The sequence below is a fragment of the Lissotriton helveticus genome, chromosome 3_1 (assembly GCF_964261635.1).
Source record: "Lissotriton helveticus chromosome 3_1, aLisHel1.1, whole genome shotgun sequence".
In the NCBI taxonomy this organism is placed as follows: Eukaryota; Metazoa; Chordata; class Amphibia; order Caudata; family Salamandridae; genus Lissotriton; species Lissotriton helveticus.
This window is the reverse complement of record NC_136061.1, coordinates 1460982866-1461054954: the sequence shown is the minus strand read 5'-3', so window position 1 is coordinate 1461054954 and position 72089 is coordinate 1460982866.

Sequence of the window (72089 nt, the reverse complement as noted above, 5' to 3'; positions counted from 1 at the left end):
TCCGGAACTCGAGCAACAGAGATCAACAATACCCAGCGTGCCTGCCTTCTAGCAGCCCAATCCACAGTCCTTGTAAAGCTGAGACCCTTGGAGGGGACCTGAACCGTTGGGACGGCTATCTTGGAAAAACTACAAAGCACTGACCGTGCAGCATCCGAGGCACCCTCGAAGCTGAGCTTTGGAGTTTGAGAAGCTCAAGCCCCGAGCAGCTTTTGCACCGAAGCTCACCCCTCCACACTCATCGAGTGCTACGTGGGGCCCTTTTGCATTTTCCTGCTTGACGCGTTGGTCCGGTCGCTTGCCCGTTGGCTAGTGGCCCCAGTACCAACGAACCTTTGAATTTGCTCTGCTATTCTGGTTGCTCCAGACTGACCCTCCCTCCCCTGAAAAGGAGCACCCGCTCTGACCTTGCTGGTCCCAGTAAGAAGCGATCTTTGAATCCTGCGTGGGTTGCATTTGCCAAGGTCTGTTGACTCCGATCCGGAAGCCGACACTGCCGACAGCGAGAACCTTTGTGGGACAGCTCGTGATTCACTCCAGGACATCCTTGGTTCCCCAGAGTCCACTTGGCAGTGGAGACAAGCTTCACAACAACCACCTGATTGCGCCCGACATTGCCTGGTTCCTTCCTGGTCACTGGCTATTGACCCAGACTCTGTCCCCTCTGCTTTCAGGTACTCTACATCTTCGATCCACCCTTGGATCCAACCCGACTCTTCTCTTCTGGACGCCTGCAGCATCTTCATCTCCAGGCACCATAGATCTTCGTGACGAAACCCGACACACCTTTGCACCTGTGCACCCGCTTCCTGTGGGTGAGGTAACTCTTGAACGCCGGTTCTCCTGTAGTGGTTTACACCTCTAGTGTCTAAGTCTAAAGTTTTGTCCTTCTAGTCCAGTCAGAAGACTCTTAAAACTGTAACTCGATAACTGTTACGCACCTTTGACTTTGCATTGGTGTATGCGTGTGCTTTTAGCGCTGCACCCGAATCCCGCGGGCTACTCCCGTCCTAACTGCTGTTAGTCCAGTGTAGTGCCAGCAATTCCCAAGGCCCTAGGCCTTACCACTGATCGATTAGTGATACTTATACCACTTTTTTGATATATGGTTTGAGTGGCCTCCGGCCTCATCCATAATTGTGCAACTTTCATATGTTATACTGTGCTTTTGTTTAAACGCTTGTTCTTCTATACTCATAAAGAGTACAGGGGATTATTCTGAGAATAAATACATATATTTTTATAATATATAACTTGTGTGGTGTCCTTTCATTTGATATTACAGGATTGCATATGGTAAAACAGCTGGCTTCACATGTCCTCTTGAGTTAAGCCTTTAGGCTGCTTAGTCCATGCTACCTCTAGGATAGCTTGTCTTTAAGGTTGACTTACAACCACCACCATAAGGGATTGTTTGGACTGATATAAGGTGCCCCCAGAATTGGAGATATCATACATCAGGCCAACTTCTCACAGGTTCACTGCCAGCTGAGGCTGTTTTGCCTGATATTTATCTGATGGTATTATTCACAAGACTTATATCAAAATTACAAAAACTGCATGTAATAATCACCAGTATTGGCATGGGATTAAATGTAATTGTATTTTCTGTTCTGGTCAGATGGCAACTTCAATAAAGACAAAAGAGTAGCAGGCGGTGTACTGTTGGATCTCATTTGGGAAAGTAAATAAAACGCACCTGCTGCTCGAAATGCGTTTCATTCCACGTGTGAATTGAATGTAGTTAGGTGCCATGGTATGTGCACATAATTACAGCATGGCACGCATCTGTAGATGCAATGCACGCTGATGAAATAACAGTAAAAAGCGGAAATGCAACTTATTTAAAAAGAAAGGTGTGGTGGTATGCTGGGTGAAATAAATAACTAAATACCGCTCAGTTGTATCTATTAGGTGAATGAATTGTTATGTCATCTTTGTCCATTGCATCTACATATGCATGCCATGCTGTAACTATGGGCACATACCATGGCACCTAATTACATTCACTTCACGGTGGAATGCAAAGCTTTTAGAGCACCTCGTGAGTTTCAATTACTTCCCCGTTTGGGTTGCAACACTCCACCACCTGTTTCTGCCAGTGATACACACCCAGCGGCCGTATAGGTAGAACCTGTGTAATTTGTTGTTGCAGTACGGATGCATACGTCATGCAAACAGAAAATGAGGCACCCACTAAGAGAACACATTCCCGGCAGGCCGGACTGCTCTATCAAAGTACTGGTCATCGTAGAATTGTCATCCAAGTGTATGTATGTTTGCCTTTCCCAAGTGAAAAATGTAATTTGATGCTGCAGCACGCCTAAATTAACACAGCATGACGTATACCCACAGCAGCAATTCACATGCAGAAATGAATACAAAAAAAGGACAGCATACTCACAGCAGCAATTCACATGCAGAAACAAATACAAAAAAAGGACAGCATACTCACAGCAGCAATTCACACACAGAAACTAATACAAAAAAAGGACAGCATACTCACCTAGCGCGCTTCTGTTTGTCGAGTTTTGTTCATAGATTCTAACTAACATACCAGAAACTACCAGAGAGGGGTACTGGAACTACAACACAAAAGCGTGGATCACTCACACAGTTATATTTTACAAGGCATTTGCCGTACTTCTCCACACAGCTCATGAATCCTGATAACCAGGCTACACGTCTCAGAACAGGTAAAATATTGTTTTGGGTAGAAAGGGGAACAATTTCTTGTAAAACATTTATATAGAAGAAAAACAAAAGTTAAGGAAAACAAAAGTTAGGGGAAAAACAGATATGAAATGTTCAAAAGTGAAGCATTGTCCCTTTATACACCGAATAAATTACGCGCATGAAGGATTAGAAAAACAGGTCCCAATGGAGAGAGTACCAGAACAGCAAGTTCTTGAACACAGCACAGGCAGTAACGCAGCACGCGTAGGTCAGAAATGCTGAAATGTTGTTGGTGGACCAGACATAGGTGTAAATTACACACTTAGCTGATTTTGTGCACGCTTAATCCCCAATGTTTTCATAAAAGTAGAGCACGTGAGCCCTGTTACACCCTAAGTCATGTGCAGCGTTATGTAAAACCGTTCAGTGTCTCCCGTTTGTATCTTTGCTTGTGTCCTTGTGATCCGCATCAAAGATCATACAAAATACTACAAGGGGGCACGGATGTGTACTGCATCAGTGCCTGGGGTTGCCATTCGTGTACAAAGCAGGTGTACTTGCAAAGTGACAACTCTCCCTTAATTAGTAGGGCAGACTCCTCCTTCGTAAGCAAAACTTTGGGGTGAGAGTTGAGAGGGTTGGGGGAAGGAGGGATTACGAGAGCGACAAATTTAAACAAAATATGTTAACGACTAGTGGGAACAGCATTTAGTGAAATTTTGTCAAACTAATGTGCTAAACCAATTGTTCTCTTAGTAATGGGAAGTGGACACACGTAATGATGAGTGGACACACGTAATGATGAGTGGACATAATATGTTTAACTTATAATGCGAGTAGGAGGCGCTCGGGGGTGCACAGCGGGATGGCTGCCTGAACGACAGCTCCGTCGGACAGACCTAAACCGGGCATTTTATTTACCGCTTAGCAGACAGCACAATGCGATAAAAAGACAGAAATGTGCATCGGAATATAGCGGGCAGCCGAGGAGTGAAGCACGAACGCTGCGATGACCGGAAAGAGGGCGAATTGACAAACAGCCTCACAAGGACGGAGTGACTGGCGAAACCTAAAATGGCGCCCGCGAGCTGATTGCGAGATGATTCGGAGACCAAGGTACAGCGGAGCTCATGGGTGGAGCACAAAGTGTCAGAACTTAAGAAAAAACAAGTAACTATGATTCTGGTCTGGGGAAGGAACCCGGGGCGCTCGCACTGCATGGGGCAATACTCTGCATGCTTTTAAACTCGGCGCTGGGATGGAATCAAAATGGCGGCCTCCATGGAAAGCTGCAGGGTGGAGCGCGGTGGCCGGTGAGAGGGCTCTTCCAATGTGCGGAGATGTTGTCGGCACTTCTCAACGTCAGGGCGCTTTACAGCGCTTGATAGGAGCGACAGCCAACCAACATTGAGAGTGGCATTAATCTGCGAAGACACACTAACATGAACTGGGTGAGCAGCCTCGGCGCACGTGTAATGGCGAAAGGCGTGTACCTGACCGACGCAGAGGCATAGGTTGGAAGGAGCCAGTAATGTGTCAGATGTTAACGGGTCTTATGCTGGGTGGCGCGCAACAACAATACTGCAAAAGTGTGAATGAGCAGGCCTGAAATAATGACTTCGGTGTTGTTACGTGAATTAGGAGGTTGATGAGCGTGTGGTACAGTCGGTGAAAGCCAAATACGGGAAGTGCGCTGGGGCAAGAAGAGGAAAACAGAAAAATAAGACCCCGGGAAACCGTTGATTGCTTGAGGAAAGACTAAAGAGCGCGCTCCTTTGTGTGTCGAGGAACAAGTATAGCAGCAATTGATGCCTTTGCCGATCGTATCTTCATGGTGGATTCCCTCATGCCGCGCTCCTGAGGTCTCTGCATCGTGTAAACGAAGATATACGCACATGTTGCAGGATTGCCGCAGTTCAATTGCCCCGTGATCGTTTGCTGGAACGGACATTGGTGCGCTGAGGGGGCAAACGAGATAGCATACTTCTCACCTGAATCCCGTGTATGGTTCCTCACCACCACTTGGCACAACAACATGCTTAAAGCGAGTGGCGGGCAGATGGGTAAACGCCGGGTAACACTGTGAGCAACTAGCGGGGCAAGAAGTTCCTCGATCCGGTGGGCGAGCTCCACCACTGTGTGCTGTGCGGGGGCCTACTCCACATAGCGCCACATCACTTACCTGAAATGGGGAAGCCAGACAAACAACAGCCAAAGCTGACCTTCGAATCGCGTAGGACAAACCGCGGAAACACAGCACACTCAGATACGGAAACGGAGGGGGACGCAGCCACGGAAAGCAGTATGGAAACTATTCTGAAAGCAATACATTCCAATCTGCAGGATATAAATGGCAAGCTGGATCATCTCACGTGTAGAGTGGACAATATGGCGGCAAAATTAGACAAGCAGGGCAAGCGCTTAGATGCTGCGGAAACCCGTATGTGGATGGTTGAAGATGTAGCACACACAACTACCGGCAAATGTGAAGGTATGGAAAAAGTCCTAGAGGTGATCAAATCAAAGGCGGAGGATTTGGAGGCCAGATCCCGTCAGAATAATGTACGTATAGCGAGTGTGCCGGAATCAACCAACACGGGTCGCATGGAGACTTATGTGGAGGAGCTATGTAAGACAACTTTCGGAGATGAACTTCTGTCACCACTTTTCATAGTCGAGCGTGCACATAGGTCGCTAGCACCCTGGCCGCCACCAGGAGCTCCACCTAGACCAATAGTGGCTCAAATTTTAAACTACAGAGACCGCGACAGAATACTAAGAATGGCATGTGAGAAAAAACAAGTCTCATACCAGGGAAATCAACTGGAATTCTACCCAGATTATACCATGGCTGTACAGCAGACTCGTAAGGAGTTTAACAATGTCAAGGCGAAACTGAGGAGCATGCAGATCGAATACGCCATCATGTACCCGGCACGCCTGAAGGTCACATGGGAGGGTAAGCCAACCATACTTTCCACACCCAAGGCGGCTCACGATTTCCTCAAAAAGGTCATTGGTAAGCACATAGATCAGCAACGTGCACCACAACAGCGAGACTCTGACTGATTGACTGCATTGTATGGACATCCATGAATTCCTTGATAACGCCGAGTTGGGTAATAACATGTGCCTTATTACAATATCTGAATCATAAATGTTGAACTGGCTGAACACTAAATACACTATAGGTGGTAAGTTCGCAAGTCTGATGCAATGTTTGATATTGTGACTCAGGGAATTGAGGGAACATCCGGTGCCCCGAGATATAGTTCCAAGTAAATGTCTGGGTGGACTACGGAGGTTTAAAGTGAACAAGCCGTCAAAATTACCAGAATGATTTTTGTGATCCAGGAACAATGTGTATATTGCATGGCACAATCAAAAAGACAATTGGTGCACTAGTTCGGTCATAAAGGTGGATAACAGAAGTATTGCAAGCAGTGGAACTGTCAAACTTCCCTCGACCTCAGGGTTAAAAGCCATTACTACTTACTTTTAGTGAGAGTGATATTATAAGACATGTATGATGATGCACGCTCTAAAGTTGTTAAATGTCGGATTGGTTAATATGTGGATATTTGCAATATAGATGAAGCTATCGTTACTGAGTGTACTGTTCAGGATGCTACGTTCTGCATGTGTTCTTAGGGTCTGTCCACATCCATTAGATTGGATGGTGTAGTGTGCCCTAGGCGGACCTCCATGTGGGTGATCCCCATAATGTGTTTGGTTTTGATAAATGTTCGCACTGGGGTATGGCTTTGGCAAAATTGGGTTGCTGAAGTGGGAGGGGGTTGTTTGTATTGGGGGTTAGTTCAGATCACAGGACCTGACCACTTTAGATGCATTGCTGAATCCAACAAATGTGTATGTCTGAAATTGGGACTATTGCGCTGGGATGTTCAGTGTTTGGCGGTGGGGGGGGGAGCGATAACCATGATTTCATGTGGCAAATATTCACACACCAATGATAGATAGACAACAAAGCACAGCAGGAAGGGTGGATTTTAATCTGATTACATGGAACATACGAGGTTTTGCAAAAGTTAGGCAGGTATTTGCCTGTTTTAACAGATGGCAAATAGACATCGCGCTATTACAGGAAACTCACATAGCTCCATCTGAAAAATGCAGCATAGGCACAAGATGGGCAAGAGTCAGCTCATCATTTCACTTACTCATCATACTCACAAGGGGTCACGATTTTGGTAAAGAAAGGTACCAACTTCACTAAAGAACGTCTGGTAGTGGACGATCATGGCAGATATATCATACTAACGGGGAAGCTACGGGGACAGCGGGTGACAATCATTAATACATACGGACCCAACATAGACGCACCGGACTTCTTTCACGAAGTGTGGCAGCATCTACATGATGTGCTAGATAGCACCATCATTTGGGGAGGAGATCTGAACCTCACGCTAAATGATAATTTAGATAGATCAGGGCCGACTATAGAGCCACATAGAAAAGCAAGAACTATAATGTTAGATATCATGGATGACATGCAATTACGTGACATATGGAGGATCAGACATCCGTCCTCTAAAGAGGCCACACACTCCTCAGCGGCATTTGGTAGCTGGTCCCGTATCGATAATTGGCTTGGCTCGGACACAACCCTGCTCTGGACTGATAAAATTAAACACATGCCTAAGACACATTCAGATCATAATCCTATACTGTTATCTCTTCAAATTCCACACTACACTCAACCCCCATATAGTTGGAGGTTCAATGCCAAGGCCCTTACTGACTCAATCTATGCAGACTCTATAGCCAAGGCAATCACTGACTACTTTCAACTTAATGCACCATCCACACAAAATCCATGTCTCATTTGGAAGGTTTTTAAAACCACCTTAAGGGGAGTGTGCATTAACACGAACGCTGGGATACTTAAAGATATCCGCGGGCAGCTGACACGTTGTGAATCACAGCTGCAGTCACTTGGAAGGAAATACGAACATACGTTAGATCAGTCCAAACTGGGGGAACTGAGACAAGTTTTAACAGAGCACCAATCATTTGCAAATGATGAACTTAAGTATATTAACAAACGTACTACAGCTAGAGCTTTCGGAGAAGGAGGCAGACCGGGGAGACTGTTGGCATCAAAAATATGTGAATGCCGTAGCTCCCAAACGGTATTGCAGATACGGAACGAAGATAGCAGTATATGCTCAGACACACCGGGTATTCTGGGTGGGTTTGTACATACCTATGGCGAGTTTTATAAGACACATCCCACTGCACCGCCAACGGAGGTACTGGAATATTTAGAGGATGTAGCCATTGCGCGACTCTCAGACGGGCAAAGGGCCTACCTGGCACAACCTATCATGGTAGAAGAAGTAACGGAGATTATCAAAATGTTGCCCAATGGCAAAGCCCCTGGACTGGATGGGTTCACGGGGGAATTCTACAAAGCCTATGCTGACCTCCTTGCGCCACACCTGGTTGAGATGTACGGGGATGCCTTTGAGAAGTCAGAGCTACCGCCAACACTGCGGGAAGCAGTGGTGATAGCATTACTGAAACCTGCTAAGGACCCAGAACTCTGCGATTCTTACAGACCATTATCATTAATCAACGTAGATTCTAAAATCTTAGCCAAATTACTAGCGTGTAGACTACAGCCTCTGATGACTAATCTGGTTCTACCGGACCAATCAGGTTTCATACCGACTAGAGCTACTACGCATAATACCAGGACGCTGTTCGCAATCTCCCATTATCTGATACCTAACACTAAGGCTGTGGCGGTCATGTTGGATGCCGCAAAGGCGTTTGACTCCATTGAGTGGTCATATATATTAAGGGTGCTTGAGAGGATGGGTTTCCCTCCCATTTTCATTCAATGGGTGAAATTGCTGTACATGCGCCCAACAGCTAAAATTTTAGTAAACGGTTAGATATCGGACCAAATAAATATAGCACGAGGGACAAGACAAGGATGCCCTCTGTCTCCTTTGCCCTCGCACTTGAGCCGCTAGCGTGCAAAGTCCGCCAAAATCATAAACATTCTGCCCTGCAATTTCCAGGCCGTCCGCTGCACATCTCGCTATATGCGGATGATGTGCTGCTATACGTACGAGATCCCGAACAAAACCTAGCTCCACTCCTTTGTGAATATATCAAATTTGGGAGGCACTCAGGGCTCCAGATAAACTGGTCAAAATCCTCCATCATACCACTGACAGACACCACATTACCGCATACTACAGAATTCCCCCTCGAGTGGCAGGAAGACCCCATAAAATATCTGGGGGTATGGTATCACAGAGACCCTGAAATTGTCATAAGAACAAACTACGGGAGAGTAATGTCTTCCCTGGATGACAAAATCAATCGCTGGATACAACTACCGCTATCACTTGCAGACAGGATTGCTATTGTTAAAATGGTTGTTCTTCCTAAACTTCTCTATCTGTTTAACAACATTCCGATACCCCCCGCGTGAAGTATTCAAACGAATAACATCGGCAGTACTCAGGCTGATTTGGGCGGGCAAACAGGTGCGTGTAGAACTACGCACCCTAACCTCACCATACTCCAGAGGTGGATTATGTGTACCTGACTTTCTCCTTTATTATCTCTGTGCTCAGGCACAATACGCGACATACTGGTATCATCCAATCCCATACCTGACGCACACGGCGGTAGAGGAGGGGGATGCTTCACCTATTCCTTTAACGTCTATCATAACACATAACCGACCTCCACTACATGCCAAAGATATCAACACGATAGACACCACTAACAAGGCGTGGCAGAAACTAGGACAACTGGCGGATAAACTGCCCCTATATACACCAGCCCTGTCACTGAGTCATCATCCTGAGCTCTCTGTCACAAATGAAGAGGTGGGTATGACCTTATTGCGCCAAGTGGGGATAGATACCATGGGGGACCTCTATAGCAACGGGGTTTTCAGGGGGGCACCAGAACTGTCATACATAAAAATCAGACACTGCTGTTCCAATTCACCTACCACAGGCTACAGGGTGCAAAAAAGAAAGTCTACCCAAGTTTTCCTGCTGAGCCACGGCAACTAGATACGCTGCCACTTATTGTGTCCTCACCAAACACTAAGCATTTAGTTTCACGACTATATACTGCGGCGCAGACAGAATTGAGGTACACAACTGACAGGGCACGTGAGAGGTGGGATAAAGTACTTGATGACCCACTCACAGAGGAGGAATGGCAAACCGCCTGTACCCTGACTCCAATGTTAACCCCCAACGGCAATTTAAGAATTCTACATTTTAAGTATTTACATGAAACATATTACACACCTGGGAAACTGTATAAATATGGCCTTCGAACAGAAGCAAGTTGTAAACGATGTGGTACAAATATGGAGGACTTCATACACCTTGCATGGAGCTGTTTGAAAATACAAAAGTATTGGGCAGAGGTCACATCTTTGCTAACAGAAATAGTGGGGGCTGATATTATATGCGATGTTCGAACCTGTCTGCTGGGTATAATAGGGAATGTACGAGCCATGAAGCAAAAATTTTGCATGATTGCACTTCTGCTTGCTAAAAGAAGGGTTTCCTTATGCTGGGAGAGCAAACTGGCGCCAACCCGTAAGCACTGGATTTGTGGCATGGCTTACTGTCGAGATACATTACACACGTATGAAGAAGAGTTACCAGCTCGATCTCGTCCTAAGGATTATTGGCAGTATCTCATGACTTATTTGAATGAACATCCATCTGACTAATGACATTATAAATGGTTGTTGTACCCTCTCTGTCGTCGCTGGGTATTTCAGTGTATGGGTCTCTAATGCACTATGTTTTATATGATTCGATGAAGAATGCGGTAGTGTAAAGGTCCGAAATGTTACCTGTGGTTATATGTCTGAAATTTCAATAAAAAGAATTTAAAAAAAACTTATAATGCGAGTATCTACAATGAAGTAATCTCAATCAAGAAACAAATGTAATTGTACTTTTCCTGCCCCACCCGCCCTCCCCCTAGGAGATTTTTCAAATGTTGACAGTGGGTGAGATGGGTAACAGATTTGCTGCTGATCATGGGCTAGGGAGTGCTGCCAGGGTGCAACTCGGTAGTGCCCGGAGGAGCTTTGGCGGCACCTGGAGGGGTACGCACTGCAGCCCGGGAGTTTCCAGGGGGATCTTCGGTGGAACTATGAGTGCCGCTGAGGGGGTGTCCAGTGGGGCTGTGCACACTGCGATCTGGGGATTCCCAGAGGAGCTTCAGTTGTACTGTGTGCACTGGTGCACACTGCAACTCGGGAGTGACAAGGGCAGTGTCGGTGAGCGATGTGCGCAGCTGGAGGAGTGAGTGCCCTGGTGCACACTGTCTGCCACCCAGAGTGTGCGGATGAGTTTCTGGAGGTGGTAGGTCCGGGCACAGCGGAGCCTGCTCAAGTTTCTCCAACACCTCAACAGAAAGTATGCAGAAAATGTATTCGGGAGCCGCCCATCACACTAGTGCAAGCTGCCGCCAAAGAAAGTGCCCCACTCTCCCCGTCATGCCACAAAGAGAAGTCAGCTGTCCAAAACGAAGAATGCGTGCAGCCGTCTGCCCCGCACTGGTGCCCCACAACCAGGAAGAGAGTGTTAGTGGCATGTTTGTCCTGTTTCGTTTGCCTGCTTGTGCTGTCTCTGCCCTCCGCCGTGAATTGGCCTGTGCTGCAAACATCAACGTAACTCCTTCAGCATGAAAAACGATGTATGTGTTGTGGACAGGTTAGGCAGAATAGAGTACAAACTCCCCCAGCCAATCCCAGCACAAAATAAGCTTGTATAAATGCAATAGGACTCGTGTTTATGCAAGACCTATTGCATTGTAAATAAAAGTGAATGCCTTAAAGAAGGTACGAATGGGATTAGGAGGGGGGTGGTGGTGGGCAGAGAAGCCACGGACTGCGGGAGAGAACGGGGGAGGCAGGGGAACAAAAACGTTTTGAAAGCAAAGGGGCCGATAGTTATGGAAGGAGAAAAATGACAACATGGTCGTCAGGAGGCAGGATTAAGTTGCTGAAAACCAGTCAGATTGCAGCATTTAAGATTTCAGCCAATCACAAAGATAGGTGGGAAGTGGGTGGAGCTTCCGCCACGAAACTGTATACAGCATCTCTTGACGTGACCTAAAAATAATGGCAAGATCTGCCCCCCATAGGGGCAGACAGCCAAAAACATGGCCCCCAAAAGGAAGCGACCCTTGCCCAAGGGGCCACTCCCCACAAATAATTCCCTGGTGGTCGGCTGGCCACTTTTTAAAGATAAATAACAAAATGTGCCCCCCAGGGGGGGGCAGACAAAGCCAAAAAAACATTGCCCTCAAAGGGCCGCTCCCCCCAAACAGTAATTCAATTTCAATAAAATAAATACAAAAATTCCCTGGTGTCTAGTGGGCATTCCTGCAACACGATCGCACGATCGTGCAGCAGGAATGCACGAAAAGAGGCATTGGGGAAAGGAAAATCCTCTCCTTTCCCCTGATGCCTCTTTTGTTTAAATACCTCCCTCCCCCAAGGAGAAACTCACCTCCTCTCTTCCCAACGCGCTGGAAGCAAATGGCTTCCACTGCGTTGGGAATCCTCTAATGACGTCAGCACGCCTTGCGTGTTGACATCAGTAGATGACGTGTAGGGGGGCGGGGGAGGCAGGGGAAGGGCTTTCCCTGTCTTCCCCGGTGGTAGCACCTTTAAAGGTGGCCCCCCGGGGGGACCGTCAGCTCTTCCCTTGTGGGTGGCTGGTAGGACGACTGGGAGAGGTCCGACACACATGCCCACCATGATGTAGGACGGATCCTGGACATCCGACGCACAGAACGGGTTAAGAGACAGAGTGCAAGCCCATCAAGTACTGAAGAACTACACCTGAGCTCAAATTAGGCTAATATCTCTTACCTTGAGAGGAGCGACCACCTAGGTCAGATGTTCCCTCAGGAGATTGTAGACAGAGGCACAGCACTGCCTGATAGCATTCATGGACACTAAGTTGTATTTTTTTGTGTTTAAGATTATATTCTCGTGTGCATTAAAGTACATTCTTTCTTGAAAGAAAAGCACTGGGTTGGACATCGCGTTAATTGTGCAGTGTGATTGTTGAATTCCGAGTACGAGCAGCCACACACTAGTACCCTGAGATCTAAGAGGTAAAATAGTTGTAATTGGCCTAGTTTGCAGAGCTATAGTGATAGTATAGCCTCTTCTTTTTATCTCTCTCTTTTCACAATTCTTATCTTCTCATTCTCTCTTCTATTTTCTTGTTTTCATTTTCTGTCTTCTGTTTCTCCCTTTCTCCCTCTGTTCTCTCTTCTCATATTTCCCTTCTTTTTCTTTCTCAGTGACATATTCTCCATCCCTTCCTCTGACATGCCTGCTTTTTCTCTGTCTTTTTTCCTCTTTCTCTCTCCTCACTTCCTTCATATCTCCTTTCTGCTTCTTTCTTTTTCTCATTTCCTTCCTTCTGTTGTAGTTACCTCTTCCTCTCTTTTTCTCTTAATCGCCGATTCTTTCGCTACATTTTTCTCTCTTGTCTTTTACTCCCTCTTTTATTCTCTTTGTTGCCCTGTTTGTGTCTTTAGCACACAGTAAAAACACCACCGGGAGGGACCTTCGCAAAATGCACAATGTTTTCTACAACTGTAACGTGCAGAGTATGTGCCGCCAATGGCGGGTCCCCGACAAAAGGAGCATTCCAGGAGCTGGCACCCTATTCAGTGTTAAAAGTGTGTAAATCTGCTAAAAGTATGTTTCTGTCTTTATGTAAATTAGCAACTCATTGGACAAATGACGGTATTCATTTGCATTAATCTACCAATTAGCAACGCAGCCACCGCTAATCTGTCTCTGAACATGAATCTCCAGCGGCGTGATAACAGCAGGCGTCAAGCATTCATTTCCTCAAACTGTCCGCTGATAATGATAGTCTGTCAAAACACTGTGAGGTGTCTTCAAATAAAGCAGAATGAAACGCATAAAGAAAAATAACCCTGCTCCCCAAAATCAAATAAGTCATATTTTCATTAATCATCTGCAAAAAGGAAATCATATTCTCTTTATTCTGAAAATGAAGCACCACATGTTCTCTAATGTAGAAACACCAACTGTACAACATAATTAACTTTATTAAATAGATATAGGACCGGGCCACTAATTAGCCAAGACTCTGCAAACATTCAAGTATGGAAAACAGGCATTCCAGTGCCACCAGCACATCATACCATGGACTGAGTGTGGACTTTAACTTGGTGTTTCGTATTCCTTCATACTTTTTTTGTTGCACTACTGTTCCTCTATAGTACATATCCACACATCACAACCAGTTCAATGTTTCAAATATTTGCAAGGAAAGGGCGCAGCATGGTGCTGCAAGCAATTTAGCTGTGCTGCGCTGCATCATTTCAAAAACACATGGATGCGCCATATTTACTCGTGTGTTTTCTTTCCCTTGCACTAGTGTTAAAAAAGCTGCCAAGTGCCAGCGAAGCCACACTTCCACCATGGTGCAAGAGAAACTGGGTTGCAGGGATGATTGTGTTTGTGCAGGAAAGGACACCTTCCTGCGCAAAAACAATAATTAATGGTGTTTTGCTAATTCTATGTGTGCTGCAGCATGCAGCAAACATAAAAAGAGCAAAACATTAGGAGAAATAAAAGTATTTCTCCTCGTTGAAACACTAATGCCTTCTTTTGAAAGGTGTTAGTTTTTGGCACTGCATCATATTTACGGATCCTTGTAAAGCTGAGACAGTGTCAAAATCAATGGGTGCTGCATGGAAACGACCACAGTAGAACACCCATTGCAAGCCCATTTGCTGCAGATAACCGGGCGAGAAGGCCCACATTTTCAAGGCGGCGTTAAGCCACGCAAAGTGGCTTAGTTTCACCTCGTAAATAAGGAGCAGGGTACTTCGCTACTAGAGTGTCGGAAAAAGTGATACTCCGGTGGGGAAGTGCCCTTATAAATATGCCCCTCTGTCTCCAAATGCAAATTGCATGCATTCTTGGATGCTCTGAGGGGCATATTTATGACTGGCTTGTATCACGTTTGCACCGTGCAAAGTGATCTGTGCGTGACACAAGCCTCTATGTTAGACTTATGAAGCCACGCAAAGCCACATTGCGTGGCTTTGAATGGTTTCATGAATCTGAAGTAGTGAAGGCATTGCATTCAAATCACTGTGTTACCTTACCTGCACAAGGGAGGCATTCTAATGGCATTGAGGGCATCGGCTCCTAAAACATAAAGTTAAAAATATCGCATAGTAAAATATCGACACCCAGGGGTCGATTCCGATTCGGGAAAAAAACGTCTGTACGATTTGTATCCGGAGCCCTCTCCGTACGAATCGTACCCGTCCGTCTGAGTCGCGAAGTATGATCGGTATTCCGTGAATCCGTCCGAATCTACGCGATCCTTACGTATTGCAAGGCTGGAACCGTGAACTGTATGACTGGTACACATACCGTATGACTCATACACATGCCGTAAGACCCGATTCGTACAATCCGGACCGGGGTATGAGGACACGATTCATACGGTCCACGTCAGGTAAGGGCGAGTCATACGGAAAAGTACACAAACACATACACACCGTACGGTCCGTACCCCCCATAATCGCAGGGGTACGCACCGTACCCTGCGATCATGGGGTGTATGAGCCGTACCCCCGTTGCCCCATTGTACGATCCGTGTACAAGCTGTACACCGATCGTACATGGGGTACGGCTCGTACACCGATCGTACATGGGGTACGGCTCGTACACCAATCGTACAATGGGGGTACGGCTCATACACCGATCGTACAATGGGGGTACGGCTCGTACACCGATCGTACAATGGGGATACGGCTCGTACACCGATCGTACAATGGGGGTACGGCTCGTACACCGATCGTACAATGGGGGTACGGCTCGTACACCGATCGTACAATGGGGGTACGGCTCATAACCGATCGTACAATGGGGGTACAGCTCATTCACCGATCGTACAATGGGGGTACCTCTCGTACACCCCTTGATCGCAGGGGTACGGTGTGTACCCCTGCGATCATGGGGCGTACGCACTGTACCCGGGGGTGCCGTTCCGTACCTGTTTCGGCACGAACTCTGCTTTTACGGCTGTTTTCAGCTCCCGTAGAAAAAGGGTTGTACGGTGCGTACCCGACACGTATCGTACTTGCTGGGTCGTAAAAACCAGCCGCGAACCGTACAGATGTCGCATACAGCGGGTTCTGAGGGAGAATCGTACGGAGATTAGAGTCGTACGGTGTCTTGTACGAATCGTACGGAGTACGGCTCCTGGTACGAATCGAACTTCGTCGTACGTACGGGACGTTTACAGGTACGATTCGTACAGGGAAAAAACGCTCCGTGCGACGATTCGGAGCACTTTTTACCGGATCAGAATCGACCCCCTAATGTACAAAACAAAAATAACACAAACATTCTAAAAAAAAATTGTTAAAAATATGTCAATAACAAAAATATTGACAACAAAAATAAAGAACACAAAAATATCGATAACATTAAAAGGAAATATAACACAACAAAAACATCAATATAAACATCAATATAAATATTATCGACAACACAAAAATCAATAACATATAAACTGTACAGAAAATTAACATTTAAATATAAAAATAAACTAATTTCAATAATAAAGTGAAATAACATATTCTAAACATTATAAAAGCACACTTAAAAAACTACAAAATTAATAAAACTAAAAAACAAATACACTGTAAAAACAAAAACAAATAAATAAACATGACCGATCAACCACCCCCCACCACCACCCTCCACGCCTGGACCCCGATCAGCACCGAAGACACCATCCGCACGATGAACTCCATCCACTCCGGTTCACCGACCGACCCCTGCCCTCACCACGTCTTCAACAAGGCCGACGCCGTCATCGCACCCCACCTGCGAGACATCATCAACACATCCTTCGACACCACCATCTTCCCGGAGAGCTGGAAACACGCCGAACTCAGCGCTCTACTCAAGAAACCAACAGCGGACCCCACCGACCTCAAGAATTACCGCCCCATCTCGCTCCTCCCGTTTCCAGCCAAAGTCATCGAGAAGACCGTCAACAAACAGATGGCCGCCTTCCTCGAGACGAACGGATCCCTCGACCCCTCACAGTCCGGCTTCCGAGCCAACCACAGCACCGAGACCGCCCTCATCGCCGCCACCGATGACATCCGAGCCCTGATGGACAATGGAGAAACAGCGGCCCTCATCCTCCTAGACCTCTCCGCGGCATTCGACACGGTCTGCCACCGCACCCTAGTACGGCGCCTCGGCAACATCGGAATCCAGGACAAGGCGCTGGAATGGATCATCTCCTTCCTCGACGGAAGAACACAGAGAGTCCGCCTACCACCGTACAAGTCAGAGGCCTCCGACGTCATCTGCGGCGTCCCCCAAGGATCATCTCTGAGCCCCACCCTCTTCAACGTCTACATGAGCCCCCTCGCGGCCATCGTACGCAAACACAACCTCAGCATAATCTCCTACGCCGACGACACCCAGCTGATCCTCTCCCTGACCCACGACCCCGCCGCCGCCAGAGCCAACCTGCACGAAGGGATGAAAGAGGTAGCCGAGTGGATGACGACCAGCCGCCTGAAGCTGAACTCGGACAAGACGGAGGTCCTCATCCTGGGCTCCTCACCCTCCGCCTGGGACGACTCCTGGTGGCCTCCCGCCCTGGGCACCGCACCCAAACCGACAGACCATGCACGAAACCTGGGCTTCATCCTGGACTCCTCCCTCTCCATGACCAGGCAAGTCAACAACGTCTCCTCGGCGTGCTTCAACATCCTACGCATGCTACGGAAGATCTTCCGGTGGATCCCCACCGAGACCAGGAAGACCGTCACCCAGGCCCTCGTCACCAGCCGACTGGACTACGGCAACGCCCTCTACGCCGGCACCACCGCCAAGCTCCAGAAGAGACTCCAGCGGATCCAGAACGCCTCAGCCAGACTCATCCTCGACATCCCACGAACCAGCCACATCTCCGGACATCTGAGAGACCTTCACTGGCTCCCCGTCAACAAAAGAATCACCTTCCGCCTCCTCACCCACGCACACAAAGCCCTACAGGACCAAGGCCCGAGCTACCTCAACAGTCGAGTCAACTTCTACGCTCCGAAACGCCACCTCCGATCAGCCAACCACGCCCTCGCCGCCGTCCCCCGCATCCGAAGAGCGACGACAGGAGGAAGGTCCTTCTCCTACCTGGCCGCCAAGACCTGGAACTCCCTCCCGACCGACCTGCGCCTGACCCAAGACCACCTCTCCTTCAGGAAGAAGCTGAAGACCTGGCTGTTCGAGCAGTAGCGGCACCCCCCCCCCCCCCCCCAGCGCCTTGAGACCCTACGGGTATGTAGCGCGCACTATAAGTGCCACTGATTGATTGATTGACAATACAACTTACAAAAAAATAACAAATATCCTAAATAAACAAACATAAACATGTCACATAAAAATATATAAAATTTAATTACACACACATTTTAATGACAAAAATAAATAAAATAAAAACAAACATTAAATAAACATATTTAATATTAAACAGAGGGGAGAATATGGTGGGCGCAGCTTAAGCAGGTCGCTAGTGTGCCATTGGATCGGCCTGCTCCCGCCAGCCTGTTTTTCATAACCGGGCAGTTATGCTGAATAGATCCCCCACCTCCTCTACTCTTCGGGTGTAGGGTATGTGCTTCTCCCTCTTGCCGGTGCACTCAGAGGCCCCGGATTCGGCCCGACTCACACTCTTGCATTGGGGCTCAGCTGCCCTGGAGCTCAGGAGGAACCGCAGGGTAGCAGCGCTTGGTCTCCTCTGGGGGCCTGGGAGGCAGTGGCAGAACAAGCACAGCTCAGACAACAGCAGGGGTATTTCCTGCTGGTTCCAGCTCAGTAGACCTCTCTGCTCAGCCGCACCAAGGAGAAAACAAGTGGAACAATGCTCTGAAGCCTGTGAAAATACCTACTGGCTCAGGCAAAGGTGGGAGAACCTAGATAGGGAAACTAATGGATCAAAAAGCAATGCAAAATATGGGGATATATTGGTTGCTTAATATTGGTATTGGCCCCCCGAAATTAACAAGAGTTTCCTTCCCTTGTTGACACCGGCTGGTAACACAGAGATTGTTGAGCCATCCAGAATTTTGGACTGTACACCTAAGCAGTGCCTGGTAAACCCCTTAAAGCTCAGGGAAAGTAGTGGTGAGGCAAAGAAAAGCAACCAAGAGTCAAAATATAGATTACCCCCTCTTTGAGGTCCTACTTTAGGGTATTACCATCAAACGGAGACCTCAATAAGCCAAACATGGAGGAAACAGTGCAGTCAGATAGTCAGTTATTACCAGCCTGGACTTTAGAGGAAGGTATAAGAAATCTAACAGGGCATCTTACACTGGGGGTACCACAGCCCACATTAAACTCTAGTCAGTTTAGTGCGGTTGCGAAAGCAAGTGGGCAAGGGGACAACCTAATTGCAAGCCCCCCTCAAAAAACAACACCCCTCTCCATAGGGGATATAACTTTGAGTGGCAGGGTTCTTATTGCAGATACTCCCACAAGTTCGTTAGAAGGCATGTTTGCATCGCTGTCGGGGGATATCAGGAAGGGTTTTCCAGTCTCAGAGACCAACCAGGGGGAAATAAGGAACTTTTGTGAAGCACTAGAAAAAAAAAGATCTCTCCATTAGAACGCAGACCCTGGAAGATTCTGTGGGCCTTTTTAAAGAAAATCTGGGGAGGGGCTAAGCTGAGATTCGGACTCCAAAGGGAGAGGATCAGAAAATCCAGGAGGAATTTGAGCATTTGGAAAACAGCACCAGTAAAAATAACTTACGGATTTTGAAAGTTCCAGAAGGAAAGGAAGGGGAGGACTTACAGTCTTTTGTGGTTACTCTAATAAAAGAAGGTCTTAAGATGGAGGAAAGTGAGGAGGAACTACTTAAAGACATTCAAAGGGTGTACAGAGACCCCTATCACAGATACCCTAACAAGATAAAATCACACAAAATCCTCTTTAATTGTCCGACATATGCACTAAAAGAAAACACATTGACAAAAACTTTGAAGATGAAGTCAATAAAAGTGCGGGATTGCACCTTTGAGATTAGATCGGATCTCACAAGGGTTACTGTGGACAGGTAATGGGAGATGGGTCGGCACCTAGATAACTACAAACATTTGGGGGCTACTGCCCAACTTAAATTTCCTGCAACCTTGAAGATAATGCATAACAATAAAATGCATAGTCTAAGGAATCTACAGGAGGAAGACAACCTTTTGGAAACTCTGTAACTAACAAGTGGCAGTTGGTATCCCTGTACAGTTAAATATAGGGAAAATGTCCTTTTCTATCTCTTTTACCTCTGTATAGTCATTATATTTGAGGCTTGGAGTTGGGGGTGGGGGAGTAAATAGAAGGAAAGAAGCGAAAAGAAGTATAAAAATTGAAAGGAAGAAAAAACACACAATATTTCTTCTCTCACAACATTGAGTGGAAACTTCATGCTTCCTCCTTGGGTATAGGGTGGCAGACATCCCGTAGCATACAAGAAAGAGACTAACATCAAGTACAGAGGAAAGAGGGGATGGGTTCTCCAGGAAGGTGAGGGTGAGGGTCAGGAGGGGGGCACAGGGTGGGGAGGATAGGGGAGAAAAACAAAAATCCTCATTCACCTTAAAAAGGCAGTTCGTAGATTTCATGGATGGTATGTCTCAGTTAAAAAGCTTAGCAACAGGATAAGGGAGATGGGTATTCAGGTGTTAATATGGAATGTTAATGGTTTGCAGGTAAAAGCAAGAAGCGATAGGATCTTGCAATACCTCATGGATTCTTCGGCCCAAATAATAATACTGCAAGAAACACACTTAGGCCCCCATTAGGATGGCAGGGCCGGCGGTGGCGATCTACCCGCCAGATGGCCCCGTATCTCCCCCTGCCACATTATGATGGTGAGGGGCTCCGTGGCAGATAGAAAGGCTGTCCACCGCTTTTCTGTCAGTCGGATTCCCAGGCGGAAGAGGCCCTTAATATGGTGGCAGTGCCTTGCAGGCACCGCCATCCATATTAGTAAATAAGTATTAACTAGGGTTCCTGAACATGTCACTGGACAACTACCATCCATTCCCACTCCAAAAAGATTAATAGCCAGATCTAAAAGAGCTATTGCTAAAAACACCCACCACCCAAACGTTTGCAGTAATAGAAATCTTACAGGAATACACTGTCATCCAAAAAGATGAGAAATTCATTCTTCATGACAATAACAGTCATGAAAAAACAAATTATTATCTGTGCCACTACCAACAACAACATACAAAAGTTAAAAACTGTGAAACATGAATAATGGATGGTACATTAAAAGTGTGCCCCAGGCCTTTTTACCAACTCTATACCATCCACAGTGAATATGAAGACACTAACATCCCCTTCATATACGCACTACTCCCCAACTAGCAAAATACCACCTGCATAGAACTACTTTCCACAAAAAATAATCATTGACTTTAAACAAGCAACGATTCAGTCAATTTTAGAAATATACCCACATACTGCAGTACAAGGTTGCTACTATCACTTCAACAAAAGTATCTGGAGACACCTCCAAAAATCTACTCTATTTATAGATTACGCCACAAATAGCAACTTTGCTTACCAGATCAAAAAATGAATAGCCCTGGTCTATGTACCAACAACAGGAGTAGCCAACGACTATAGCATACTTCTTAAAAGCCCTTTCAATTAAGCCAGTGAAATAAAACCAAATCCCTTCCTAGACTACTTTGAAGACACCTGGGTAGGAAGGCTACATGGGTCAGGGCACCGAAGGCATCTAAAGTTCCAAATCCCCTGGTGGAACGTCTACGGTAGCATTCTAGCTCAAAAAGCAAAAACTAATAAAGCGGTGGAAGGATGGCATAATGCCGTCCAAGTAACATTAAGAAGAGGACAACCAAAGTTACTCAAACCAATAGAAACCATAAAAAAATAACAGAGCTATCAAGAGCTAAGATTAGATCAATCCCTAACTAAGGGCCTGATTAGGATGGCGGACGGACTCATGTCTGCCCATCACCCTAACAGAGATGGGGATTGCCTGACATAGTGTCAGGGGTCCCACAGGCCCTATTACAATGCGACCATCACTTTGGCGGTCACATGGTACCTGTTTTCCATTGCAATAGGTGCTGCTGGCTGCAGCACCAGCCGCAATGAAAAAAATGCCTGTTTTGCATTTCCCTGCACTATATGGCATGTGCAAAGCGGTGCCTGCCACATGGTTCAGGGAAATGTAGGGGGGCACCGTAGGTGCCTCCCAAGTCCACATCGGAAGTTGCCCTGCTCAAGGGGGGCCAACAATGGCCCCCAAAGTCCATCCCTGCCAGCCTTTTCATGGATGTTGAACTGCCATGGAAAAGCTGGCGGGGATGGACATACTGATTTGACCGGCGGTGCCTAACAGGCACTGCCGCCATTGTGGGCAATATGGCTGCTCTGACAGGCAATTGGAAAATGAGCGCCTGTCGGAACCACTATGGCGGTCAGTCTTTCCGACCACCATATTTCAGTCTTCCATGGCAATCTGTCAGATGGAAAACCATAGTACGATGGCATTGGTCCCGCCACCGAAAGACTGTCGATGGCCGGCCTACCGCCATCATAATCAGGCCCTAAAATAGGCTCTAAACTCAGCAAGCAAACAAAAACAATGTATGATTACCTACAACACAAAACTCAACCATTTCCAAACACCAAGGGGCTAGAATACCCAAACATTATTGCTAAATATATACTTTAAACAAAAAACAATGGTAAACATCATAAGCATTTTAAATTTACAAAACATTTAAACAAGATAATTCTGTTCTATATGACATAACATAATTATTAAAATAAAAAAGAAAGAAGCAAACCAAATATTTCCCAAAACATTTTTCACCCATAATAATAAAAAATATCTTACAGGTATGTCTCAGTAGACAGCCCTTGAAAATGAACAAATCCATAGTAGATAAATCAAAAGACAAATTCAAAGAAATGCAAAAATACAACCGTAGAAAAAAGGCTCCAACGATGCCATCCACTCAGTAACGAAACCCTTAAAACCCCAAAATTTAGCTTAAAAACCTGTGCCAACAAACCCAAAAATAAAAGGAAATGTAAAAAAGTTATTTGTTTCAAAGAAAAAAAAAAATTCCTTAAAAAAAAATAAAAATAAAAAAAAACGGGAAATCTGTAAAAAAAAACACCCTCCCACAATGACATATATAAACCTACAAACATTAATTCCAACATTAAAACTAGCATAACATAATTAAACAACATATAACTAACACTTTATAACACTATACAACTCTTCACAACTCCATCAAACATATCAAACACTAAACTACCAAAACAAGAATTAGCTACTCAAAAAATGAACATTTAACACCCTAAAAAATCTAACTACACTACTACTACCTCTCCCATACCCTAAAGCTATCTCAAAAGTAAATTAAATCAAACTTACCTTAACCAACGAAACACAGCTCCCAACAGCGGGGTCTGTCTTGCAAAACGACCTAAAAACAAAACAGATAGACAGAAAAGTGAGAAAATGGAGAACAAAAATGGCAGCGTAATAAAAAATGAAAAAAGACTCCCCACAGAAGAGAATGGAGAAAAAAGTTAAAAAATAAAAAAATGAAATGCCTATTTTTATTTTTTGAATTTGTTTAAAAAAATGTTGAAAACATCCACAAAAATTTGTAAAATATATGTTGAATATTTTATTATCAAAAAATCTAAAATATAATATTTGATATATATTCAAATGTATGTTTGTTTGATATACTGACCGTCAACATATAAAATTACAATAAGACTATTGTAAATGTACAACCAATATAACAATGTTTAATTAAAAAAAATAGGAGACAAAAACATTTTTGTGAAAAAAATTGTCAATTATTTACAATATTAGAGTTTTTTTATAATAATATTTTATATACTAAATAATAAAAAAAAGTCCAAACTATAACTTTGTAAAATACATATTATATAATTTTACAACAAAATAAAATTATATAAAATGTATTGAACAAATGTATAAACAAATGTTCTAAAATATTTACTTTTTTCATAATTGACAAATAGTTAAAATCAAAATGTTTATACTAAAAAAAGCAAAATTATAATTACTTTACTATAACATAACTATAGTTCAGACAAATTTACCATTCTTTAAAACTGTTTAAAAAATATAAATGTAAAATATATTTTTAATTTTGCATATGTACATGAAAAATATATATTATGAATATGTTATACTTTTTAATACATTCTAAATACCATCAACATCTCTGAATCATGTTTGTAAATATTTTCAACAATTGTGTAACAAAATCAAATATGACAAATAGAATTGTGAATAACAAAAATAAATACATGTTTGCAAATGAAAATATTAACAATACAACCTGACATACGTCTCCTTTTTATTTTTGAATTTACATATGAACTTTAAGAAAAATACATAACAAACCATAGATATTTACTATTCCTAACTATAAAACCAACTAAACTCAGAAAAAAGTGCTGGATAATAAACCAAAAAAAATACTATTTCTAACTCCAAAACCAACTAAACTTGGGAAAAGTGCTGGATAATAAACCCTCAAAAATTACTATTCCTAACTCCAACCCAACTAAACTGAGGTAAAATATTATATAATAAACCATAAAAAATAAGTATTCCAACTCAAAAACCAACTAAACTCAGGGAAAGTGCTGGATAGTACACCCAAAAAAATATTATTCCAACTCCAAAACCAACCAATCTCAGGGAAAGTGCTGGATAATAAACTAAAAAATTACTATTACTACTCCAAGATCAACAAAACGCGGAAAAAGTGCTGGATAATAAACTAAAAGAAATTACTATTCCAACTAAAAAAACAACTAAACTCAGGGAAAGTTTTGGATAAAAAAACAAAATAAAATTACTATTCTTAACTCCAAAACCAACTAAACTCAGGGAATGTGCTGGATAATAAACCATAAAAAAGTATTATTCCAACTCCAAAACCAACTAAACTCGGGGAAAGTGCTGGATAATAAACCATAGAAAATTACTATTCCAACTCCAAAACCAACTGAACCCAGGGAAAGTGCTGGATAATAAACCATAAACAATTACTTTTTTTAACTCCAAAACCAACTAAACTCAGGGAAATTGCTGGATAATAAACCAAAAATAATTACTATTCCAACTCCAAAACCAACTAAACCCAGGGAAAGTGCTGGACAATAAACCATAAAAAAATTACTATTCTAAATCAAAGACCAACTAAACTCAGGGAAAGTGCTGGATAATAAACCATAAAAATTACTATTCCAACTGCAAAACCAAATAAAGTTAGGGAACATCCTTGATAATAAACCATAAAAAGTTACTATTCCTACTCCAAAACCAACTAAACTCAGGGAAAGTGCTGGATAATAAACCATAGAAAATGACTATTCCAACTCCAAAACGAACTGAACTCAGGGAAAGTGCTGGATAATAAACCATAAACAATTACTTTTTTTTAACTCCAAAACCAACTAAATTCAGGGAAATTGCTGGATAATAAACTAAAAAAAAAATTAATATTCCAACTCCAAAACCAACTAAACCCAGGGAAAGTGCTGGATAATAAAACATAAAAACATTACTATTCTGAATCAAACACCAACTAAACTCAGGGAAAGTGCTGGATAATAAACCATACAAATTACTATTCCAACTCCAAAACCAAATAAAGGGGGCGATATTGATGGCAGACGGACCTCAGTCCGTCCACCACCATAGAGCAGGAGGGAACCTCTGCATTGCCTGCGGAGTTCCCTCCTGTGCAATTAGGATGTGACCGCCCCCTTGGCGGTCACATCCTCTATTTTTACCATTGCGGCGGGTGCTGCTTCCAGCTGCATCCGCCGCAATGGTAAAAATGCATACATTGCATTTGTATGCAGAAAGCGGCAGGCACCGTGCGTTGCCTGCCGATTTCTGCATACAAATGCAGGGGGGTACCATAGGTACCCCCCATGTGCACCCCCCACCCCCACTTCACCTAGGGGGCCCGCAACGGGCCCCCACAGTGAAGTTACACATGCTTTTCCACGGCGGAAAACCCGCCGCGGAAAAGCATTTTTTAAAACCCTTCCTAATATGACGGACGGTGTCTGAGAGACATCGCCACCATATTAGAGCTTTTCCGCCGCGGTTGTAAGCCAACCGCAGCAGAAAAGCTGCGGACTGAAACCAGGATCCATCAGCCATCCTAATGTGGCGGTGGGTCTTTGGTGGGTCCGCTGTGGTTTTTCCGCATCCTCCGGGCGGCGGTGGCTTCCACCGGCCCGGAGGATGCGAAAAAACCGCAATCATAATAGGCCCCAAAGTTAGGGAACGTGCTGGATAATAAACCATAAAAAGTTACTATTCCAACTCCAAGACCAACTAAACTCAGGAAAAGTGTGGAATAATAAACCATAATAAATTACTATTCCAACTCCAAAACCAACTAAACTCAGGGAAAGTGCTAGATAATAAATAAAAAAAAAAATTATTCCAACTCCAAAACCAACTAAACTCCAAAAATTGCTGGCTGGCTATCCATTTGTCCTTTATGCATTGCTACACCATTCATCCGATCGACATGAAACTTTGGAAAGTTGTTGAGTACACTCCCGTGAACGTTTCAGGCAAAAACATTTTTTTTAAAAATGGTTAAAAGTTGTTGAGTACTCCCCCGCGAACGTTTCTGGCAAAAACATTAAAAAAATAAAATTGTTAAATATCGCCCCCCCCCGGCCACCCAGGGCCCTCATAATCTTTCCAATACTGAAAGTTTACACTTTCCGGTGCGACTCGCTTTTGCAATGACCATCAACAAAGCATAAGGACAATCGCTGCAAGTGTGTGGACTAGATTTGGAGAATCCGTGCTTCTCACATGGACAACTGTATGTGGAAAGCTCAAAGTCGGAAAACCTTCTGATTTATTCGTCTACGCACCAGACGGAAAAACAAAAAATATCGTGTATCCACAAGCAATCGAATAAAAAAACAGAATTAATACAACACTTTGAAATGTTTTCCATAGTAAAATGAATAAGTTTCAATAAAAATGACACAATGTAAATTGAATGTTATAATAACAAGTTTCCTTAAATTTCCTTTCTTCTGAGATCGCAGCAACGCGTGACGGGTAAACTAGTCCTCTATAAACCCAACACATTTTTTAAATTGCTCCCCACCCTTATCCCCTATAACCTCAACAACCCACTCCTCTCCTAAAACTAAATGAAAATACAATAAAAAAATATTTTAACCATCAAAAATGAATTAAACAAAAAATAACTACAAAGAATCAAGATTTTTTACAAGAATATTTTGGCAATAGATATTTTCAAATTCGATATTTCTACATTACAAAATAATCAACGCAGCCCCCTCCTATAATAAAAAAAAAAACATAAAAATAAAGAGGCAAATCCCCGGGGGATGGGGTCCCCGGGACAAAAATGGCCTCAGGAGGGAGGCCACCTGGCCACCCACAAAAATGAAAATATATATAAATAAGTGGCCATGCCCCGGGGGACGGGGCCCCCGGGGCCTAAATTGGCTTCCTGTGGCCCCCTTCCCCCTTTTTAAAAAAAAACAATAAAATACATCAAAGGCCATGGGGGATGGGGTCCCCTGGGCCCACAAAATATTAGGAGAGGGGGGGCCACATAGCCCCCTTCTAACAAAAAAGAGCTGGCATCTTATAGGATGCCCCGCCACCTCACTGCACCACTCTGCAAACGTGCCTCTTGGTGCATTGCTGGTGGGTCGTAGAGGTCCTCCTTTGTCCTGAGGACCTCAGGACTAAAGTGGAATTTATCTCCGGAGCAGCAGTGCACCAGGAGGCGTGTTTGCAGAGTGGTGGGGAAAGGGGGCGTAGCCTTGGACAACTCTCAGTAATCCAGGTGTGTGAGGCTTACTGGAGGTCCCTGGTGGACTAGTTGGCCCCCAGGAACCCTCAGGATTCAAGGGGACTCAATGCCAAAACCCAGATCGCACCAGGAGGCACATTTGCAGAGTGGTGGAGAAAGGGGGCATGGCCTGTGTCCACCTGTCAATAATCCCACTATCTGGGGCATACTCGAGGTATCAGGTAGGCTAATTGGACCCTAAGCATTCCCACGGCGAAGTGAACTTTAATCCTCATACAAGAGCATGCTAGGAAGTTCATTTGCAGAGTGGTGGGAAAAGGAGGTGTGGTCTGCTAAGAGAACTTAGCAATCCTGCTGTGTTGGACTTAATGGAAGTAATAGGAGGGGTAGTTGGCCCCCAAGGTTGACCTTGGGGCCAACTACCCCTTCTGTTACCTCCAGTAAGTCCCACACGGTGGGATTGCTAAGAGGTCTTTGGGGGGCCACGCTCACCTTTTTTCCACCACTCTGCAAACACACCTCTGGGCACAGTAATAGTTGGGGGATGAAGTCCACCCTACTCCCAAGGGACTTTAGCAGACAAGTGGCCCTTCTGGTACCTCTTGTAAGTCCTAAACAGCAGAATTCCTGGTGCTGGTCAGAGGCCCAGGCCCCTTTCTGCACCACTCTGCAAACCGACTACTACATTATAGTAAGAAATTAGCATTTAAAAAACCTTAGAAATTCACTGAAAAAACCACAGGTTGCAGGGATGTTATAGTTAGAAATTAGCATTTAGAAAACCGAAAAAATTCACAGAAAAAAACATAGGTTTCAGGGACATTGCAGTTAGAAATTATCATTTACAAAACCTTGGAAATTCACTGAAAAAAAACACAGGTTTGAGGGACCTTATAGTTAGTTGGACATTTCACTCGCACAAAGCCAGAGAAATTTGCCTGTTATTTGAGCTAACTATAACTTGCGCTGCCACAATTCACTGCTCATGATGTCATATATTACATCACTCATGACATGGTCAGTGACATCACTTATGACATCTCAAATGACATCACTCATGACATCCACTTAATATCTGATGCACCTCCTCACAGACGAATATAACCTTTCATACACCTACTCTAAAATACAAACTACCATTCTCAAAACCATAGACACACCAATTCCAGTTAGTACATACCCACTCACTGATTCATAGGTCTACACACACATCCACTCACCCATACTGTCACTCTTACATGCAGTCACTCATCAATATAGCCACCAATATATGCAGTCATAAACCTATACAGATACTCACACATCACCATTAACCCATAGTTACTCACATACCCAGTCAGTCACCAAAAGAATCAATCACACTGCCATTTACTCATTATACAATCATACACACACCACCTCACCTATTAATACAGATGCTAACACATACTTTGGGGCCCATTAGGATGGCAGGCGGTTGGCCCCGCCAGGCTGGCGATAGCCACCGCCTGCCTGGCGGGGGCGAACTGCCCGCCATCCGTCCCGGAATGACCCCCGCCATATTAGTATGGCTGGGGGGTCCGTAGCGGACGGAAAGACCGTCCGCCGCTTTTCTATGGTGGCGGTGTCTATCAGACAGCGCCAGCCATATTAGGATGGCCTTTTTCCAATGCATTGCCGCCACGGAAAGGTATGTGGAGTCTGCATTGGGGGCCCGATGTGGGCCCCCATGGACTCCGGGGGTTGGTGGTGGTGGTTACCTATGATGCCCCCCAGCAGTTCCATGCACAGCATAGCAGGCACCGCGCGGTGCCTGCCATGCAGTGCATGGAAGTGCACTGCATGCCTTCCTGCCATTCTGGCAGGCGGTCCCTAGTACCGCCAGGATGGCGGGGGTAAAGGCCGCCCGCCATCCTAATCGGGGCCTTAGCCTCTTATACAATCACTGACACAAGCACACACTCATCCATACAGCCACTCTCGTAATCACTCACTCTCACACATAATCACTTATTTATTACAGCACTCACATATACTGCCTTTCACATATGTAGTTACTCATTCATGTACCATTGAGACATCCATTCACTCACCAACAAGGCTATAAACCTACTCACCCATTCATACAGCCCCTCACAGATGCAATCATAAACCCATACTCCCAGTGAATCACCCACTCACACATCTATGCACAGAGTCACACATCCCCCACCCACCCACACAGACACTCAGGCACCCAACCAAAAACCCATATATATACTGATTTTGCTACTCACCAACCCATGCAACTGCTTACACATCAACTGATAGACTGATACAGACATTTACACAGTTTAGTCACTAACCCATGCATTCAGTAATCCACATTTAATCACTCACTTATACTGTCAGACACTCCTCTACTAAATCATCCATTCAGACACTTATACACCCGCTCATTCTTCAATACCCCTCGGCATAGATATATAATACATATTTAAACATTTCAGAAACACATAGTCACCGAATGATGTCATCAGTGATGTCATTTGAGATGTTATCAGTGATGTCATCAGTTATGTCACTGACCATGTCATGAGTGATTTACTATGTATTGTCATCAGCCGTGCATTGTAGGGGCATGAGCTATAGTTAGCTGAACTAACTGTAACTGCCGAATTTGTCTGGTTTTATACGAGTGAAATGTCCAACTAACTATAACGTCCCTGATACCTGTGGGTTTTTCAGTGAATATATAAATATATTCACTGAAAAAACCACAGGTTTCAGGTATGTTATAGTCAGTTGGATATTTCACTCGTAAAAAACCAGAGAAATACGGCTGTTATAGTTAGTAGAGCTAACCATAACTCGTGCCCCTCGTAATGCACTGCTGATGACGTCACATATTACATCACTCATGACTTGCTGAGTGACATCACTGATAGCAACTCAAATGACATCACTGATGACATCATACTGTGAATGTGTGTTTCTGTAAAGTTTAAATATTAAATATATATATATAATTCACTGAAAAAACCATAGGTTATAGACCATATATAGTTAGGAATTAGCATTTACAAAACCTTATTTTACTCACACAAAACCATTGAAATTCCATATAAAGTTAGTTGCACTAACTATATATCGCGCACCCGCAATCCACTGCTGATGATGTCACATATTACATCATTCATGACATGGTCAGTGACATCACTGATGACATCACTGATGACATCTCAAATGACATCACTGATGACATCACTGATGACATCACTGATGACATCACTGATGACATCTCAAATGACATCACTGATGACATCACTGATGACATCTCAAATGACATCACTGATGACATCACTGATGACATCTCATTTGACATTACTGATCACATCACTGATGACATCATTCATGTGATAATACGATGAACCTCAGACTCTAATATAACCTTAGATACACTCAGTGTAAACAGACACTCACAGATTGTCACTCATCCATGAAGTTACACACACCTAGTCAGTCATGCAAAGAATCAATCACACCTCCATTTTCTCAACTATACAGTTATACACACCTTACTTATTCAAACACATACTAACACATATTTACTCTCTTATACAATCCCGGATACAAGTTCACAATGATCCATACAGCCACTCATACATTCACTGGCTCTTATGCACAGTTATTTATAAATGTCAACTCTCACATGTACTGTGTTTTACATATGTACTTACTTTGACATGTAGCACTGGGATATCCATTCACTCACCAATACACTCATGCACACAGTCAACCGCCCATACAGCTGTTTCCACGTGCACTTTTGAACCCATACATCTAGTGAATCAACTGCTCACACATGTATGCACAGAGTCATACACCTCCCAGCCTCCCACACACACACACTCAGTCTCCTATACAAATACTTGGGCAACCAATCAATAACCCATATAGTTAGTCATATAGCTAATGATCAACACATGCAGCAGATTACAGAACAACAGACAAACAATGATGCACAAATTAAAACGGTTTAGTCACTAACCCATGCACTCAGTGAGACACATTTAATCACTCACTCATACAGTCAGTCATGCACCTACTAAATCCTTCATCCAGACACTTATAAATCCACTCATTCTTCAATATGTAAGACATATTTTAACTTTACAGAAACATACAGTCACTGGATGTTGTCATCAGTGATGTCATCAGTGATGTCATCAGTGATGTCATTTGAGATGTCATCAGTGATGTCATCAGTGATGTCACTGACCATGTCATGAATGATGTAATATGTGACATCATCAGCAGTGGATTGCGGGTGCGCGTATATAGTTAGTGCAACTAACTATATATGGAATTTCAATGGTTTTGTGTGAGTAAAATAAGGTTTTGTAAATGCTAATTCCTAACTATATATGGTCTATAACCTATGGTTTTTTCAGTGAATTTTCAAGGTTTTGTAAATGCTAATTCCTAACTATATATGTTCTATAACCTATGTTTTTTTCAGTGAATTTCAATGTTTTTTAATAGCAAATATCAAAAGCTTTAAAATGTATTCTTCTTTAAATCGAAAAATATATTTTGTATGTTTTTAATACAATTTTTTTATGTATATATTTTAAAAAAAAAAATTTTTGTTTCGCTACCGGTCCGCGCACCGGGTAGCTTCCCGTTAGCTTAATTTGGTGCCGCGACCCGGTCCGCGAACCGGTAAACGTTCCGTTTGCGCAACTGCCGCGCTAGAAAACAACATCGCGACGCGTCGCGTAAGTGCGACGTATGGCGTTCTCGCGTAATGCGTGTTATGACGCGCCGCATTAGCGCACCCGGAAGTGCTCCGGAGCGCGAACCGAGGCGCGAAGCGCAGCGCCCCGGAAGCGATCCGAGGCGCGGCACGGAGCGCGTAACGTAAGCGTAACAGGTCATGTGACTTGTTAATAAAACTTTCTATTGGTTCATTTCACTTTTGGTTTCCTAATGATGTAAGGCTAGGTCATGTGACCTAAAAATAACACTTTTCATTGGTTTAGAACATTTTTTTTTCCCAAATGATGAAAGCCCGCACCTTCTTTCCTCACTCTGACTTTCATCTTTGTGAGAGGAAGACCTGTTTTTGCTTATTAAAATAATGGCATTTGTAGTAGCTGCAGCTGGTGGACCCCCACCACCACCACAACCACCTAGGAAGGAAGGACCACCTCCACAGTTCCTTTCCAACCCAGAGGAGGAAGAGGAAGAAGAAGAGGAAGAGGAAGTAGAGAGGAGGCAGTTCTTACGTGAAGAGCCCCGGAAATCCCACCACAAAGACAATTTTATTTGGCAGTTTTATTCTTTTCCTCGTGGCCAAAAAAAAGTGAATGTCCGACATGTGACATGCCTCATTTGTAAAGATGTTTTATCTAGAGGTACAGACAAAAAGTATAGTTATGAACTATACTATGCACCGTCATATGCAGAGGTGGCATCCACTGAATTACAGCGTTGCAGAGATGCGTCACCTCCAAGACAACCCACCAACTCCTGTGGCCAGTACATCGGCACAGGTAACTCTGTCGGGACCAGAGGCGAGGGAAACGGTCCCAAACATCCAACAGAATTTTGTGCACATGAAGATAGTGTGCCTTTATTGTGGTGACCTACTCTCATGTGCAAATATGAGTATCAATTTGATAAACAGAGCATTTGAAAACCACAAGTGCTCAAAACGCCCCAAAAAATATTTTTTTTTTGCTCCTGTTGAGCCCTTTTTAATGCCTGTTTTTCGTTGTTCCCCCTCAAAAAAAACAATTTTTTTTTAAAATTGTTCAAAAAATACAAAAAAAGTAAAAAAAAAATTCAGAAAAATAATAAAATATAAAACAACAAAAATAATTTAAAAAAAAGTTCTTTTCAGAACTACCTCCCCTTTATAAAAAAATTGCTAAAATGTTTAGCACTCTGGCAACCTCTATTTCTTTTGGTTCGCTTCCCGGTTCGCTCGTTGGTACGCGAACTGGAAGCGAAACAAAAAAAATGTTTAAAAAAAAAAGAAGAGTAAGTATAAGGGAAGGAAACTGAGAGTAATGTTAAAAGAAAGACAGCTATAGGGAGTAACACAGAGATACTGTTTAATAGATCTATTTACCGAAGAAAAGATGGAAGAGGGTATTATTGTGAAAAACAAAATAGATAAGGAAGTGAAAAAAAAAGGAGAGTAGAAGAATAATAAACAAGAGTTTCTTAGAGAATGTGAGTGAATGTTCAAAATAAGATTAAAACATGTGGAATAACAGAGAGAAAAAACAGAAAGCAGAAAAGAAGAAGTAACAGAAAAGGAATGATTGAAACAGCAAAGAAATGTAAATAACATAGGGGCATATTATCAACATAGGTGCTAAAATTATCGCTGCTTTTATCGGCAGAAATCTGCCGCTAAAGCCGCTTTTGCGGCAGAAAACTGCCGCTAAAGCCGCTTTTGCAGCAGTTTTCTGCCGATAATCACTGCTTTTATCGGCAGAAATCTGCTGCTAAAGCCGCTTTTACGGCAGAAAACTGCTGCTAAAGCCGCTTTTGCGGCAGTTTTCTGCCGATAAAAGCAGCGATAATTTTATTGCCTGTGTTGATAATATGCCCCTTAGTGTGCTTGAACTACAGGGAGAAAGCATAATGAACTATTAGTGAAAGAGTGATCAGTCAGAGACAGTGAGAGTAATAGAGACGGAGTGAGTGAACAGGAGGGAGGAACTATGAGAACAGAGGGACTGAGAAAAGGAGTGGAAGGAGTAGAGTAAGTAAGTAATAGAGAAAGGAATGAGAGAAGTAGCAAAGGCAGGAAACTGAGGGTTAAAGAAATAAAGCAATGGAACTAATAGAAGTTAAATGTGATAGAAATGTAATGAAAAGAGTACAAAACATTTACCTTATAATTGTCGTTAACTTAGTCACTTGTTATTTTTATACTTTCAATCTGTGAAAGAAAGAACAAAAATTTGAAAAATATTAAAACATGTATTTAAAAATTAGAAAAGACAAGGGAAAAGATTGAAGGACAAACAGTTTTTCAACAACTTTGACACTTACAGAAGCCTCTGCTTCTCCATGCCCCCTACACAGTCCTAAATATATACATTTTAAACTAACAGTATCTTGTTGCAGATGAAGTGAGGCCTATCTTGCAACATGGTGCATCTTTTGCATCACTGCTGCATCACATAAGTGATGCAACAGCGGCACAAAAGAGGCGCACGGCCATCATAAATCTGTCCCTACTATTTTAAATGATTGATTCAGGATGACGATAAGGTGTGGCCTATCCAGAGGTTTGTTTGAGGTGAGGCCTACTCAGGGTTGCAGATGAAATTTAGGCTTGTTGAAGAGTACAGAGGAGATAATACATGTGCAGGCCTACCAATGAAGTGAGTCATGTCCACTTCACTCTTGAACAAAGGCCAGACCTCTTCTGTGTCCGTGGACAGGCCTAAACCTCATCTGCACAATGTGATTCGTAAAGTTAGGAAACACAGGTGATGTAATTAAAAAATGTGGAATTTCTTTTCCTTATTTCACAATCACATCACCTGTGTTTCCTTTGCTTAGGTATCTCATAGTGCAGATGGAGTCTAGCATATCAAAGAGTACACAGAAGTTGAGCACTGTATACAACAATTTTGACATTTACAGCTTCTCCATGCCCCCTACACAGTCCTAAATGTTTACAGTTTAAACTGACGGTATCTTGTTGGAGATGAAGTGAGGCCTGTCTTGCAACATGGTGCATCTTTTGCATCACTGCTGCATCGGTTTCAGTTGGCACAGGACTTTACAGCATGACACATCTGCCTAGATGTATCAAGTTGTAAATATGTCGCAACATAGCAAATCTTTTGCACCGCCGCTGCGTCACAAAAGTGACGCACAGCGGCGCAAAAGAGGCACACGGCTATCATAAATCTGTCCCTAACATTTTAAATGATTGATTCAGGATGACGATAAGGTGTGGCCTATCCACAGATTTGTTTCAGGTGAGTCCTACTCAGGGTTGCAGATGAAATTTAGGCTTGTTGAAGAGTACAGAGGAGATAATACATGTGCAGGCCTACCAACGAAGTGAGTAATGTCCACTGCACTCTTGAACAAATGTCAGACCTCCTCTGTCTCCTGGAACAGGCCTAAACCTCATCTACACAATGTGATGCGTAATGTTAGTAAACACAGGTAATGTAATTGAAAAACGTGCAATTTGTTTTGCTCATTCCACAATCACATCACCTGTGTTTCCTTTGCTTAGGTATCTCATTGTGCAGATGTAGTCTATCATATGAAAGACTACGCAGAAGGTGAGCACTGTATGCAACAACTTTGACACTTACAGAAGCCTCAGCTTCCCCATGCCTCCTACACAGTTCTAAATGTATATCATAAATACAAAAAGTACAGAATTAATTATACATGTTAAATGGTTTATTTTTGCTGTTCTCAGAATATATCAAATTTCACTAAAAACAGTGACTTGAAGGTATTCATCATATAACAGCGGGGAAAAAAAAACACAATCAAAATGATTGTGTTTAAAAAACCCATATAACATAACCAATCAAAAATCAGAACTCCTTAAAATTAACTTACTTTCCATGACGTCGAAGGATATCCTATGAACAGCTTACACTCTGTTGTGCTGTTATTATTTTCAGCCGGCCACTTTCTGAAAGAAAAGCTCCATCGTTTTGACAAATATGTTGCATACAATAAATGACTTCTCGCTCTCTACCACACTTTTCCACAAGGCCAAATCGTGTAAGAGCCATTTATAACTCTTGGAATTCTTCTAAGCAAATCCCGTCATTTTCTTTTTCCGCAACTTTCAGAAAGAAAACGTTCAAGATCACTTTCACAATCCTGTACTAGTAATATCTCACCCTTCTTGCTCACTCATGTTCCACATTTCCTATGACACTGATACTGCTTACTATGAAGCAGACTTACACTACCTCTATGACTACTACAATTATTTAATTCTCTACATCATGTTTAATTACAAAGCAATTTAAAACAGTACATAAAATCATATCAACCCCTAGAATCATTATAGGCCAGTTACCTACCCTAAATTCTTTCTTCTGAAAACAGAAAGTAAGAATATTTTTAATAAGATGTGTAATAAGTGGATGTTGTCAAAGGACCATCATGTCATATAATAGCTGCAGTTAGAATTTGTTTTCTAAAATCAACGAGTGTGTAGCCACAAGATTTGAAATAAAAGTTTAAAACTTATTTTCATCAGGTTTATATAGTTGGAATTTTTAAATGACATTATAACCAAAAGTTTGTTCAAAATATGTTGAGAGCATTGCAGACTTGCATTACCTCTACTCCATGTTTTGATTGGCTGCTTGAATTAGCTTATTAAAAGAAACAGTTTTTCTGAACTCATTCAAAGTGCAGTTATTTTTCCATGACGTCAAGTGTTATGGTAAGAACACCGTTTGCTTTGGGAAATACTCTGTTGTCCTTTAACTAATCCGTGCCCACCACTTTCTGTAAGAAAACCTTCTTTTTTTTCAGGAACTACTTAAAACTGAAAAATAACTTTTGACTCTGTACTACACTTATCCTCAAGGCCAAATAGTGTAGGAGCCATTAGAACCTCTTGAAATTCCTCAGAGCAAATCCCGAGATTCTTTCCCTAAAATTTTGGTTGTAAAAACACCAGGTAAGAATTTTTAAGGTCAAAAGGCAATTTTTTTTTTGAAAGTTAAAACAGAATCATTGCAGAATGACCAGCCGTTTCTAGACTTCAAATAGGCTGTGTAATGTCCTGATGTTGTTGAAGGACCGTCATGATATATAATTGCTGCAGTTACAAAAGTCCTTCCTGATATTGACAACTGCGAAGCCACAAAATTTTTAATTAAAGTTGTCAATTTTGTTCCATCAGGCCTACATCGTTGGAACATTAAAATGACATACTGGCCATATGTTCGTATAAATAATGTGGACAACATTTCAGACTTACATTGGCTACACTCCATGTTGTGATCGGCTGCTTTTACTAGCTTATTAAAGGACACTGATTTACTGTCTGGCAAAGTTAAATATATACATTTTTCTGAGTCTACACTAGTAGTACTTGATACCCTACAGTTCTCGCAGTCATGCTGCCATTGATAAGAAAGCCCAAACAGGTGATCTACATCTACACCTTCATTTTGCAATACATCAAGCATATACATTAAAAACTCCTGACAATCTTGCTGAATATTTTGAGAGAATTGTGTTTGACCTGAACATTTGTCTAACAGATTTCGAATTTCAGACACACTTTCTATTTTTGTTCTATCAGTGCTACATTACTCTAACACAGAATTCAACAAACTGCAAAATCTTTGATCCGAATTGACCACAATCTCTTCTTTTAAATTTTCTAGAGAAAACAAAACATCAACCACTACATTAGCATAGCAGTTGACACCAGAACTGTTTTCAAATTGAAAACCAACAACATCTTCAACAAAATCCTTTTTCTTTCTGCTTATAATTTCTGGTTCATCGACTCTTCGTCTTTTTGCTACAACCTCTCTACTATTGGTCACATTTCTTAGTTTCCGGGCTACCACACGTTTCTCAAACAAAGGATATTGAGGCAAATGTGGTGCATACTCTCTTCTTAACCTATTGTATTCCTTAACACAATCTAGATCCGCACAAATGTTTGTGACATCACACTCAATCAAGTACAATCCCGATAAAGTTCTGACTCCTGACAATGCCACATATGCCATACCCTCCTTGAACACAGAACTGCCAATATTCACCAATGCACTGTCTACACTTAAACCTTGCGATTTATGGATTGTCACCGCATATGCCAAGCAAACAGGAAACTGCTTACGGCGAACATATAAGTCTTTTACAAGCAAAAACCTAGCAGAGCAACGACCAATTAGCTGTACTTCCTCAATGCCATCAAATTTAATTTTTAAAAATTCAATTCCATCTCTATTTCTGTATTTCTCAAAATCAACAACATTACCCATTGATCCATTTACCAGACCTCTTTCAACATGTAAATTCCTTCTTAAAATTATACGGCAATTTAAGCACACATTCAGAGTCTTTTCAAAACCAGCATTTTTAGATATAGTCTTCTCTAATGAATCCAATTTTGATTTCAAATTCTCAGACAAAATAATTGTTGCTCCCATATGCTCTACTCTGTCAATAGCTTCCAGTTTCACAATCTCTTGGTTTTCTAAATGCAACATTTTGTTGTTGAATATGGCACATTCTGCAAGAGTTGGCATCAAACATATTCCAGATTTCTTCTCAGTAATTTTCTGAAAAATATTCTCAGGCACAACGTCTTATTCTGGATACAAATTTGACAGTAATCGTGCATGTAAAGCTTCTTTCCCATGCTCGGTCACTTTTCCGATTCTAACATCTTGTAGAATATTCTTATAATCTTCATCCTTCGCTTGACGCATATTTTCACGCAGTTCAGCATAATTGAAGTTTAACCATATATTGACGTTGCCAATACTCCCTAGGCACTTCCTGGTATCTTCATGCGTAAGCATTTTGAACACAGGTTGTCCTTTCACTGGTGTCAGCTGCAGAAGATCACCGAAAACAATGATGTGTTTGCCACCAAATAACACATCATACTCTGTTTTGAGAACTTCTTGCATTCTCAAATGCACAAAGGCAAGCATGACATTGGAAACCATGCTTACTTCGTCAATGATAAGAAGTTTCATTTTCCTCAAGACTCTTGAAACTTCACAACAAGCATCTCCAGATAACTTGTGGTATTGTAATTTGTTATCATGCTCCACTGGCAGCATTAGTAGACGATGCAAAGTAATACCTTTAATGTTATGTGCTGCCAGTCCAGTTGGAGCGATGACAACACAAGACAGCGATGACTCAGTCCTTTTCTGCAAATAACATGAAATTGCTTTAATGAGGAAACTTTTTCCAGTTCCCGCTTCTCCACTCACGTACAGTCGGACAGGCTTCAACGACGTACATGAGCACTCTTTCTTCTCATGACTTAATCCATGATCTATTTGGTTGGTAACTTCGTCATATATTTTCCTCTGCTCAACGTTGAGTTGTCTTTCCAAGTCTTCTAAGTTAACCGCATCCTCCTGAGCATGTGCCATGGCTCTTTCCACTTCAATCATGGCAGTGGCAGCTTCATTTTCGATAACTGGTCCTCCTAGTGGATCCTGACTCAATGAAACAGAACTCTGACTGTCCTGAGAACTGTCTCTAGCAATCTCGGCTGCAATCGTTGCTTCCTGCTCGATTTCCGCATTCAACATTTCTAGATATTTGGGAAAAACAGGACATTCTATGGTCTCCTTGGCGGCATTGAAAGAGTCTTCGTAACAGAGGAAATCTCCAAGCAGTTCCTCTTCTGCACGCCAAGGCTTGAAAAGTTGCAAAAGTGCTAAGTAGAAAAACTCTTTTCTTTCAGGAGATTCGCCACTCAATTTTCGATGGTTTACCAAGTGGCATTTTCTTTGCTTGACCAGACATCCCTCACTTCCAATTACAGCATACACTCCTTTATCAATATCTTCTTTGATGTTCCTCTTGAATATGTAATTTTGTAGAACCTCATACAGACAAACATTCTCGAGGTGACTGCTTCTATTTGGATAATATGTATCCAACATGTTGGTCTTCAAAATATCTGTAATGTTTGGCTCCTTTTCTGCCAAACACTCAATTTCCCGTACAGGTTTCAGAACTCGATTACGCGTTGCAGCAAGACCAAGACTCGCCCAAATGATACTCCTGGATTTGGCATAGAGACTTGCTGAAGACAACCGGTCAGAACATTCGTAAGCTCCGATTTCTCGATGCGACAACATCTTCAGACTGAAACTGTACAACTTCTTACTGAGGCTCTTTTCATGGGAAATGTCCTCCCACATATCCTTCAATTCTGTCTTTTCTTTTTTGGTGATGTAAGATGTCACATACTGAGCCACAGCCATACAGTTATCAGCCACAAACTGTATATCCATGTTAGCATTCCACATGGACAAAATCACTGGGTTGTAGTCGTTGATGTACTTGGACTCTTCGTTCCTTTTCAAATTGTACGTATTTTTGGGTGATTTCTTCATCACATTATGTCTCAGTGAAGACATCAAACTGTTCACTCTTCCTTTAGAAATCACCGGTCGTGGAAAGGCGAAATGACATTTTGAGTAGAACTTGTCCTTGTTTCTGAATTTACGACGACAGTACTTTCCACAACGATGGCTTTGGAAGCGTAAAACTTGTTCTCTTAGGCTTTTGTCTTCCTTTGCCTTTGGAACAGCACATGTAGAATACTGTTCTATGAAACTCATCACTAAGTCATCCGGATCTGTTCCAAAATTGGGTGCATCTTTGATCCACAGCAGCATATGTATATGAGGAGCACCTCTTGCTTGGTACTCCTTTCTCCAGAAGAAATCCAACACCTCTCCAAGAGGTGGATTTTTCTTGTTCATGATGAAAGACATCATAGCTTCAAATCTATGATTGAAGTACCTGCATACATTCACTGGATCCAAGGAGCACAGTTCTCCGGGTGTCTTGAATTCGATATTTTCAATGTTTCCATTTGCCTCTCGTAGAAATTCAAGTAAATCTTCCCAGCCATACTCGGCACAGCTGAGAGTGAGGAACCATGTGGGAGTTCCTAAGTTCCTCAGCATACATTTTAAATCACCATGACGACGGTACCAGTACTCATTAGTACCACGCTGACACGCCATGAGATTAATCAGGTGAGAATCCAAAATACTGTCTTGCACATTGACTTTATCCATAAAGTCACTTGCCGAGATATTTTGCATCTGTACACCACTTTTCAAGATGTGGTTCACTGCATATGACAGTCCAGACAGATCGCTTTCAAACAGTAGATGAAACAAATAGGGAATGCATTGACGAAACCTAGGATCTTCTGCATACAATCGTAAAGTCCGGTATTCAGAAGCAGGAATTTGATCAGGCCGCTCATCATATCTTCCTCCTTGACCTGTTGGAAATAGCTGTGGGAAACACCGAGCTTCCAAACTTTCCTCCCAAACACTAATGGGACTTCCTTTGGCTTGTTTCATTTGAAACAACTCAATAGCATTCCCCATGACTTCCTTGGAATGCAAAGGATGAACACTATAATGTTCATATATTTCTTCATTTTTAGAGGATTCTACTTTCTCAATTTGACCAGCACACAAATCGCTATCCTCTTCTTCACTTACTTACTCTTCTGCAACATATACATTCTTGTAGTACTTATTGTTTTTCTTCAAATACAATGTTGCCTTTTTGACTTTCCTAACATCCACTAAATCTTGCCAGATTTTCTTACTCTTTGTGTGAACCCCATTAACTAAGATAACCAGAGGTTCCTCTTCCACTTTCTCTACTCCAATTGTATTAATGTTTTTCTTCAAATCTAGAGGCAAATAAACAACTCTTCCCTTTAATCCTCTCTGTAAATCTGATGGAGGCAATTTCCCTGTCTTTGGCTCCATTCGTACAATAGCCTGAAAGGGATAGATACTTTGAATCAAAATAGATTCATAAGTATTTAAATCCTTCAATTCAGAAGGAATCTCAACCAATTCCAGATTATTATGAACCGCTCTAGCAGGCATCTGGTTTTGATTTAATTTGTTACAACAATATGTACACACACGTTGATCCAATCCCAAATCAAAACAATTTTCTACCATCAAGTATGTTGCAAAATCCTTCCATTCACTATTATTTTCACTTTCACTTTTCGCATATAAATCCACTAACTTAGTCTGATTCTTATAATAAGTGCGTCGACAACACACACAAGTAAAATTAGGCCTCTCACTTGATTTCACCTGAAACGTGGCAATTTCTTGCTGAAAATTATCTGTACTGGAAACCTGTACACTATCTTCCACATTACCTTCTTCTTCTGGGTCAATTTCAACATTCTCCTCTTTACTTGCAAAGTAACAAAACTCAATTTCTTCACAAATATTCTTCACATCTACTTCAGAACCATGCAAAAGAGTAGTGCATAATTTTTAAGCATAATTGCTGGACTCTTAGCATAATACAACATTCTAACTAATTTCCTCACTTTATTATGATGCACTGCTAGCATCCTGAAATGATGAAAAACACTCTGGCATACTCTCCTGGAAAGACAAGCCAGTGAATGACCATGCAAACCAGTCACTTCTCTCACTCTGCAAGGATCTAATTCTTGCTACAACTTCATTTTCTGTTTTAAAGTTTTCTTATTAAATGTCCGTACAAAATCACAAATCAAATTGATGGAATCCTGTCGCACACTGCAAATACTACTACACTTCCAGGTATACACTGGTCCCTTAGGACGTCTTCCTAAAACCTCATTACCTAACACCTCTTCTGCCTCTGTTGTCACAAGTTTTTCTTTTTCAACTGGACAACCATCTTTCACCTCATAAGCTCGACCACTGGTGTCAACTGCATGCACCAAATCATTATCCTGGAAATAACTCTCCTCATTAAAAAATGCCTCACAACTTGAACTATGCATCCATTCTCCTGAAAAAACTTCACAAAAATTACTACGATTAACTGTTCTCTTCCATCTACTATTTCTTTTGAAATCATAAATTGCCTTGTTTAGCTTCCTAATTCTATTGATTATCAAAATAAATAACTTTCGCCTAATTTCAAATGCCTGATCAATAATTTTCTCAACTTTTTTTTTCTCTTATAAAAAACCACTTTCTGTTGACCTTTCTTAATATTTTTTAACAAATTGCCAATTATCCTGTTGCGGAACATTCGTCTACGAATGTCCCTAAACTATTTTTCCTTCTACTACCATGCACAGAGTTATCTCCTGCTCTAGCAGTAACATTTTTGATTGGCCTTTCCTTTCCGTTTAAATTGATTCTCTTTTTCTGGACTAAAACATTGTCTGTAGTACTACTTTTTTTTCTACAAATGTTTCTTAGGAATGATTTCGTTGTCTTACCCGGAGCTTTCTTGGTGACTTGACGAGTTTTTATTGTAGAGGACTGCTGCAGGCATTTAGTAATCTGCTGTCTTTGATGTTTTGTAGCCTTTCGGTTTCTTTCTTTAGATGGCATTATGTACTTTTGGAATGATCTGCAGTTGAATCTGTGGTAAAATATAATATAAAATGTTATTAACCACTATTACTAAACAGTAAATCAATAACAGTCGTCAAAAATTTAACACACTACTTGTCAATTTTACATACAATAATTTTTAGTGCATTGGCAAATTTAGTAGTCACAAATAGTAGCAAAGAAATGGAATGCTTCTACATTTGACCTCTGCTCTTTTATATGTGAATCTGAACTAATTTTATGAGCATATTTGACTATTTTATTAAAGACACTACACACAAGCTGTTTTTGAAGTTGTGTTTAATTTTAAATGAAACGGTTTACATGTTTACTTTTCATTTCCAGTAACTTTTAAAAATAAATGTTTATAGTTCCATAGGCTCAAGCAGGTCAGCTTCCCACCCTATGTCATACAATTCTGACAAATCGGCATCCTCATCATGTTCTTCATCATCCTCAGAATTTAAATCATCCAAGGGATCTACTTCCACTGATGTTTCAATCACAATTTCAATAATAATATCGAGATCAACAGATTGCTCATTATCACTCATGCTTGATGTTGTCGTTATCTTTAAAGAAAGAGAACAACAATGAGATGTTGCAGAGTAAGAGACAAATCTCAGAGACTATAATTGTAAAATTGTTTAACAAGAGTAACATTTTGCAGATATTATTTAACCATGTCCAGCGATGCTGAGGAGGTGAGGCCTATGTCCAATTTTTCAGTGAACAGGACTCATCTCTTCTTAACCTTGGATAAGCCTCACCAACACTGTGTCCCCTGCTAATACTTAAATTTAAAGGAGCAGATTTATGTTAACTGGCGCATCCCCAGGGATGCACCAGTTAACGTGCGCCACTGCTCTGCCACCCATGATGTGCCGCATTTACAATGCAGAGCACCATTGAGCAAAAACAGCACAGATGCGTCACGCATCTGTTCCACAAAAACGGCGCATTGCACGAATCACGTCGTAAGCGCGACATGTCTACCGCAATGCACAGGGGCAAGCCACACATTGCATGGTGCATCACTCCTTATGCCTGTTTCAAACAGGCGTAAGGATTTGATTCAGCAATGCCATAAATGTGACTCAGTGAAATCTTCATAATTTTACTGTGTTAGTTTTACAGGGCTTTCATGCAAATGACTGGCCACCCTACAACAAAACGCTCACATGAAATCTGACGCAGGTTTCATGTGGCACAGGACTTTACAGCATGACACATCTGCCTAGATGCATCAAGTTGTAAATATGTCGCAACATAGCAAATCTTTTGCACCGCCGCTGCGTCACAAAAGTGACGCACAGCGGCGCAAAAGAGGCACACGTCTATCATAAATCTGTCCCTAACATTTTAAATGATTGATTCAGGATGACGATAAGGTGTGGCCTATCCAGAGGTTTGTTTGAGGTGAGGCCTACTCAGGGTTGCAGATGAAATTTAGGCTTGTTGAAGAGTACAGAGGAGATAATACATGTGCAGGCCTACCAATGAAGTGAGTCATGTCCACTTCACTCTTGAACAAAGGCCAGACCTCTTCTGTGTCCGTGGACACGGCTAAACCTCATCTGCACAATGTGATTCGTAAAGTTAGGAAACACAGGTGATGTAATTGAAAAATGTGGAATTTCTTTTCCTCATTTCACAATCACATCACATGTGTTTCCTTTGCTTAGGTATCTCATTGTGCAGATGGAGTCTAGCATATCAAAGAGTACACAGAAGTTGAGCACTGTATACAACAATTTTGACATTTACAGAAGATTCAGCTTCTCCATGCCCCCTACACAGTCCTAAATGTTAACAGTTTAAACTGACGGTATCTTGTTGGAGATGAAGTGAGGCCTGTCTTGCAACATGGTGCATCTTTTGCATCACTGCTGCATCGGTTTCATGTGGCACAGGACTTTACAGCATGACACATCTGCTTAGATGCATCAAGTTGTAAATATGTCGCAACATAGCAAATCTTTTGCACCGCCGCTGCGTCACAAAAGTGACGCACAGTGGCGCAAAAGAGGCACATGGCCATCATAAATCTACCCCTAACCTTTTAAATGATTGATTCAGGATGACGATAAGGTGTGGCCTATCCAGAGGTTTGTTTGAGGTGAGGCCTACTCAGGGTTGCAGATGAAATTTAGGCTTGTTGAAGAGTACAGAGGAGATAATACATGTGCAGGCCTACCAATGAAGTGAGTCATGTCCACTTCACTCTTGAACAAAGGCCAGACCTCTTCTGTGTCCGTGGACAGGCCTAAACCTCATCTGCACAATGTGATTCATAAAGTTAGGAAACACAGGTGATGTAATTGAAAAATGTGGAATTTCTTTTCCTCATTTCAGAATCACATAACCTATGTTTCTTCAGCTTAGTTATCTCATTGAGCAGATTTAGTCTAGCATATCCAAGAGTACACAGAGGATGAGGACTGTATCCAACAGAGCAATGTACATTACTCACCTCCTTTGACACTTACAGAAGCCTCAGTTTAATATTTCTCAGTTTATTTATTTAAAGAAGCACACAAAATATGACCTTCTCATAAATGTGAAAAGCGTTTTCCTATGTAGAAGCACATCCTATCAGTACGTAAATTAGCCAAGCACACATGGGGGCGTATTTACAAGGACCTTACACCACAGGGAAATAACTTAAATTAAAATGGGGAAAATAACATCAAAGGGACTCAAAGGCCTTTTAAATATGCCCCAAGCAGCCTATGAAACTCTAGCAGTACATATCAAGAAACTTCAATGACTTCAATAAACGTTTTTAAACACATCAAGTAAAGCAGTTATTCAACTACATTCATGGGGAAGTGACTTAAAATGCCCTAACACACATGAAAGCGTATTTTGAAGGCCCTTAAACCATTTTTGCATCACTTTTAACATGGCTATGTAACTCAAAGAAACAAAATCTAAAATTGCCAAGCACACATTGGGGCGTATTTACAAGGACCTTGCACCACAGGGAAATGTCTTAAATTAAAATGGGAAAAATTAAATCAAAGGGACTCAAAGACCTTGTAAATATGCCCCAAGCAACCTATGAAACTCTAGCAGTACATATCAAGAAACTTAAATGACTTCAATAAACGTTTTTAAACACATCAAGTAAAGCAGTTATTCAACTACATTCATGGGGAAGTGACTTAAAATGCCCTAACACACATGAAAGCGTATTTTGAAGGCCCTTAAACCATTTTTCCATCACTTTTAACATGGCTATGTAACTCAAAGAAACAAAATCTAAATTTGCCAAGCACACATGGGGGCGTATTTACAAGGACCTTGCACCACGGGGAAATGACTTAAATTAAAATGGGGAAAATAACTTCAAAGGGACTCAAAGGCCTTGTAAATATGCCCAAGCAGCCTATGAAACTTTAGCAGTACATATCAAGAAACTTAAATGACTTCAATAAACGTTTTTAAACACATCAACTAAAGCAGTTATTCAACTACATTCAAGGGGAAGTGACTTAAAATGCCCTAACACACATGAAAGCGTATTTTGAAGGCCCTTGCACCATTTTTCCATCACTTTTAACATGGCTATGTAACTCAAAGAAACAAAATCTATATTTGCCAAGCACACATGGGGGCGTATTTACAAGGACCTTGCACCACGGGGAAATGACTTAAGTTAAAATGGGGAAAATAACATCAAAGGGACTCAAAGACCTTGTAAATATGCCCCAAGCAACCTATGAAACTCTAGCAACATTTTAAATACACAAATTTCTTCATAATTTTCTCCTTAAACATACTATTCTCTATCTAAATTAAATGAATTTTTTCTCACCTTAGCAAATACTTTTTGAGTTTCAAAACAGTCTCAGACACACACCAATTTGTCTTCAGCAGAGCAAAAGGTATGCACTCCAGAGGCTGCAACCAACAATGGCACAGAAATGCTGTAATTCATCACACATATCTCTCATGTCACCCAATCAAAACTCTTCCCTCACTTTTTTCAAATCAACACCCTTCCCCCCTCTGCCCTTTCTGCCTTTTTTCCATAGCAACCACCTCCTGAAAGACCTCTCATGTCTGTAAGTTCACACAACAATGTTTCAAATGAACTCTGAACTCTCAGTACACCTGCGTATCCAGTGCAATCTTTCATAAAATGATTTTTTATTGACCATTCAAATTACATCTTTCAAAGAACTCATCCATGCACCCTAACTTTCTGTTTTCAGCAATCAAAATCCACCAATCACTGCTACTGATTAATTACCACAGAAACTCCACAGTTTTTTCATTACATACTCCTACTGTTTCAACTGCCATTTCATCACCACACTTCATCTGACTGCAGCAGAACCTCCTCTCACCATGTTTTCTGTCTGGATTGTTGGACATAGTTATATCCACTGGGCTCAAAGGTATGCTGATAACAGAAATTTACACAACCTCAATTTACAAAACGTGGAAATCAACTGGATTGGCCACAGAGGATTAAGATGTCACCAATTGATACCATTGGTGAAAACCTTTTTGCATTTGCCAAAACCTGACCTGTTAATTGTGCACTGTGGAGGAAATGACTTGGGCACTTTGACTGGGGTAGATCTGGAAATGCTTTTAAAGGACACCTTTGAGCAATTGATGGCACTATTTCCTCAAAACGCCTTGGTATATTCAAATATATGCCAAAGACAGAAATGGAGGTGGTCAAACCAATTTTGTCCACAAATTGAGAAATCGAGGAAGCATGTAAATAAATCTGTTTCAGCTTACATGAGAGACCATGGAATGGGCTCCATCTACAACAATAACTTGCGTTACTACATGCAAGATATCTACAGAGCAGATGGAGTTCACTTCTCAGATGAGGGGAACAGAATTTTCATCCTCAATTTAAGACTGTGCATTGGTACCTACTTGTAGGTACCTACATCAGCCACAGGACCCAAAAGCTCTTTTCAGAGCTACCCTACATCTGATCACTCACAATTATTATTTTACTCTAACTTTTTTCACCAAAGTACGCTCCCCGAAGCGCTACCCGGTACGCGCACCGGACGCTAACCGCGTGAAAATTTGAAAAAAAATGGGTTTTTTTCGCACATATGGGCCTCCTCAGCCACCCTCAGAAAACCTAGGGGGTCAGCATACGTCTACCGTGCCCCCTTCTACCCATTCTCAACATTATTTGCCCTCCATCTTGTATCTCAAATCTACCGAAACACAAAATGGAGGACTCCCGTAACGCTGCCGGTTCACGTACCGGGGCGCGCACCGGGAAGCGCTCGCTCAAAAAAGGTGGGTAAGTAATATACAGAAAAACCACTGGAGACACTTTCACCAAATATAGATTAGCTCATACTACATACCAATCCCTACCATTTTCACAAATTTGGTTGGAATTCCATTTACCCATTTAGCCTGTAGACCTCTCTAAATACCCTGAGGTAAATTACTTCACAAAACACATCTGAAGTGTTGGAATTGACAACCAATTAAAATGTTACTTTCATTTTCTACTTTTTTTACCTGACATTTAATTGGTTATGTACCTGAATATATATAAAGAAAGAGAGAGAAACACAGCCATTTTGACTACTCCTTCCTGAACTACATTGCAAGATCATTTTCACTGACAACTTAAACTTGTTTTTAAAAGGTAAGATGTTATTTTATACATTTGAAAACATTTTCAGATAGTTATATACTATCCCTCTGTAAGAGTTAGACATTGAGAAAGGCTTGTTTATTATAATTATGGATTGATTTAGGTTTCTGTGGTATAATTATGAATTTACTTAGGCTTTTTCACAGGCACTTTTTAATAGTACTACTTCACGCCTGAAAAGTACCTGTCTGAACTTAAACCCAACAGTGCCCTATCTCTACTGATATATTTATTTTTTATGCAAATTTCAGCACAAAAATGGAAGGAGAACAGAACGTTTCCTTTGAAATTGTTGAGGAAATCATTGAACCCATTGACTTGGAATTCATGGATGAATCACGAGACCATGAACTTCTACAATGTGTAGAATCTGTGGATTTCTTACTTCAATATGAGGACGGTCAAATGTGGGAAGTTATGTTCAGCCAAAAAGAAGACATATCGGACAGTCAAATGTTAGACGTTCTATTAAATTTTGAAAAAGAATCAGAAAAATAAATTTATATTTAATAATCAAAAATTGTTCAAGTCTTTAATCATTTTTATATCTAATTCATAAACTAGTACCAAATTGATTATAATGTAAAGTCAGGCTTATAGTATACTGTGCAACTTTATAATATCTCCAATGTGTATTTAACATCTCTTTATCATCTCCTGCCTCCATATTGTTTCTGCTTTCCTGACACACTATGGTATGAATTCCATATTCCACAATAACTTCTGAAACAACATGCAAGATATCTACAAAGGAGACGGTGTATATTAATTTTTTGACTCTGCATTGGTACCTACATATTGCTACTTAAATAAAAAAAACGAGAAAAAAAAACCAACAAAACGATCAATCAATAAACATACAATATTTAAAAAGTCTATCATTCTTTTTTCCTTATATTACGCTCCCCGGACCGCTTCCCGGTGCGCGTACTGGGCGCTCCCCACGCAAAAAAAACACATTTTTTTTTCTTTTCCTCCGCGGGGCCCTTTTAAAGCCTCCACATCAAACCTAGGGGGTCAGGGAGGATCTGCTATGCCCCCTTATGGTCATTTACCCCTTTGTTTTGGCCTCCTCTTGTCTCTCGATCCTACCGAGAGACAAGATGGCGACCGCTCCGGACTGTTTAGAATGTTGACAGACACCGGAGAGCCAATCAGCTTCGCTTCGCGAAGTTCCGTTACGCGTCAGGTACGCGAACCGGGGCGCTGCCCGGAGCGCGCTTACAGATATATATATTTTTTTGAACGTTAATTTCTCAAAATCCACTGGAACACATATATTGAGACCTAGCAAAGGCACATCGGGCTACCAGTCCCTACAATTTTGCCAAGTTTCGTGGAAATCCATTCAGCCGTTCGAGCTAAAAGTGAGGCCAACCGCCCTATGGAAAATTGCATGGGAAAAACGTGTTTTGGGACCCCCTTTCTTCTCGGCCCCCTCTTGACAAAACCCCCCAAATTTTCAGGGGCTGCTCAGAAACAAAATGTTCCATTTTCCTGAAAATTTCAGCCACTTCCGTCCTCAAACGCCAAAGTTATTCGACATAGAATTTTCAAAAATCCCATAGAGAAAAAATCCTAACTATATATACCTACTGGCGACTGCCAGTAGGTAATATATATATATATATATATATTACCTACTGGCGGTCGCCAGTAGGTATATATAGTTAGGATTTTTTCTCTATGGGTTTTTTGAAAATTCTATGTCTAATAACTTTGGCGTTTGTGGACGGAATTGGCTGAAATTTTCAGGAAAATGGCACATTTTGTTTCTGAGCAGCCCTTGAAAATTTGGGGGGGGTTCGTCCAGTGGGGGCCGAGAAAAAAGGGGGGTCCCAAAACGTGTTTTTAACATTGAGTTTTCCATAGGGCGGTTGGCCTCACTTTTAGCCCGAACGGCTGAATGGATTTGCACGAAACTTGGCAAAATTGTAGGGACTGGTAGCCCGATGTGCCTTTTGTAGGTCTCAATATATGTGCTCCAGTGGATTTTGAGAAATTAACGTTTAAAAAAAGATATATATCTGTAACAGCGGACCGGTTAGCGCTCTGGTTCGCGGACTTTTCGCGCAACGGAGCTTTGTGAAGCGAAGCTGATTGGTTCTCCGGCGTCTGTCAACATTCCAAACAGTCCGTAGCGGCCGCCATCTTGTCTCTCGGTAGGATCGAGAGACAAGAGGAGGTCAAAACAAAGGGGGAAATAACTATAAGGGGGCATAGTAGATCCTCGCTGACCCCCTAGGTTTGATGTGGAGGTTTTAACACCTTAGGAGCTAGTAAACAAACCTCCCCAGTGCTGCGCTGTCCATTATCCAGTGCTGAACTGGACGTCCAGCGGTCGCACGCAGCACTGGGGAGGTAGTGCCCGTGACGACCGTTGGCCGACGGCAGCACCTAAAGGGTTAAAAGGGCCCCGCGGGGCAAAAAAAAATAATAATAATAATAATTGAACGGCTGAATGGATTTGCACGAAACTTGGCAAAATATTAGGGACTGGTAGCCCGATGTGCCTTTGCTAGGTCTCAATATATGTGCTCCAGTGGATTTTGAGAAATTAACGTTCAAAAAAAGATATATATCTGTAACAGCGCTCCGCTTCGCGTAACGGAGGTTTGCGAAGCTGATTGGTCATTCTGTCACTGGGCTATAGTTGGGCTACATCTGGCTGATATTTGGGCTACATTTGTTTTTTTGTGTGTCTGGCGGCCATCTTTGGGCTACATTGGGCTACATTGGGCTTCATTGGGCTACATTCGGCTAATTAGCAAATAGCTCATCGCAAACTAGGAATGGTAAAGAATCGCTATTTATTCCTTAAAGTTCGCTATTTAGGAAATGCAAAAAACTTTGATGATATATATGGCGGTTCATCTCTAACAAGATAAGAAGCATAGGGATACATTTATGATGACTGGCGCATCACCAGGGATGTGTTAGTCATTCTGTGCCGCTGTTCCGTCACCTATGGTGTGCTGCATTTACAATGCGGCGCATCATGGGGCAAAAACAGCACAGATGCGTGATGTATCTGTGCCGTAAAGGTGGCGCATTGCTGGAGTTGTATCGCAAGTGTGATGAAGCTCCAGCAAGGGTCGGGGGTGCCCCTGTCGCAGGGTTTCTGTTCTCACACAGAACTGTGGACAGAGGATTGGAACCTCGGCGAATGCATTGCTGGAGTTGTATCGCAAGTGTGATGAAGCTCCAGCAAGGGTCGGGGGTGCCCCTGTCGCAGGGTTTCTGTTGTCACACAGAACTGTGGACAGAGGATTGGAACCTCGGCGAATTAGGGTGTCCCAAAACTCACGTTAGTAATCAAAAACTCCTTAGCAAGCTAGGTACAGTGTCACATTGGATATAACAAACTCTCAATGTTTAGACAATCCAGAATATGAACTTATAGTACCTCAGGATACGTGGAACTCATGAACAGTCGGTCGTTATAAAAAGAATACAAGTACACATATTATCAGTAGCAAAATTACCAGCATAGTTACTAGTACATAAAAAGCGAATGGTGACAGTATGTTAACATGCTGTAAATGAATAAGAGTTAGCAACACTTATAAGCAGCCGCGGGCCGTGGAGGGAGTTACGGTGGGGCAGGGAGGCGGGGAGGGGGAGGGGCAAGGTAGAGAGGGCTCCACCCTGCTTCTCCCCCTCCCCGCCTCCCTGCCCCATCGTAACTCCCTCCACGGCCCGCGGCTGCTTATATCTCACCCTCCCTAATACACATATTATATTATTTGCTAAGAAGGTCTCTTTGTGTTGGTTTAGGGCGTGCCCATACTTTAGTGTCTTAGATTTGAAGGAATCACATCACCATACACCAGCTCTCTCTTCATGTGAACCGCATCAACTGTTGTGTATGTGTGTTCGGCAAAGCAATATAAAACCCGCCTCATGCCCAGAATTGGCAGAAGTTGCACTTATGTTATGAGTATGAAGTCGTGGAGATCAGACCTCATAACAATTCTGTATCGTGTTGTTCTTGAAACTTTAGCACTCGCTGTACAGATATAGTTTAACAAGTAAAGCAGATAGTAGACCAATAACATATTATTCTCATGTAAACCACGATGAACTACTAGGTGGAAAGCTAAAGCAACAACTAAGTGTCGTGTGCAGAAGTTGCAAAAAAGGAAAAATGGCGTTTAAACCGGTAATGAGCCCATGCTAACTTAACACGGTGTAAAGATATCCAGGACCTAGATGACACGTCCTCATGATCCGGAAACGAACTGAATAAGATAATAGAAGTGCCATCTCATGAGAGCAGATTGCAAGTTTATATGTGGACGGTCCGCAAGGTAAAGCATTAAAAACTAGGAAAATGTAATGCTAAAGAAAAATAAAACAGCCAAGTACTTTATCGAGTCTTAAGCCAATAGGCAAGGTAAATAATAAAAACTTGATAAATAAGTCAATGAATTGTCAATGAAATGCTAGTACTCAGCATATCAAACATGAAAAAGGTCTATGACATAACTGTGTATGCAAAATAAGCTGCAACAGCCTCCAATAGGAAGTCACCGTCTTCATCCGAAAACAGTTCAGCCATCCAATTTAAAAGCGGAAAAGAACATACGTGCTCTCCCAGCACCGGATCCTCTATCACCATCAGAGGACAGCTCGGTGGGTTTTCAAGAAAGCTCTCTTCCAAGAAAGACTGTGCTGCCGCCAGTAAATTCCAGGGACCAAGTAGTCCATGCATCAATGCCACAGCCATAATCCTTTCGCCAGGACAAACCAACTCGTGAGTAATGATAGGAGTCATCAGCTGATTAAAGTCGACGTCAGGAGAAACCGGTCCGCAGAGACACAAATCAATGGCCCAATCGAAATCACAGGTCAGGCAGTGAAATACAGGCTGGACACAGGTGAAGTAGGAGAACCGAAAAGATAATCCATATGCCGTGCTTAATATCGCCAACGGCATTGTGCCATAATATTCTAGCATGCGATTGCGGAACAGTGTCAGCAGCTGCAGGGTCGGAGGTTGCATAGGAGGGACATCCATATTTAAAAATGTAAAAAAGCACAAGAGCGTCCGCTGGTAATGCAAGTAAAAATGCCAATCCACGAACCAGAGTGCAGAAAATACAATGAAAGGAAGCAGGGATGACTCCAAAGATTTTCTCAAATGAAGTCACGAGACCACTGGTAACAACTTTAAAAAAGTGTGTCAGGGACTTTGTGGAGGATGCGTTAAAGATAGTCGGAAACATGTTGCTGAAATTGAAAGGCAAATCTTAATTGAAAAGGGTGTGCACCTCTGTACGGGTGTTCGCTATGTGAAGTACGAAAGTTTCACGGGCCGAACTCAAGGCCACCTCTCTCTGAGACAAAAGAGCTCTTATTCTTGCCATGCCGTTGAAACGTGTCCCAAGGTTGGTATTTGTGGCCAGATTGAAAACTCCCTATGTTCATGTGTGGGAGGAAATAGAACATTTCTGCAGCAAATAACCCGTTCACTTACTGTTACGATAAAAGGAATACTTTTAATTAACTCAGAACAATCTTCATTATTGAGCATCAAATAACTACCATTTTCCAACAACTTGAACGTGGGGATGATAGCAGGAACTGGCGTGCCTTGCAACACGCAAGCCATATTTGGTCGGTGTTTGTTGCATGAACCGTGTAACTGTATGTGCCTACACATTAGTGAATGATCTGGCGTCTCAGTGCATTCCTCTCCATTCAGATAAACTTCTTGATCATCTTTGAAACATCTGTATGTGTATGGAAGCGACCAGACCTCATGAAGAAAAGCACTACCTAAAGGTTCATAACGACCTATTGGTATATATTTCATACAATTTGAAAACTTATATAAAGCAAAAGGCAGCGTTATTAAACCGTGGATAAGGCATGTTGTCAAAAAACCCGCAATCCTCTGCTGATGATGTCACTGAGCATGTCATGAATGATGTAATATGTGACATCATCAGCAGTGGATTACGGGTAATAGTATCTCTAGTTTACTCCCCTATAGCTGTCTTTATTTTAACATAAGTGTGTGTTTCCCTCCCTTATACTTACTGTTTTTGGTTCGCTTCCAGTTCGCGTACCGGCGAGCGAACTAGGAAGCGAACTAAGAGAAATAGAGGTTGGCACAGTTCCAAATATTGTACCAATTTTTTAATAACGGGGAGGTAGTTCTGAAAAGAACTTTTTTTTTTATTTTTCTGAACATTTTTTTACTGTTTTTGAATTTTTCGGAACAGTTTTATATTTTTTTGGGTTTTTCTTGGAGGGGGCAATGAAAACGATTCATTGTAAAGGGCTCAACAGGAGCAACAAAACAAAAAAAAGAAGTATTTATTATTTTGGGCGTTTCGGACAAACTTGCATATGATAGTCAATAGCTCTGTTGATCAGAGTGATGCTTCTTTCTCCGTAGGAAATGAATCCATCGCAAAATACGCAGGTGTGTTTTACTTCACCAAATCTCATTTGTATATTTGGCACCATCTCCCTGCCCTCTGGTCCCGTCACTTCCGGTACAACAGATCTTCTGGCCATAATAGGGAGATTATCTAGGTCGTTCCGAAACTGTGCAGCACTGTAGTTGTTAGGATGCCACCTAGTCATATGGCGATGCATTGTGTAGTTTCCGAAACTGTATTTTTTGTCGGTCCCTCTGGACAGTCTATCTTGACATATAAGGCAAGTTACGTATCTTGCATTTACTTTTTTCTGACCTTTGGGAATTTTAAAAAATTGCCAAATGAAGTTTTCTTTCCGGTGAGACGTCCTGGGCTGCTCAGGCAAAAACTGCCTCTCTTCGTGCTCGTCCTCCTGTTCCTCTTCTTCTTCTTCTTGTTGAATTATAACTTGAGCAGGTGGTCCACTCTTCCTTGGATGTGGTGGAGGTGGTGGGGAAGCACCAGCTGAAGCTACTAAAGAAGCCATTGCTCAGTGATCACAAAGGGTCTTTCTCTCACAATGATGAAAGTCAGAGTGAGGAAAGAAGGAGGGATTTTCATCATTTGGGAAAAACAAGAGTTCTCAACCAATCAAAAGTGTTCATTTTAGATTATATGACCTAGTCTTACATCATTAGGAAACCAAAAGTGAAATGAACCAATGAAAAGTGTTATTACCAAGTCACATGACTTGCTGTGTTTACGTTAAGCGCTTTGCAGGGCCTCCCGGTTTGCTTCCAGAAACCTGCGCTTTACGACTCGCTTCGCGTACCAGTTCGCTAACGTAGCACGTAATATGACGTATCACGCGACAACGTGAAACGTCATGCGGACGGGAGGCGTCACGATGTTGTTTTCTAACGCGCCACTTGCGGTAAAGAAACGTTTACCGGCTCGCGGTCTATTTCGCGGCATCAAGGTCAGCTAACGGGAAGCTTCCCGATTCGCGAAGCGGGAACGAAGAAAAAAAAATATAAAAAAAAAAAATTATTCATAAACATATAAAATATATTTTTGGATTTAAAGAAGAATAAATTTTACAGCTACAGATATTAGCTGTTAAAAAACCAATGAAATTCACAGAAAAAACCATAGGTTATAGACCATATATAGTTAGGAATTAGCATTTACAAAACCTTGAAAATTCACTGAAAAAACCATAGGTTATAGACCATATATAGTTAGGAATTAGCATTTAGAAAACCTTATTTTACTCACACAAAACCATTGAAATTCCATATATAGTTAGTTGCACTAACTATATATCGCGCACCCGCAATCCACTGCTGATGATGTCACATATTACATCATTCATGACATGGTCAGTGACATCACTGATGACATCACTGATGACATCTCAAATGACATCACTGATGACATCATCTAGTGTCTGTGTGTTTTTGTAAAGTTTAAATACGTTTTACATATTGAAGAATGACTGGATGTATGGAAGACTGAGTGTGTGTGTGGCTGGCTGGGAGGTCTGTGACTCTGTGCATATCAATGTGTACTTGTATCAGTGATTGTATAAGAGAGTAAGTATGTGTTAGTATATGTGTGAAAAGTATGGTGTTCTGTGTTTAACTATAGATGAGGAAATCGAAGTGTGGTTGATTCTTCACAGGACTGACTAGGTGTATGAGTGCATATGATAGTGTTGTAATAATAAGTGACTGTATGTATGAGTAATTGTATGGGTGAATGAGTGAATGTGTGTGTAGACGTACGAATCAGTGAGTGTGTATGTAGTAACTGGTATTGGTGTGTCATGATGTCATCAGTGATGTCATTTGAGATGTCATCAGTGATGTCATTTCAGATGTCATTAGTGATGTCATCAGTGATGTCACTGAAGTATGGTGTTCTGTGTTTAACTGTATAGATAAAGAAATGGAAGTGTGATTGATTCTTTACAGGACTGGCTTGGTGTGTGAGTAACTCCATGGATGAGTGGCAGTGTGTGACTGTCTGCATAGGTGTATGAGTGCATATGATAGTGTTGTAATAATAAGTGACTGTATGTATGAGTGATTGTATGGGTGAATGAGTGAATGTGTGTGTAGACGTAGGAATCAGTGAGTGCTTATGTAGTAACTGGTATTGGTGTGTCATGATGTCATCAGTGATGTCATTTGAGATGTCATCAGTGATGTCATCAGTGATGTCATTTGAGATGTCATCAGTGATGTCATCAGTGATGTCACTGACCATGTCATGAATGATGTAATATGTGACATCATCAGCAGTGGATTGCGGGTGCGCGATATATAGTTAGTGCAACTAACTATATATGGAATTTCAATGGTTTTGTGTGAGTAAAATAAGGTTTTCTAAATGCTAATTCCTAACTATATATGGTCTATAACCTATGGTTTTTTCAGTGAATTTTCAAGGTTTTGTAAATGCTAATTCCTAACTATATATGGTCTATAACCTATGGTTTTTTCTGTGAATATATATATATATATATATATATATATATTTAACATGTGTGAAACCTATGGTTTTTTCAGTAAATTTGCAAGGTTTTATAAATGCTAATTCCTAACTATAACGTGTGTGAAACATATGTTTTTATCAGTGAATTTGCAAGGTTTTTTAAATGCTAATTCCTAACTATGACGTGTGTGAAACCTATGGTTTTTTCAGTGAATTTCTAAGGTTTTGTTCAATGCTAATTCCTAACTATAACATGCGTGAAATGTATGGTTTTTTCAGTGATTTTCAAAGGTTTTTAAAATGCTAATTTCTGTATCAATTTTTATATTTTTTATATATTTATTTTTCCACAAACTGCGTTTGTATATTGTAATACATTGACTGTATCCTGTAATATGCAACGGCACAGCTAGTTTTTATGATTTGGATAAAGTTGAACATTATAGTCTACATCTTCAATCAACATATAAACACTTAAATTTGTTATTTAACTTTTTTTGTTTTGTTTTGTTTTCTAACGTGCGCGCAATGTGCGCGCACCTCGCAATTAAAAAAACAAAAATAATGTTTTTTTTGCCCTTCGGGGTCCTTCAGGGACCCCCTGAGAAAGCCTAGCGGGTCAGGGAGTCTCTACCCTGCCCTCTTTTCACGTTCTCCACTATTGTTTTTGACTCACTTCTGCCTCGGGGGTGCGAGCAATGTGCGCCCACCTCGCGGTTTAAAAAAAAATATATATTTTTTTTTGCCCTTCTGGGTCATTCAGGGACCCCCTGAGAAGGCCTAGGGGGTCAGAGAGTCTCTACCCTGCCCCCTTTTCACGTTCTGCACTTTTGTTTTTGAGTCACTTCTGCCTCGGGTGTGCATGCAACGTGTGCGCACCTCGCGATTTAAAAAAAAAAGGTTTTTTTTGCCCTTAGGGATCCTTCAGGGACCTCATGAGAAGGCCTAGGGGGGGTCAGAGAGTCACTTCCCTGCCTCCTTTTCACGTTTTTAAAAGTATTTATGAAAATCGGGTAAAACGTCATTCATATGCGACGGTCGCGCAACGTGCACGCGCCCGTGTGCGCACCCGTGCCCGCACGTAAAGCCATGTGACTAGAAAACAACACTTTTGATTGGTTTACACTAGTTTATTTTCCAGAATCTTCAAAAACCCCACCCACTTCCCTCACTATCTCTTTCACTTTCCTGGGAGAAGGATCTTTGGTGATTTCTTCCAGCTTTTTATCTTGACAAAATGGCAGAGCAACAGCAGCCACAGGATACATCATCTGACTCATATGTGGACTTTGTTGAAGAACAGCCACGTGTTAAGAAGAGCAAGGAGTCCTTTATCTGGAATTTTTTCACCTTTCCAGAGGGGCAGAAGAAAGTTAACGCCCCGAAGGTCAACTGTAAAATCTGTGCTGTCAAGAGGGAATCCAAAGAAACATTATTTCTTCAGCATACATACGATGATTCGACACATGAAGAATGTACACCCGAATAACTTTGCTAAGGCTTCAACTATAGCCCTTGCAGTGAATGCTCCTGCTGCTCTCCCCAGCACCTCTACTGCAGGACTATCTCCTTCCTCTTCTAGTTTGGATATCTGGCCACTTTTGGCTAACGTTCATTTCTGTTGCAACTTTTACAATGAAATTCTGTGTTATGGTGAGCCTGATTGATGATGAGTTGAAGATTAGGCAGCACACATGCTCCCGCAGATAATTGTTATTTTTTATTTTGTGTGTTCTTGTTGAGCAGTTTTTCATTACCTGGTTTTTATTTTTGTTCTAAAAAATCCCCCAAAAATATAAAAAAAATTGAAAAACAAAAAATAAAAATAAAAAAAGCAGTTCTTGTGAGAACTAACTTCACTACTCAAAAAAGAGCTACATTCCTTATATACTGTGTCATACTTTTTTTGAATGAGTGTGTAGTGTATAAATGAATGACTGCAATGACTGAGTGAAGGGGAGGAAGGGACTGATGGAATGAGTGAGGAAAGGTTAGTATGGTGAGAGAGGAAAGGGAAGTCAAAGAGTGACTGAAAAAGGGGACTAAGGGTAAGGGAGTAAGGTAAGAGGAGTAAAAGAATAAGGGAAGGGCAGTAAGGAAAGGAAAGTGAGGGAGGAAGAGTGAGAAAAGGGGAGCAGGGGACGGACACAGGGAAGGGGAGTAAGAGACGTAGAGGGAGAAGTAGAGCAGGGTAAAAGGAGTGAATGTAAGAGAAGTGGAGTGACGGTGAGGGAAGGGGTATGAGGATGAGAAAAGGGGGTAAGGGAAAGTGAGAGATGGGGAGTGAGGGAGAGAGAAGTGGAGTGAGGGGATGGAGGGAGTTAGTAAAGGGAAGTGAGAGAAGGGGAGTAAGAATGGATTGAGAGAAGGAGAGCGAGGGGGAGTGAGAAAAAGGGAGCGGGAAAGTGAAAGGGTGAGAAATACAGACAGGAGGAAGTGGAGTGGGGGAAAGGGAGTGATGGTGAGTGAAGGGCAGTGACAGTTAGAGAAGGACTATGAGGGTGAGGGAAGATGAATGAGGTGAAGGAAGAAAATTAAGAGAGAGGGAAAGTGAGTGAGGAAGAGAGGAGGAGTGATAGAAAGAGAGAGGAAAGGAGTTTAAGGGTAAGGGAGAGAGAGGGAAAGAATGAGAGAGAGGAAGAGCAAGGAACTGAGAAGGAGTGAGGCAGTTAGAGTGAGTGAGACAGAGGGAGACGGAGAGAAAAATGGATGAAAAAAACTGAGGGAAGGAATAAACGAAGGGGAGTAAGTGAGATGGAGTGAGGGAGTGAGGAAAGAGGAGTGAAGTAAGAGGAGTGAAAGAAGGTGAGTGGGGGAAAAGTACTGAGGGTGAGTTATAGGCAGTAACAGTGAGAGAAAGGGTATGTGGGTGACGAAATGGGAATGAGAGAGAAGGAAGGAGATTAGGAGAGAGGAAAGGAGACTGAGGGATAAAGAAGAAGTGAAGGAAACAGAAACAGAAAGACAGGAAGGGTGAGGGAGAGAGAGAGAGAGAGTGAGAGAGAAGGAGTGAGGCGGTTAGACTGAGTGAGACAGAGGAAGAGAGAGAGAGAGAAATGGAGTGAAGGGGAGTGGGGGACTAAATGAATGGGATTTAGCAAAAGTGAATGAGGAAAGGGAAGTAAGGGAAGAGGACTGACGGATGGAGTGAGGGAAAGAGAGTGAGGGGGAGTGAGGGAATGGGAGTAAATTCTACGTTAAGAATTCTATCACCCATGTACTTACGTCACTATTCCACAGAGTTCATGCGGAACCAAAAGGGTCCTGTCATCTCTAACTCACAAGACACTACATCTCCCCCTTTGATAAATAAAAAGTACCAATAATACATGTATACATTACAAGTCTTCAATAAGTAGTTTTTTGTGCTCAAATCAATCACCCAGATCTGGTCATCTGTGTTGGGGCTTTAAAGGAGTAGTGTCCTTGACTGGCACTGGTGACAGAGACACTGTTACAATCATTTGGCTCTTTAGACTCTGAGGTAGAAAACTCTCACTTCTGACATTGAGATCTGGCAAAGGTTGAGACATGTGCTTGAAATTTGAAGAATCTTGCGTAATGGACTTTCCAGGACAGTGAGCAGTAATGGTGTCTCCCTTACTAGTCACAACTCTCAGTGAATGAGCAGTTAAAGGAGCATCAGGCTTGTGTTTCCGTTTCTGCCTGACTCTGACTTGGTATCCTCAGTTGAGCACAGTGAACACTGTGGTGTCTATCCACATAAGTCTTCATTTGGTGTTTGTGTGATGAGTTAGTAGTGCAAAGTCTATCAATGTCAATAGATCCCTCATTGGTCCTTTGTGGCAACTTGGTGCCCATGGCTTTCCCAAACATTAAGGTGGCAAGGCGTTCACCTGTGTTAGAATGTAGACTTGATCTGTATGCACGAAGCTTAGTCTGAAAAACCGGTTAGAGGTTAGTGTTTTTCCAGCATAGCACGCTGAACGGTCTTTTTAAGGGTGCTCATAAATCTCTCAACCACACCATTTGCCTGTGGCCAGAGAGGTGTGCTCTTATGATGCTTGACATTTAAACTTTTATGATTTTAAACTAATCGAATAAAGTGGTTTGACTGACTGACTGACTGACTGATGCTTGACATTTAGATGAGTGAGAAAATCTTTACATTCTTGACTATTGTAAGGCAGGACATTCTCAGATTTCAAAATCGAAGGACACCACATGCTGCAAAGAAACTTTCAAATCTCTCAATGACTGGAATGCGTGTTAGATTACATATCTTCTGCAAGGGGAAAATGGGAATATTCAAAGTCAATTACTAGTAGATGATGTCCATTGAATTTGATTGCAATCTTCCTCCATGCATGCTTTGGAAGATCAGAAATGTTTAACAGATGGGGGGTTGTCTTGGATAACAAGCAGTTTCACAAATGACATGCCTTTAACTCTTTTTCAATTCTTTCATGAAGACGAGGGGACCACACTCAGTACCGTAGAGCTCATTTTGTAGCAACAACTCCATGGTGTTCTTCATGAGCTGGTTCAATAACTTGTTGTCTCAGACATTCGTGTATGACAATTCTTGACCATAATAAGATGATACCTTCTTCCTACACATTTTCGAATCTATGGCATTCAAGGTTGTTAGAAATGTGGGTCTGTAGTTTGCAGGGGTAGGTACCAGTGTTCAAATAGGGACCCTTGCTTCTAGTCAGGATAAGGAGGAAACCCTCTGAGATAACCCCTGCTCACCCTCTAGGTAGCTTGGCACGAGCAGTCTAGGCTAAGCAGAGGCAATGTGTAAAGTAGTTGTACCAACACTCACAGTAACACAGTGAAAACACCACAAACTGACTCCACAACAGTTTAGAAAAATAAAGGTATTTAATCTAAACTACACAAGACCAAAATGACAAAAATCCAACATACACAGTTCAAGAATATGGTTTCAAAAGAGTTCTTAAGGTTGCGATAAAAATTCTTCAGGTTGCGTTAACATTCTATAGGTTGCCATAAAATAATCCACAGTTGCGTGAAAAGTTCACAGTTGCGTCACGTTTACCTCACAGTACCTTTAGTTGTGACAAAGTTCCAAAAGAAGAAGCTGGTGCGGAGGAAAACAAGGGATGCGTTGCTCCTGAGATCCTGGGGAGGCGTTTGCGACAGCCCCGCTGCAGCAGCGGGTGTGTTGTGACGAATCCGGTCTGTATGGGGAGGAAGGCCACTTGTATGGATTCCAGTGCGTAGGTTCCGTAGGAAGTTTGTTCTCGCAAAGGCACGATGCGACGATCTTTGGAGGTGCGATGATCTCCGGGGCGACGATGCGCGGACCAGCGGTGATGATGCATTGGCTTTGCCGATGACTCTCGCAGTGAGGTGATGCGGTCCGCAAGCAGGCGGTACGGCGATCTCACCCAGCGACGACAGGCTCTGCGGCGACACTCGCAGCGATGTTAGACTTCCCGCACCGATCGGGTGCGTCCCGCAAACGAAGGATGCGACGGCTCTGACAGCGGAAACAGGCGCTGCGACGATCTCGACCTTCGTAGCGGCGGGAATCTACTCGCACTGTCTGGGATGCGCTCCGCAGCGAGCGATGCAATAACTTTTCTTTAGCCAAGTCTCTCAAGCTTAGTTTCCAGCTTCCCAACACAGGTACAACTTCCCGAGGCACCACACATGGGCCAAGCACTCCAAGAAGGATAGAACTCTCTCAGAATCAGAATAAGAAAAATGCATTATTCGATTTTAACAATAATAAAATCATAAAAGCTACATAGATATATATACATCATTTCATAATAAATAAGTAGTATTCAACCATAAAACAAAGATCCATAAAAAAGTATTAAATTGGTACATTATCAGAGTAAAGCATTTACAAATTAACAATTGTATCAATCAAGTTCATTAATCAGTTATCTTTAGTCATTAATCATTAGTCATTAGTTTCCGCTTCCTCAAGATACTCTTTAAAAAACAGTCATAACCAAAATACATTTCTCATTTTCTAATTGTAATAAGTTTAGGAACGCTGGACTACATTGTCGCCAATAACCCTGTCTCAAATATTGTTTGATCCATCTTCTACATTCAGTATCATAATATTTAAATAAAATCAGGTGGAAGGTGGATTGTAGAGACAAATTATCACATGGGCAAAGTTTCAAATTTCTCGACCAGTCATTTTTTAATGGAAAAGTTACCAGGCGATGGAATAGTTCAAATCTAAACCTGGTCAGTATAAATCGATCAAAACCATCTGTGCAAATAGATAGATAAGGTTGTATCAGCTGGCAGGTCAAGATTATTTAGTGGCGGATTACTGTAATTTTTGTACATTCGCCTGTACATCTTAGCGTTTCAAAGTGGTTCATACATATTCCTTTTAATACTTTTCTAGATAGCCCACTATTTAATTCAGGGTTATTGTACAATTCTGGTCTTTGCAAATCAGTAAAGGTCTTCTTTACGTATGCTAGCCAAGGGATATGATTTGCATTATCGAGGGCCATAGCATCCTTTATAATTTCCCGGCTAAGACCCAAAGCTTCTTCAGACCATACTTTATGCCAGAGCAGGATAGGTTGTATTTTTATTAGGTCAGAAATATGTTCCATGCCTAATTCTGCATGGCTATTAAAAACTGACGTGCCCTGTGGAAGCGATAACAAATATCTTAAAAAGCAATTTTCGGCAATTTGAATAGATGGCACATTCTGAATACCCCAAATACCGGCCCCATATAGAGCAATACTCCTACATTTAGCCATGTATATTTTTAGGAGTATTTCAGGTGGTTTTTTACCAAGTTGTTTAGGAAAATTCATGAGGGCCGCAATAGAGCGTTTAAATAACAAAATCCTCATTTTAATGGCCGCCACCCATGAGCCCGAACCTTCAAGTAATACCCCCAGGTAGGGGAACGTTTTCATGCATTCAATGAAAAGGCCCTCCACCTGGTTAGTCTTACGTTTAGTCCGACCTTTCCCGCACATCATCATGAAGGATTTTTTGGCATTAATTTTTAGCCCCCTTATTGCCATAAACTCATTATATTTCGCGAGTGCTTTTTGGGCGCCTATCCTGGGTCGGGCCATGAGTACTGCGTCATCCGCATAGAGAAGTGAGACAACCTGCTTCTTACCATACCTTGGAGAATCTGTTGTGCTGGCCTCCAATTTCCCCTCCAAAGCGTTCGTGTAAATGGAGAATAGGAAGGGGGCCAGCACACAGCCCTGTCTTACCCCCTTCTCTATGCGGAAATGCCCAGTACATTCTCCCTTTTCCCGTGTCTCACCCTGGCAGTCGCACCAGAGTACAGCTGGCGAAGGAATTGCACTATTGCAGGTTCCACCCCAATTTCTTCCAGGGTTTGCCATAACTTTGCATGATCCACACAGTCGAACGCGGCTGTGAGGTCAACAAAGATGGCGTACAAGCACTCACTCTTTGCTCTGGTGTATTTGCCCTGTATTATCACAAAATTAAGGACCTGCTCCACCGTGCCCATACCCTCCCTAAAACCATATTGGACAGGGCTCAAGATGTTATTTTCCTTTGTCCATGTTTGTAGTTTATTTAGAACCACCCTGCCCGCTATCTTCATGAGGGAGTCCAGGAGAGAGATTGGCCTATAATTCACTGGACTCTCTCTGTCCCCCTTTTTATAGATCGGTATTATTACGGATTCAGACCAGGTTTTGATAAATCCTTTCGCACAACACGCCAGTAAGACGCGTGTGCAAACCGGGGCCCAAAGCTGGGTGGTCAATTTAAAGATGTTATTTCGGATACCGTCTGGGCCGGGAGCCTTACCGCCTTTACTCCTATTTATTGCCAGCAGAACTTCATCATATTCGATTTCTAACTCTATCTGGATATATTCCTTTATTGATGCTTCCGTCTCAGTTATCTCTTGGGCGGGGTCCAAGTTTCCCCCATCCTTTTTGTATACATTTGAAAAGAAATCTATCCAGGTATTTTCGTCTATAGCGACCTCTATTCTGGCAATATCTTTTTTTTTAAAATAGGGGGCCTTAACTGCTTGCCAGAACAATTTAGGATTTCTACTTTCGGAAGCTTGTAACAGGTTTTGCCATGCCAGTTCCTTAATTTCCTTTTTCGTCGGGAACTGGCTTGATTATATGCCCTTCTACAAATTCTTATTAATTGGTGATCCCTAGGTTTAGTAATAAGTGCTACTTTAAGCTTGGTATAGGCCTTTGTACAATGGGTATCAAACCACCCAATTGCCTTGTCACGTTTTCTAGAATTAGGTTTAGTGAGAGAATCCTGTATAACCCCGGTGACAAGACCAAAGGCATCCAAAATTTCCTCATATGTGGAATCCTCATCTAAACAGAGCTGTAGGTATGGCAATGCCTTAGAGATAATCCCTTCATTTGTTTTCACCGGGTCTAATATGCTCCATTTCAATGCGTAGCCATTATGACGTGTCAATATTACATCTTGCGCCTATTACAAAGACTCAATTGTAGTGGATTTGCAGCTGTCTGGTAAAAATAGATGCAGGCTAATTAGCAAATGATCACTAAGGCCATTTGGGTGAATCTCAAAAGTCCCCACCCAGTTAGAGTATTTATTAGGTACTAATATATAATCAATGACTGACTGCAGGCCCCTTGATATGAAGGTTGGACTAAATTTGACGACTGGTGTACACATCATATTTGCGAACCCAAGATCAAAGGTGGCCATAATATCGTTTAATCTTTCCCCTCTATCTGTATGTATAAAGTGGTTTATGCCACTGTTTTCTTCCCTCTCATTTTCTCGTGAACTGCATGCTTGTGAATTACATATATTTATGTTAAAATCCCCTCCCCACACCACAACTACTTCTCTTCTATTAGCTTCGTTTAGGAGGGTTAGGTCTTCTATTAAGTTGTTCGTTACCTCTACAAAATTTCCTTTATTAATGTTATTATAGAAGTTTACCACCAGCAGAACTAGGCCTGATGATAGGTGGATGGATACCATTTGGTAATAGGAAGAGTACTTCACCATTTTTATCCCCCGCACCCTCAGCATGTTGGAAAAATATACACAATACCTCCTTTGTGTCTACCATGTGTGGACCGCACCGCCGGGATGTGAAAAGTCTTAAAGCCGTCCACATGTATTTCACTTATAAGCCATGTTTCCTGGATACAGAGGACGTCGAAATCCTGTTTAAACTCCCCCCATAAACTATTAGAGACCTTGTTCCCCAGACCGCAGATATTCCAATAAACTACCCTTATTAGGCCTTGTGATGCTGCTTGTTGAATTAATGAGGGGCTAACCTTTCCATTGGATGACGTTGATACTTTCCTTATAGCAACAGCTGCTTCACTTGCTCTGTTCCCTACAGTTTTATCATCCGCTGTTTTAGAGATTACTTGTACAGTGTTCGGACGTGTCGAATCAGCACTTATATTTTTAATAAGTTCACAATCTGTTACATTTTTTCCCGGGGAATATGATGTAACCAGGACTGATTCTGGTACATTTTGGGCTTCTATTGAGCCTATCTGATAGCCTCCAGTAGTTGTTGCTCTTTGGCCCACGCTCTTGTAGCTTAGAAAACCTTTATTTTCCTTATATCTACTGTAGCCTACCCTTTTATCACTCAGTCAGTCGCAATCATTTAAAGTCGAGAGAGCTGCCAATCTATTTTGCCCTGAGATCGTAGTGAACCCCAATCTACCTCAGTTCAGGTCACCTAATGGCTCAGCCCATGGTCTGTCCACTCTATTGGGGACTCTCCTCACTTGCTCCCATCTGTTCCAGTTATCAGGTCTTTTTTGAGTCCTAATCCCATAACAGAAATCTAATGATAAAATCTCTATACCTTGTCCGCTAAGCCCTCCTCCATTTCTCACTTCCCTCATAATTCTATCAACTGGCAATTTGCTGTTAAAATTAATCACAATGCAATCCCCCTTTTTTGATTTCCTTGAGCCACCAAGCCAAGCCACCCGACGGGCCATTATGATGTTCTGTCCAGCCATCATGCCTTCTACGGTGTTACTTGACAGCCAGTACATTACCTTATTTCTTAACTGGCGACAGTCTTCTTTGGTTCCCTCCTTAAGGGGCGGTACATTTCCTAGCCCTAAGGTCAGGGGTGCTAATTGTGGTGGTAGGTTAATAATCGGGAGCTTAACCGGGGTACTAGTAAATTCTTCCATGTATTTTTTAGCCTCTACCTGTACAGGTGACAAATTTTCCCCAGTATTTTTAGATTCGATAGAATCACTATTCTCTCTAATTACCTTATTCCTGGGGCCATCCTTTGTCACATCTTTATTTGTAATCAGCCTTTTTTCCTTCTCTACTCTGTCTGTTTTTAGGCAAGGGCTGTCAATGGCGGTAATAAGCTGCTTACCTTTTTTAGTGGCGGTACCCCCGTTTTGTGCTTTAGATACTATGTTGCCTGTCCCATTTATATTCTCTGCAAGCACCCTGTAAAGGTTATCTACCTTATCATTTAATACCTTCAACCTCTCTATGACTGGGAGCGTGAATGATTTTAAAAGTTGTTCTATATAATTCAAAGTGCAAACCCCGTCATTAGGTGTATTTGTTGGTGCAATTGTAGATAGTGTCAGTGATTGGGCACCCCTAGTAGGCATGGATTTATCTAATGTAGGGCAAGATGTGGGTGTAGGCGGGATGAGCGATGTTTCAATTATGTTCTTTTCTTTTGCATGTCTATCAGTTTATTAGATGTTTTTGGTACTTTTGGTTTCCTACCTATTTGTTGGCCCCCTCCCCTTTTCCTCTTACCTGCTTGCTTGGGGCATATCGATCTATCCTTTGGTGTGCCCTTTGGCGTAATCTTGGTAGTTACCACAATTTCACGAAATTCCTCCAAAGAAACACTATTACAGGTTGACATATCGTCGTCAGTAGTAAAAGTAGTCCCATTAGTATTTTCACTTGGGGATATTAGGCTAATTGCAATATGTTCATGTTCGGGCGTAACAGCATTCTTTATTTCACCCAGGGACGACCTTTTTTGTCCTATAATATCCACAGATAACCGCTTCTCAGCCAGAGCTTTTTCTCGGTCCAACGCCATGGCAGCTTTTTTGATGTATTTATCAAGGGTCCCTGTAATGCTGCCGCCATGTTTCGTCGGAGCAGCTTTTATCCCCTTCCTAGGTTTCTGGGCCATTATGCTCTATACAAAATATGATCAAATGCACTCTGATCACAACATGTCAAATAGGCCCAGTGCTCCCAATACGCTCTTACCACTCTGATGCCCCTACTCATGAAAAGGGCAACCTTCTTGATCCAATCTTCAGCAATTGCAGCAATTTGACAGTCGATAAACCTACCCCCCTGCCCTGGTCGGACCACTTTTTAATCCCATTCACCTGGTGCACACACAAAACCCCCCTGTTGACCCCCCAAGTCATAACAAGGAGAAACTGGACCAAACTCCCCTTGGATTCCTGGACAAGCAACCTAGCTTCCACCCGCCCTCCCCCTTGCACGGACCCCAACGTGGCAAACACAAATTTTCAAGGATGGATTACAAATTCCCTAGACGCGATTCTCCCTCTTCGTAGTTCCACCTCAAAGAGGCTGCACAAATCAGCCCCCTGGTTTTCAGACTCTTTGAAAGATAAAAAACGCCTCTGTAGGCAACGAGAGAGAGCATGGCGTCTAGACTTTCTACCAGAAAAAAAGGTACAATACAGGGATGCCATCAAGGCCTATAAAGAAGAGATTATAGCGGCCCAGACCACCTATTTCTCGGACAGTATTATGGAAGCCAAATCCAAGCCCAAGGAAATCTTCCACATAATAAAACAATGCACTAAAGTGAACACAGTTCCCCCTCCGCAAAAAACTCAGGCACAATGCGACGAGCTTGCGGAGTTTTTCCACAATAAAGTCTTAAAAATCTACTCTACCTTTCCAACATCACCTATAACCCCTGAGGTAACTGACCTGCCTCTCTCGAATAATAACCGTCCCTCACCTGATCAGCCAAGCCTTGAGCACTTTCCCCCGTTAGACCTTGACATCCTTGGCAAAATGGCACGTCAAGTTAAATCGGGTTCCCCACGGGACCCAGCGCCACCAGGGACTCTGATGCAAGCAAGCCAGGCTACCTTGCCTGTTATCCTGGAGCTACTAAATTCCTCCATCTCCTCCTGTACTGTACCCATCGCCTGGAAGCAAGCCATGGTACGGGCGTTATTGAAAAAACCCAACCTGGACCCAAACGATCATTCCAGTTACCGCCCCATCTCACTTCTCCCCTGGGCAAGCAAGGTCCTGGAGAAGTACATAAACTCCCACCTGGTCCAGTTCCTTGAGAACAACGCAATATTGGATACGTCGCAGACAGGCTTTAGACCGAAGCATGGTACTGAAACCGCCCTATTAGCGGTCACCGAAGAGTCACGAAGGATACTAGATCAGGGAGGATCAGTGGCAGTGATCCTCCTTGATCTAAGTGCAGCCTTCGATACGGTCAGTTATGTCACCTTACTGAACCGTCTATCTAACATCGGTGTATCAGGCGAGGCACTTAGGTGGTTCGAATCCTTCCTGACCAATAGATCTTTTCAGATCTTTGATGGGGACAGAGTGTCAGCTAGAAAACCACTAAATTGCGGAGTGCCGCAGGGCTCCTCCTTGAGCCCTGCGTTGTTCAACGTGTACATGAAGCCACTTGCTGGGGTCGTTGAACCTCACGGCATCAAAATTATATCATATGCCGACGATACCCAGCTAGTGGTTTCATTGGCACAAGAGAACAACAGGCAAACTCCGGAAGGCCTAAGGAGCTGTTTAGAGGATGTAAGGGAGTGGATGTCTGCCTCCTCACTCAGACTGAACGGAGATAAAACCGAGCTCATGCTCCTCGGACCAACTTCACCAGTGCCTTTCACCTCCCTATGGCCTCCATGTCTCGGCCCCCCTCCTATCCCTAAGGAAAGTGTAAAAAGCCTAGGAGTCTGGCTGGACAAAGGTCTCTCCCTCTCCACCCAGGCTACCAAGGTGTCCGCCACATGTTTTGGCTTACTCAGAACACTTAGAAAAGTTCTTCCGCTTTTACCATCAGAAGCCAAACAGGTGGCGGTGCAAGGCCTGATCCAATCTCGCCTAGATTCAAACAACGCCCTATATGTGGGGGCCCCCGAGATGACGCTTCGGAAGTTGCAGGTGGCACAGAATTGTGCAGCCCGCACCCTGCTACAAATCCCACGCACTCAGTCAGCCAGACCTGGACTAGAAAGTTTACATTGGCTACCAATAAGACAGAGAGTGTCATTTAAGGCGCTCTGTATCGCTCATCGGGCTTTTTGGCGGACAGGTCCGGCAATCAATAACAAACTAGTCATACCGTATCACCCCAACAGAAACCTTCGTTCCACCGAGGCCTTCCTGGTTGTGGTACCCAGAATTAGGAGAGCTAGGGCCGGAGGCAGGATGTTCTCCTCGAACGCCTCGAAGCTGTGGAATGCCCTCCCACTCCAGCTCCGGTCTAACCCGAACCTGCTATCTTTTCGCAAACAATTGAAAACCCTATTGTTTGCTAAATCCACCTAGTCCTACTCTCCTTCCATCGCCTATCTCTGTTTGCTCACTCAGCGCTTGGACGCCCCTGGGCAGCAATCGCGCTTAAGAAATTTATTTACAATTACAATTACAATGCCGAGCTTAGGGGGGTAGCCCAGTCCAGTCTTGTACAGCCTTGGACGGCCTTAGACAGGCCGCCCTTTTCCGGGCTTCGCCCGGCGAGTCCCGCGCGCGTCCCGTGACGCGGAGGGAGCCTCGATGTTTTGAGCGCCTCCA